The sequence below is a fragment of the Phacochoerus africanus genome, chromosome 15 (assembly GCF_016906955.1).
Source record: "Phacochoerus africanus isolate WHEZ1 chromosome 15, ROS_Pafr_v1, whole genome shotgun sequence".
NCBI lineage: Eukaryota > Metazoa > Chordata > Mammalia > Artiodactyla > Suidae > Phacochoerus > Phacochoerus africanus.
The window spans coordinates 20,006,765-20,077,082 of record NC_062558.1 but is presented as its reverse complement, the minus strand read 5'-3'; the positions used below and the strand labels follow the sequence as shown (position 1 = coordinate 20,077,082).

The 70,318-nt window shown below is 43.5% G+C and overlaps 1 long non-coding RNA gene across 1 annotated transcript; it reads right to left on the bottom strand.

Moving 5' to 3' along the window:
- Positions 1–10,552: 10,552 nt before the first annotated feature.
- On the bottom strand, positions 10,553–55,691 carry LOC125116774 (uncharacterized). The gene is made up of 3 exons (XR_007132420.1): positions 55,536–55,691; positions 51,399–51,485; positions 10,553–11,095 (listed from the first exon to the last, which is right to left on the bottom strand). It is a non-coding gene; the product is annotated as an uncharacterized LOC125116774 (long non-coding RNA).
- Between the last annotated feature and the right edge of the window lie 14,627 nt (positions 55,692–70,318).

Below are 70,318 nucleotides of genomic sequence, written 5' to 3'. Positions count from 1 at the left end.
GAGGCTATGAGTCCAAGACGGCGGTGCTGGCAGATTCTGTGTCTGCCAAGGACCCTCGTCCTGGCTGATGGCTATCTTTTCACTATCCCCTCTGACAGGAGCTTTGTGAGGGCTTTTTCCTAAGGGCAGAATTCCCTCCTCAGGGCCCTGTCCTCAGGCCCTAATCACCTCCGAAAGGCCCCACCTCCTCACACCATCACACAGGGTGGGGGTGGGGGTGGGTTTTCAACATGTGAATTTGACGGCATCACTAACATCCAGCCTACAACAGCACCTGCCAGAAAAATTATCTCTGGATAAACGGAAAATTCTTTTTCATTGAACATTGGGACATTTGAGTCATGGAAATAGGTGGTTTTTCCTTTTTTTTAGGCATAAATAGTCTCTCATGGTTGATGCAGCTCTGAATTCCAGGCCTTTGGCAAGTCACCACCACGGAGTTGATGAGAATGGCTGTGATGCTGCCCGCAGAGCAAACAGGTGAATTCTGCTCCTTCTGTCCTCAGGCTCTATTTCCTCCCCCAAGGAAATGGCTATCTGTCATAGGGCTGTTTATTCTCTTGGGCTCAAAGCACCCTGTCACGGCTACAGCTGCTGTGAAGCCGCTTCTTTACATGCTTTTCTGCTGAGATCAGGGAATAGTTGCTGGATTAAATTAGCCACAGGAGGGCTCCATTGCAGTTTCCAGAAAAAAAAAAAAAAAAAGTCTGCAGTTGTACTTTCTTGGCACAGAATTGCATCTCTGCAGTTTCAGTGGGTCAGAGCTATTTATACAGGTGAAATAAGAAGCCAGGGCATGGACATGGGCACAACATTCAGGTGTTCATTTAAAAAGTCCAGAGAATTTTCTGGAAGCCTGGAGTGTATTTCTGCGGGAAATAGCATGAAAATGAGACTTGGAATAATAAGCTCTGGTTTATTTATTTCATTTTTATCTTAGGCATTTTAAAACTCAAAGCAATAGTATATATTCAGGATATGCAATTAATTTATAGGTGTGTAATGCATGAAAAACACACTTACGCTACTTCATTATCCAGTATTTTTCTTCCTGTCAACCAAAAAGACTGTTATTATAATCAAGTCTGATGGGCCAGATGTTGCATGCCTTTGTTTTCACATACAACAGTGCTTCCTAGAATGTTCTACAGGATAACAGCTTTTACTGAAGAAAAGCACATAGACTTCCAGGGGAAACAAAATTTACCAAAATCCTTTATTTCAGAGCTTATCAGTGCATCACTCTGCATTTCCTAGAGATGCATTTCATGCACATCTGCTGCTCTTCTTAGAGGCTAAAATCACAGTTTCAAACATTACTATATGGAAAAAACACACCTGAAAAAAGAGTCCAAAACCTGAGACCATACCTGTTCTGAGAAATGGTGAAAAACACATGGAAAACAGAGAGTATTGTGTTTCCTGATGCTTTTGGAATTTCTTCCTATTCCTCACTCCCAGAAACCCTACAGGAATGACAGCCCAGGGCCAGGAGGCTTCTGGGGTACTCCCGGAAACACCCGGGACACCCCCGGTTTTGAAGTTCTAGCTCATTCTCCTGCAGCTGTCAAGGGCTGCACTTATCATTTTATTTGTTTCTTTTTAATTTGGAAAAAAATAGTAGCCGTGGAGTCTAGTAAATGCAAATTCTTGATGATGAATATGACTGTGTTTTTGGATTAAACCATATGAGCCAGATGGGGCTCCGAGGAGAGAAATGGTCCCCTAGCAGAGAGGAAGGAGCAGCAGGTGAACTGCTATTTTGGAGAAAAGTCACTGGTCTTATTTCACAGGGTAAGAGCTCTATAAGTCATCAAACATAATAACAGGTAATGTGTACTTCTTTAAAAAAAAAAGGCATTTTGTGGCTGCATGGCACTTAATGTCACGCTTCCTAAGAAGTCACTGAAAATCATAAGTGATTGAGCAGATGAATTACTTTTTCTTAGTTTTTGACAGATCCACCCTCTAGGCCATCCCATCATGTAATTGCCTCATCTGAGTCCAATGACCATTCTTTCCCGAATCTCATACATCCCTCCTCACCCTCACTCCCTCTAGACACTCCAGAAGATTAAACCAAAGCACTTGTTCTTTTTCAGCCACACCTGCAACACATGGAAGTTCCTGGATTAGGGGTCGAATGGGAACTGCACCTGCTGGCCTATGCCATAGCCACGGCAATGCAGGGTCTGAGCGGCATCTGCGACCTACACCAGAGCTCACAGCAATGCTGGATCCTTAACCCATTGAGCAAGGTCAGGGATCGAACCTGTGTCCTCAGGGACACTATGTCAGGTTCGCAACCTGAGTTCCAGTAGGGAACTGGACACTTCGACTGGTGTTTTTACTCATCTGGGTTGAGGAGAAGGGTTAGCTGCCCAGGTTCCTGAATGCAGGATGGTGCAGGTAGAGACCCTTCTTGCACAGGGTTGTCAGACGGCAAAGAAATAAATAGGCTGGAGCTCAGGAAAATGTGTCATGTGGCTGGAAGCTCGCAGGCAGACAAGGATCTTCCAGATGTACTCCTTTGTTAGGGTTTTTAAAGATGCTCTTTTCTTTTTTGTCTTTGTAGGGCTGCACCCAAGGCATATGGAGGTTAGGGGTTAAATCAGAGCTGCAGCTGCTGGCCTACGCCACAGCCACAGCAATGCCAGATCTGAGCTGCATCTGCATCCTACATCACAGCTCATGCAATGCTGGATACTTAACCCACTGAGCGAGGCCAGAGATTGAAACCACCTCAGTGGTGCTAGTTGTGTTTGTTACCCCTGAGCCACGACAGGAATTCTCCAGCTGCTCTTCTTCAGAGCCCCATCTAACCCTGAGGTCACCTTCCACATCCCTGCTGGTCAAGCAGGACGTCAGATTAGCCATACCTGGACCATCTCGCCCCTTCCCTCACCTTGTTTCCTTGTCTGTTATTCCACCTCTACCTCCCGTTTTGGAAAGTTCTCTCCAGGGTTTGGAAGTGGACAATGTTGGTTTGAACCCCTGATCCTTCACCACCACACCCGTCCCCACCCCCCAGCTGTACTCAATATCACTAGGTTTTGATTTTCTCCGCTGTACCTGCAGATGGTAACAGTATATACTTCACAAGGGCGTTGAAGGGAATATATAATAATATGCACGAAAGACACCATATTTAGCTATTATCACACAGCCTTCACGTTTCAAACAAGTCTTCTCTGATGATGATCTGTGTTGGAAAGGATAGTTTCCTTTGCTAATTTCTTATAGGACTTACTGTGCTGTGACTATGAGAGACACAGGATACACAGTCTTGTGGTCTAGTTACTGTGTACAATTTCTCATCAGAACTGGAGGCAACATTTCTGGATGGCAGGGACTGTGTCTTACACAGTATCTAGCACAGCATTGGTTATACAGCAAACATTTAAAATTTTTATTAATTCAGAAAGTCAAATGAGTATATTAATGAATTGGTTGAGTCAATAGATGGTTTAAGTGGTCAGCAACCTGTAGTGGTCTTACTCCATTATGTACATGGAAGGTATAAGGGTCTCTGGAGAACTTGGGGGGTGGGATTCAGCTCCTGGGGACCCAGAGGCACCTGAGTGAGTGGGTGCCCAGGGAGGGGGTGGTGGGAGGCCAAAAAGAGCGAAGCCCCAGCTCCCCTTGGCCATCTCAGGCCCTAGCTGAGAGGGAGGATGCTGACTGTGAACGAGGGTTGAAATTTTAACTTACTGCACCAGATTGGATGTGCTCATCACTGGATCAAAAGAAAATTTTAAGGGCCTCACATTGCTGGAGGCTTTTTGTTATCTAAGGGTGACTATAAGAGTTTTTGTCCAAATGCAAGAGGAAGAGCCTGCCTGGGAAGTGGATGTGAATGGTCAGGTGGGATTTCACCCCAAGGGGCCAGCTGCCAGGTACCAGCCTCCCAGTTGACTCAGTGTGGCTTTGGTCTGTGGAACAGCAGCTAAAGTGGAAGTGTTTGCAGGGAGAGGAAGGAGAGCCATGATCTCGAAGGGAGGAGCTGCCCCTGGCAGCCCAGGAAGGACAACTGCTGCTGCAGGGACACCCCCTCCATCCCTCCAGATGCCTTGACTGCCACTGAGGGTGTGGTGTGTCTGGGATCCTGGGCTGTTACTTTTCTCTCCTCCATCAAGTGACAGACCCCTGTCATCTCCCACCGGCTCCCTCCCCGAGCCACTGCACAGGTTTTGCTTCTGGGCCCCAGAGCTCAGAGCTCGAGTGAGGAGCATACATCCAACTGACCAGGCTCTCAGGGAAGCACTGATTCCTCCGAATCTCTGTTAGATTACTTCTCTCCTAATGTTTCTATTAGGATGTAATTGTCAGTTGCCATGGTATTCTGTGCAAACAGAAGCTCTTTTATTCTGTGGGATGCTTTCAGAGACGTCATCCTGCGGTGACTGTCACAGAATGAATTGCTATTAGAGCCAGCTTGTTTATAGGTTACACCTCTAGTTGGCAAGCCCTTGAGATTTAATTATGTACATTAGCTGTGCCTGAGATCCATCTGAGAACCTGGTGCTCACAAATTATTCCACATGAAACTGGGAACTCTCACTTAGGTGTGGTTGAGATTGGCTTGTGGAGGGAAAGGTGCATTTTGAGGGCTGGCTCTGATAGCAAGTAGGTAGACTGTTTCCCTTTAATGCCTAGGGATGTGGGTAATAATTAGAGAATGCAGCCTTGGCTGTAGCATCATAACAACTGCTGGGTCAGTGGCCAAAGGTGGAAACTAAATTGAGGATGTTTGTCTTGTCATCTCCCCAGCTTCCTTTTCTTTTCTTTTTTTTTTAATTTGAAGTATAGGGAGTTCCTGTTGTGGCTCAGCGGGTTAAGACCCCAACTAGTATCCATGAGGATGCAGGTTCAATCTCTGGCCTTGCTCAGTGGATTAAGGATCTAGCAGCACCTTGAGCTGTAGCATAGGTTGCAGATGTGGTTCTGATCTGACTTTGCTGTGGCTGTGGTGTAGGCCAGCAGCTGCAGCTCCAATTCAACCTCTAGCCTGGGTGTGTCCTGCCTCTGGTGTGTCCCTAAAAGGGGAAAAAAAGTCAAAGTATACTTGATGTACAGTATTATATGCTACAGGTGTACAATAGAGTGATCCACAATTTTTAAAGGTTATATTCCAATTATAGTTATTATAAAATATTGGCTATATTCCCCATGTTGTACAATATATACTAGCAGCTTATTTTACAACTAACAGCTTGTATCTCTTACTCCCCCACCTCTGTACTGGTTCTCCCCCTTCCATCCCACTGGTAACTACTCGTTTGTTATCTCGATGTTGTTTTTTTTTTTTAATTCATTAGTTTGTTGCATTTTTTACAGCCCAAGTATAAGTAATATCAGAGTGTTTGTCTTTCTCTGCCTGATTTACTTCATTTAGCATAATGCTTTCCAAGTCCATCCATGTTGCTGCAAGTAGCAAAATTTCCTTCTTTTTTACGGCTAATATTCCATTGTATACATGTATCACATCTATATTCATTCCTCTGCTGATGGACACTTAGGTTGCTTCCACATCTTAGCTATTGTAAATAGTGCTGCCATGAACACTGTGGTGCATGTATTTTTTCAAATTAGTCTGTGTTTTTTTTGGATATATCCCCAGGAGTGAATCGCTAGGTCATTGTTCTGTTTTTAGTTAAGAAACCTCCATACTGTTTCCCACAGTGGCTGCACAAATTTACACTCTCCTCAGCAGTGTCCCAGGGTTCCCTTCCTCGCCAACACTTACCTGTCCATCTTTCATTTCATCTGTGCCTTGTCACTGCCTCTCCGGTGTCACCCACCACTTCCCACCTTAGAGCCCTGGCAGAGTTTGTAACTTATGGGTGGTGTCCCCTTTCCAGACTTTCCTGTCCTTCAGTGGTCACTTGTCACTGCCAGGAGGACAGCTGGAAATATTACATATAAATCAAAGTCAACCTACTACGGGGGTTAACGGCTGAGATGCCTGTTTTTAAACTGCGATGGAAAAATAAACTTCAAAAGCTGCTAGTGCAGCAGGGGCCCAGCTGGAGCCAGCACCCCAAGAAATACAGTCTCCTCGGGGATTTGGCTGGAGGAGAGTGGTGTGTGCACCACCCACAGGAAGCTGTGGGAGGCCCAGGGCAGCTCAATGGGTTAGAGCACAGATTCTGTAGCCAGAGCCCCTGTGGTCCAGTCCCAGTTCTTCTGCTTAGTGGCTGGTGACAACCCTGAACAAACTGCTCAATCTCTTTTTACACATAGGGATGTTCTCAGTTGTGTGAGAACTGGGGTGTTTGAATTTGTGTCACTGACTTCAAGCTGTGCATGGCTGGATCACGTGCTTTTAAGTGCCTGTCCTCCAGTTCCTGTGTCTCTCCAGCCCTGTGTCGTGGGCTCCTAGCCCAGCTGGCAGAGGAGAGAAGACTTGTGAGATGCCGGATACGGCTGCTCTGTGTTTATTCTCCACTGAAAAAGTGTGGCCCAGTGAGGGAAAAGGATCCATCTGCCTGTTCCCTTGGGGACACTGGATGTGGTGCAGTGAGGACCCCAGGCTTCAGGGCCCCAGGGCTTCCCTCGCTGGGAAGCAATGCAGACTCCAAGGAGGCCCAGTGCTGATGCTGCCTCTGAGGGCAGTGAGGGCAAAAAGGGCAGCTGTCTGTGCATGAAGAGCTGTCCCAGTACCCTGGGACATGGTTTCCAGGGGCTCAGGTGGGATTGGTAGAGCAGGATGGGAGTCAGTTTACTCTGAGCTGTCACTTGCATGGCCCATACGGATGAAAGGTTGGCAGGGCCTTGAGGACTCCAGTTGTCCCATTAAGAGAGAACTCATGGAATCCATCGACTCTTGGAGTCTCTTCTTGCTTCCCTACCTCCCTCTCTCTGCTAGGTCATGCACTTTCCCCCAAATGTCTGCATCTTAAATGCAGTTTTTGTTGTGTCTATGGGACCCAGAAGCCAGTCTGGGAAGCAATTTGCTTATCACTTCTACTCTGGGTTGGGGGGCTTTCCTGCCGGTGCTGCCTCCAATCAACCCCCTTGATCTCCACACGCAATACTGCTCATTAATGAAATACAATTACTAGAGGACTCAGGCGCAGGCATTGTTGGCAAGGCCAAGATAATACTTCTGGTGCCTCAGGCAGGGCTGAGCCTGCTCAGTATATCAAACTCTGAGCCTAATTTCTCCCTAGATCATAGCTTTGTATAAGCTCAAGTTCTCTTTCGAGAAAGAAGAGTATTTCTTGGGGGCAACTGTGCCTCTACACGTCTTCAATATTTCTGAAAAGTCCAGACCAAAGCCTTACTAAACACTTAATTGCTTCTGCAAAGAAATGAGTGCCATGGAGCAAGCATTTCCTTCCTCTTCACAGTTCTTGGGGCATCCACACTGCTCCTGCCTGCGGGCTCTTCCCCTGGAAGGAGGGAGGCGTCCATCTGCTCCTGCTCCTGCTCCACACTGTCCCCTGCGACGTGGCTGATGGGGACTTTTTACACATTAGGGAAGATGCTGCTGCCATGTCACTCATACTAAAACAAGCAATGAGGCTTTATAGGAAAGCCGATTGTACAAAACAAACAAACAACTTGTCACTTATAAACACAGATCTCTTGTGAATCAGGTAAATAAGGAAAATTCACCAGGTGCAAAGGGGATCTGGTGGGTCTGTAGAACCTCAGACTCTGTGGAAATGAACACGTGCTGGACCAGAACACAGAAGTGTCAAACAAGAATTTACAGATGGATCCTTATTAATTTATTCCACAAGAGTACTTCTTTCTGTCCCTATTTGTTAGAGCAGGTTTTCTGCTAACCATGCAGACACTTGACACTGACTTGCATAGTTGTTCTTATATGTTTTCACACACACCACATTTTGAGAACATACGCCATGTTTTGAGAGGGCAATAGAGGATGGGGTTCTTGCTCACAATCGCTCTCTTCTGCTGCTCTGACACAGAGATGACTGTCAGCAGACTTCTCTATGAGGAGCGGACCTCTCCTTCTCCAAATGTTGAACATGAAGCTGAAGGCAGTGAGTAGGCCAGCAGCTCCTCCATCACAAATGCCACTCCGCCCTCCTGCTCTGCTGCTCCCACTCAGGTGATCCTTCTCTGCCCTCTTCACCATCCTGCTCCCTTTTTCCAGTTCCTGGCATGGCCTCCAGGGTTGTTGGCATCTCCCAGATTCCACCTAGGGGGGCTGTATGTGATTGCCAGGGCTGCAAAAAACACCCACTGACTGAGTGGCTTAGACGACGGAAGTGTATTTTCTCCAGTTCCGGAGGCTGGAAGCCCAAAGTCAAGGCGTCCACAGGTGGAGCTTCCTGGAGGCCTTTCTCCTTGGCTTGCGGATGGATGCTGCCTTCTCGCTGTGTCCTCACATGGTCGTCCTTCTGCTGTGGCTGCTGTGTCCTGATTGTCTCCTTGTATAAGGACACCAGGTGTACTGGATGAGGGCCCACCTGTTTGACCTCACTGTAACCTAATCACCTCTTTCAGGGCACCATCTCCAAACAGTCACATCCTGAGGTACAGGACTTATGGCATCAACACAGGGATTTTGTGGGGACACACTTAACCCTTAACAGGCTGCTCTTTGAAAATGTTCTTGTATAGCCTTGTTCTAATTAGAATAAAGATACATAAGCTTAAGCATGATTCTTGAAATATTAGAAGTAGATGTCATCTTTTAAATACATAGAAAATAATTTCCTTTGCTTCTCTTAAATGATTAAACTAGTGATTTTCAGGGAAGGCAGAACAGCTCCTGGCAGCATTTTAGACATTTTCTGGAAGTTTTGGTTGCCAGTGACTGGAGGGTGTAACCACAAGGCAGAGCTACTGATGATCTCTGTTGCAGCTACACACTGAACTATGTTAGAAAAAATTACAACCTGCTTTCTTATTTCTATTTTATAATTATAAATATACGATGATATGATATTTTATAATTTATATTACAATTAGGGGATTACAATGGTTTTCTGAATTTATGGGTAAATGACTTAGGAATTTTATATCAAAGACATGATGGTGGCATTACAACATGTTTTAAAATAGCTGTTGGAGAGTTCCTGCCATGGTGCAGTGGGTTAAGAATCTGACTGCAGTGGCTCTGGTCATTGTGGTAGGCGTGGGTTTGATCCCTGACCCAGCCCAGTGGGTTAAAGAATTTGGCTTTGCCCAAGCAAAAGTCATAGCTGTGGTTTGCATTCAGTCCCTGGCCTGGGAACTCCCATATGCCATGGGTGCAGCCATATTAAAAAAAAAAAAAATAGTGCTGCCATGAACATGAGGGCGCAACTAGAGGTACTCATACTAAGTAAGTCATGAAAAGAAGGACAAATACCATATGATATCACTTATATGTGGAAGCCAAAATACAGATGAACCTATCTACAGAACTCACACACATAGAGAACAGACTTGTGGTTGCTAAGGGGGAGGGGAGAGGGAGTGGGATGGATGGGAGTTTGGGTTTAGAATGGATAAACAGGGAGTTCCAGTCGTGGCACAGTGGTTAACGAATCCGACTAGGAACCATGAGCTTGAGGGTTCGATCCCTGCCCTTGCTCAGTGGGTTGAGGATCCGGCCTTGCTGTGAGCTGTAGTGTGGGTTGCAGATGCGGCTCGGATCCCGCGTTGCTGTGGCTCTGGCGTAGGCCGGTGGCTACAGCTCCAATTCAGCCCCTAGCCTGGGAACCTCCATATGTCGCAGCAGCGGCCCAAGAAATAGCAAAAAAGACAAAAAATAAAATAAAAAAAATAAAAAATAGAATGGATAAACAATGAGGTCCTAGTGTACAGCACAGGGAACTATATCCAGTCTCTTGTGATAGAACAATATGGAAGACAGTATGAGAAAAAGAACGTGTATATGTATATACATAACACTGGGTCACTGCCATACAGCAGAAATTGATAGAGCGTTGTAAATGAAATATGTTTCAACAAAAAAAAAATAAAAAAAAAGAGGTGTTGGGTTTGAGATTCTGCACTAGATGTTAAACTTTTTTTTTTTTTTTTCTTTTCTCTTTTGGCCACCCTGAGGCATATGGAGTTCCTGGGCCAGAGATCAGATCTGAGCCACAGTTGCGACCTAAGGCACAGCTGCAGCAACACCAGATCCTCCATCCACTTTCGAGGTCAGGGATTGACCCTGCTCCCAAGATGCTGCCATCCCACTGTGCCACTTCGGGAACTCTGATGTTAAACTTTTTTTTTTTTTTTTGTCTTTCTGCCTTTTCTAGGGCCACTCCCGTGGCATATGGAGGTTCCCAGGCTAGGGGTCGAATTGGAGCTGTAGCCACCGGCCTACGCCAGCCAGAGCCACAGCAACGCAGGATCTGAGCCGTGTCTGCAACTTACACCACAGCTCACGGCAACACCAGGTCCTTAACCCACTGAGCAAGGGCAGTGATCGAACCCTCAAGCTCATGGTTGTTAGGCGGATTCGTTAACCACTGCGCCACGACAGGAACTCCCTGATGTTAAACTTCTTAAAGGCCGGAATGACCCTTACTTGTTTTTCTTTCCTAGATTCTAAACCACTTATGGTGCATAGGGGGTATTCAATGCATAGCTATTAATTAAGTACTTTCCATTGATCTTTTCACTGCTATGGAAATGCTGACGAGGAAGAAATGTCCATAGCTCTATGTCACACTGAATGTGTTCACTGATTTCTGTAGATCTTTGGGTAGCAAACTCTTCATTAATAAAGGAGAATTGAGGGGTTGGCCAATCACAGAGGAAGGAGGAAAGTCAGATCTCCTGTCCTGAGAGGCTGAGAGAGCTCCAGGAGGCGGGCAGTACCACAGCCTCAGTTCCTTGTGGTTGCTGAGATTAATCTGCAGACTGAGGGCTGCCTGGGTTCATGGTCATGTGAAGCTGGTTCTGAGTGTTTTCCTAAATGGAACCCTGTAATCCCTGCCCTTCAACTTCCCCAGAGAAGAGAAATTGGAAGATGAGTAGGATTCAGATCCCAGAACCTCCATTCCTCACCACTAAACCTAGGAAAACAAACAAATCAATCAACATACCAGGGAGGTCACTCAGCGGTGCTGGAGGCCCTGTTCCCGGCACGCCGGCTCTGAGGTCACCAGGTTTACACCTGTGGACGAGAAGGAACATAAGCACGATTGTTGGAGGAGAACGGTGGGCTCCAGTGAAATCTTGCCATAGGCCCCAGCCAACCTCATGGGGAGTGCTGACACAGAAGCCTTTGTAAGGTTTTCCAAATTTTGGCTAGGGGAGTGGACTTTTACACCCCACACTGACCAGTCCCTGTGCAGGCTGCCTCCAGAAACAGGGTGACCTTGAGTGAGCTGGCTTTTCTCAGATGAGAATCATTCCCAGAGAGCCTCAAAGAGAGCGGCCAGCACTCAAGGGTGAGGGCAGAGGCGGGAGTGGGGTTGGGGGCGGGGCGGGGACAGGGGCGGGGCAGAGGCGGAGGGGGAGGGGTTGGGGCAGGGGCGGGGATTAGGACCTCCGCTCTTGTCCTGTGCATCTCAGATAACTTCCTCCCCGATTCTGCTAAAAGCCAGGGCAGATTCAAAGCCCCGTGGTGGGAAATGCAATCAGTAAACCAGGGTGGGGGGACTGTTCTCTTTCTGACTTGTGAAATCTCTTTGCCTTCTCTTTGAGGATTTACAGTCTTGCTTTTCTCTTTTTCCTGAAAACAAATATGAAGACTGAGGCAAATGCACCAAAATCTGAAAACGGTCAGTGTAATAGCCCATCTAAAGCAAATGGAGGAACACGTGTTTGCTGCTCTAACAAAGAAGGCTTTTCTCCTTTATGGGATCAAGGTGATAAAGCTCATGACTCAGTGTGGGAACTGTCACAGCAAATAAAACAACTTTGCTTGGACACTAGCCTCTCACTTACCTTTGATGTGCATCACCAAATTCAGCCACCAAAGTGAGTGTACAGCAACTCCTTGGGCCATTTTTGTTTCCTGTTGGTTTTCTCCCCTCTTCTTGCCAAGATACTTTTATGGGAAATTCTTAAATCGTGTCCTTAGCTGACCTCCCACATCCAAACATGTTTTCTCAGTTGAAAGACTTAGGCTCTTTATTCAAACTAATTCTAGCTCTCAGACAATCCAAAAAGGCTGGCATTTGTTTGCTTGCTTAGGAGAGCTTTCTGCTTTGGGGCTAGAAAATCTATTTTGATTTCCATCCCAGCAGCTGAAAAACGTGTGATTCCACGTTTTATGTTTGTGGGCATAAAAACAGCAGCAAATTCAAAGTAATATTTCTCACGGTTTATGTGGTGGTGGTGGGGGGCTTTCACCCACTATTCACACTGGGCATTTCTATCTTTACAGAAAGATATATGAATGACAGCTTTCAGGTCCCTTAATTTGTAGATCAGGATGTTCAGATAGTGTCACACGCATTATAATGCTCAAAAAGGACGTCTCTTTGTGCCCTGCTCAAAGTGGTTCCTGAAGCATCCAAGGAACTCTGTAAATTTCCTCACTGGTTGGGTGTCTCTAACGGTTGGAAATTTGGGCTTTGACTTTCCACATGGGTTCCCTCTGGCATGACTTTGGAAGGCAGATGACCTTGGGGTTGTAGGATGCCACCAAACAGGTGAAGGCTGGGCGCCCAGTGGCTTCAGTGGGGGCCACAAGGGGGTGTCTTCTGTGTTGGCTTTGTGTCTGGCTCTGCAGTCCAGCCTCCTGTGTTGTGGGCTATTCCCTGTCTTTGCTGTGTGGGGGTCATTTTAACCTCTCCCCCTTACTTTCCTTTCATCATCCAGTGCTGTCCACGTTATCTTCAGAGAGACCTACAACCTACTCCCCATGCCCTCTCACAGACCCTATGCAGGGCCGGGCACCTTGCTGGCTGAGCCTTGTCCTTGGAGGGCGTCTGGTTCCTTTCTGCTCCCTCCACTCCCACCTGCACAGGCCCAGCCTGGCTTTTAAAGAGACCACAGCCTTTTTAGGGAGAAGGCCCACTGCCCACGCGGGGTCACAGGTCCTCAGCCTCGCACCACCCACCCACCTCCCGCCAGGATCTCAAGAGGCAGGCTCCGCCCCCTTCTCAACTTTGGGACCTGCTATTTTTCCTACTTAACCTGGCAAATACCTACTCAGCCATTTCTCGGAGAGGACTTCCCTGATGCCCTGCCCACACTAAACCTTTCATTTCCGTGAACAGTGGCGGCCACGCCCCATAATGAACAGTAGTTCCTCTTCCCACTGGGCTCTGACATTGCGGGGCACATGTGTTTTGCTTACAGTATTCAGCGTCTGGCACGGTGCTACCCCTCGCCCGCTTAGTTCTGCAACAAACAACTGATTCAAGTTTCAGGGACATCACCAAAGTTGACCAGGAAATGTATGAAGGGGACTTTCATTTAAAGCTTTAGGATCTGAAGCTTTGTCTTTGAAATTGGGTATCAGAATTTCCGAGTACCGTGTGTCTCGGTCAGTCCCTGGAGGCAGCTCTTCACTTGGGGAGTTGTTCTGGCCAAAGCGTTTTAGAGAAATACAGCCCCTGAATTAGAAGCCGCATGAACGCCATGCCAGAGCCCGGGTCTGGAGCTTGAACACAGATTCCATCCACACGCGCTGCATCCAGAGGCAACGTTTCTGTCCCAGCTCCCTGCCACTTCCCCAACCGCTGCAGCAAATATATAATTGATTAAGCAAATGTGCAGTGAATAAAATGACCGATAAAGCTGGCCAAGACGTGGGTTGCCAATGGCTTTTTAGGCCACAAGAGGGAGCTGTTTAAATTCCTGTTAAACACAAACAACTGAAAGAAATTGGCAATCATAACGTTGGCCAGATGGACACCTATTTATATGATGTTGACTCCGGAATTCCATTTATTTTTAAGCTACAAAAATTCCAATTCTTTTTGTCTGCAATGCAATTTGCATTTTAAATAGTGTTATTAAAGGCAGAGAATTGTTTTTGCCTTGAAATCTAATTTTATGTCTAATTTAACTAGTGTGAGGAAAAGTATTCAACGAAGTGACAAAGAGATGAAAATTCCTTTTGAAATGAATCTTTTTTTTCTAAACACTTTTTTTTTTCTAAGACAGCCTCAGGGATGAAATAAACTTTAAAAAGTTACTGTTTCCTTCAATAATTAGCTTGTATGATTTTAAATATTTAAATATCTGTGACAATCATCATATTTACAAAAGAACTGCACATCCCATGGCTTGGGAAACCTATTTCTTAGGAACACAGTCTAGTTACAGACCTGTTTACCTTCAAGAGTTCATTTACAATAACTACACCTGCCAGTCCCCCCACCCCTCTTGCCCTGAGGACACGATGGAGTTGTTGAAAGCCTGCCCACAGAAGCAGGCTTTTCTGAGAAGCTAGAAGCTGGTGAGAGGGCACGTGGATGCATCTTTGGAGTTCATGACCTGTGATGATAGAAACATAGGTGGAGCATCACATGGGCCAGGCTCTGTGCTGGGAGCTTTGTGTGGACCAGCCCGTCATGCCTCACAGCAATGTGAGGAAGCCACTGTTAATTTTTCAGTTTGGGGATGAGAAAAGTGAAGCTTAGAGAGAGAGGCTGAGTGACTTGTATTGGGGGGTGGGCACGATTTGCACACACTCCCCCCACCCCCCCCCCACCCCCAGGGACAGGATCCTGAATGGGATTCTACTCAACTGGTAAGTCTGAGTGCAGGTCAGGCCATTGGGCCTGGATGACATGCTTCTTCGCCATCAGAGGCCAAGCCATTGTGACCACAACTCGGCCAAGATTCTCTTCCTCCCCTAAAATGTTTTTTCCTAAGAGGGGAGAGGAGAGCTTTTATGGTGTCTAAAAGGCAGCTATTTCTGTGATGATTGTCAGCAAATAGTAAATGTGGTAAAGATGCTGGTTTTCTGTGGATTCACCCATGTGATGTCAAGCCTTGTGGGAACACAGATTTGTCTGAATCATGATGAACACACACCATTTAATGTCAAACAAGTCATCAAAAATGCTCTAAGCAGATGACTTTGAAAAATTCCTCCATTTCCTGTAGTTATCTATAGCCTGAGCATGCATTCCTGGGTAAATACATCTTCCTGGCTCAGGGTGGGAAGAGCAGGGTCAAAATCCTCTTGCTACTGGTATCTTCTGTCAACCCACATTCTTTCCTTATGCTGCCTCGTCCCTGGTCCTGACTGGACTCCTTTAGGTACTTGGGGAGCATTGCTGGTTTTTCTCATCAGAGTACCCATGCGATAATGGCATTCCTGAACACAAAAATAAATGACCCATTTCTCATCCTTTACTTTTTAAAATGTCTCCTCAGGTCTCCACTCAAGTTTTTATGAACCAGGCTCAGAATCTGAATGGATTTTAGGAAGGACTGAAAATCACAGTGCCTTAAGATGCCTGCTTTCTATTGTTAATGCAGGGTCAAGCCTGTTTGCCTTTTTTTTTTAAGGGCCGCACTCAAGGCATATGGAGGTTCCCAGGCTAGGGGTTAAATCACACCTACACCACAGCACAGTGATGTGGGATCCAAGCCACATCTGTGACCTACACCACAGCTCAGAGCAATGCTGGATTCTTAACCGAGTGAGCAAGGCCAGGGATCAAACCTGTGTTGTCATGGATGTGAGTCAGATTCGTTTGTGCTGAGCCATGACGGGAACTCCAAGTCTGTATGCCTTTTAATTTCAGTGGCTGACCAAAGTCCAGCATCAGGACTGGGCCATGACTCTGACCTTAGGAGCAGATTCCAGAAGGTTCTCTGGAATTAGGCTGAGGCTCCAACTGCAAGCATTCCTTCCCTGTAGGGTTGTCAGTTTAAATATAGGCTCTTGGATCAAATTTGAATTTTGGATAAACCATGAATAATTCTTTTAGTGTAAGCATCTCCCAAGTATTGCATGGGAGACACTTGTACTTAAATTATTCCTCGCTCGTCTGAAGTTCACAGTGAGCTGCGTGTCATGTATTTGCTCAGCCTGGCAGCCTTTCTCCCTGTCTCAGCAACCCCGGAGCTTCCTTGTTGAGTACAGGCCCCGGAACTAGAGCACTGGAATGCCTTGCCAGCTGTGTGGACTTCAGCCAATCACTTGGCTTCTCTGTGCTTAGTTTTCTCATCTGTACAATGGGGACAGTAACAGAATTCCCCACTTCAAGGGTTCTGTTGTCAGGATTAAAGGAATTAATGTATTAAAGACTTAGGAATCAAGGTAACACTCAACACATTACTGCATTATTATTATTATTACTTTTAGAGATGGTCTAAAAGTGGGGGTAGTAGGACTTCCTCGCAGTCCTGCGGAGGTTGTGATGGGAACTAAACAGGATAGCAAGTGCTTGGCTCCAAAACAGACTTCTTTTTTGAAGCTGTCTATGGCATTAGAACTCTTTCAGCTATTTTTTTTTTTTTGTCTTTTTGCTATTTCTTTGGGCTGCTTCCGCGGCATATGGAGGTTCCCAGGCTCGGGGTCGAATCAGAGCTGTAGCCCCCAGCCCACGCCAGAGCCACAGCAACGCGGGATCCGAGCCGCATCTGCAACCTACACCACAGCTCACGGCAACGCCGGATCGTTAACCCACTGAGCAAGGGCAGGGACCGAACCCGCAACCTCATGGTTCCTAGTCGGATTCGTTAACCACTGCGCCACGACGGGAACTCCTCTTTCAGCTATTTTAAAGGACTATGGGGACCTGAAGATACAGCCCCTTCCCGCTAACCACTGATGACAGGTCTCTCTTGCATGTCTCTGATTCCATACACTTTGGGTTGAGCTTATACATTTACCACTCAGTGGTATCTGGGAAAGCAGGACCCACTCTTGAGTAGGGGCTTGAGAGCTAGTGGGGCGGGCAGATCAGCCCCTTACCGTTTATGGCCATTGACTGGGCCCCCTCACTCTCTAGAAAGCTCCCACTTACCCCCAGGTGATGGAGAGAGGGGCGTGAGCTTGGCAACTGGCCAACCATTCCCCAGAGGTGCCTGTAGGAATCAATGAATCCACTGGGCAGGCTCTTTCACCCCAAGGGACAGACTTGCATACTAGGGTGAAGCAGGATTCACATAGAGCCCCAGACACATCAGAGGGATGTTGACTATAAATTCAAGGCCTGGTAATTTGTATTATTTAGTAGCAGCTGAAGGTCTGTGATCACTGGGATCCACCGCTCCTGAGAGCTACGTGCCTGCCATGTTGATGAGGCTTTCATCCTATCATCAGTTTTCTAATTTGGAAATCATGAAAAACAGGACAAAAAGAAATAGACTTTTCTTTCCATCCTATTATTTACTCAAAAGATTGCTCGGCGGGGCATCAGAATAGAAACCTCCTGTTCTCCTACTGCCAAGCAAAGTCCAGAAACCTCAGTGCCTCGTGCTTGGGCCCAGCTTTGCTGAGAGAAGAAACCAGATGGGGATGAAGATCAAGTCCAAACAAGAAAGCACCTGCCCCTTCGATGTGTGGGAGAGGCCCAAGGTCAGAGCCAGGAGAGGCACAAACACCAGCTGCCAGTTTGCAGGAAGTCAGAGCCTGGGGCAGTGATGCGGTTGCGGATGGCACGGGTGGCTCATAAGACCAGGAGGCTTAGAGATATAAGCTCCTATTTAATAGAAGATGAAACATCTGTGAGCTTTTAGTTTATAGTTCCCTGTGCTATACAGCAAATACTTGTTGGTGATCTATTTTATAGACAGTAGTGTGTATCTGCTAATCCCAAGCTCCTTATTTATCTACCCTCCCCCCCTATCCCCTTTGGTAAACATAAGTTTGTTTTCTATGTCTGTGAGTCTGTTTCTGTTTCATAAGTAAGTTCATTTGCATCGGGTTTTAGAATCCACATATAAGTGACAGCATATGATATTTGTCTTTTTCTGAGACTCTCTAGTTGCATCCATGTTGCTGTGAATACCATTATTTCTTGCTTTCTTATGGCTGAACTTTCTATGTGAATATACTGTTCCTACTTAGAGCTGGAGGGCTGTAAGGCACTGCTAGGGAATCATCAGAAGATAGGCAGCAACATGGGGGAAACTCACAGGAAATATGCTCAGTGATGGAAGCCAGATTCAAAAGATGACATACTGTGTGAACCCCTTACATGACATACTCTGAAAAATCAGGACAGCGGAGGTGCAGACCAGCACCCCAGTTCCCAGGGGCTGGGGTGAGTGGAGGGCCTGACTGCAAAGGGTCAACATGAAGGAATTCTTGGGGTAATGGAGTCATTCTGTATCCTGTTGTGTGATGGTTACAAGAAACTCAGAATTGAACATGAAACATTTTACTGTACACAAATTTAAAACATAAATAAGAAAAAGCAGGTTAATTATGTTCAGATAGTTGTCTGGAAATAATATTTTTAGCTATCCAATTTTTCAGAACTGATCAATTCTTTATAGTATACATGGCAAATCTATATAAAAATTTAATGTACAAATAATTATATATCAATAAACCATATATTAATATATGTTGAATTAATCAGAATAATTACTAACTGGCTATCAGAAAAAAACTTGCTATATATTCTCAAATATTCAGGTATTAAAGATTACACTGGCTCTCTTGTATTAAATAAATGACACTCATGGATAGTACATTTTTTTAACATTTAAAGATTTTTTACACATTCTCCTTCCAATCTTATGTTAGAAACTTTCATAATAAACTTTTGACTATAATCATACTAAATGTAAACCTCAGATCAGATTGGATCTCACGGATTTTGACTTAACAGTGATTTAAGATAAAAGTAGTTTGGGAGTTCCCGTCATGGCGCAGTGGTTAACGAATCCGACTAGGAACCATGAGGTTGCAGGTTTGGTCCCTGCCCTTGCTCTGTGGGTTAATGATCTGGCATTGCCGTGAGCTGTGGTGTAGGTTGCAGACGCGGCTTGGATCCCGCGTTGCTGTGGCTCTGGCGTAGGCCTGTGGCTACAGCTCCGATTCGACCCCTAGCCTGGGAACCTCCATATGCAGCGGCAGCGGCCCAAGAAATAGCAAAAAAGAAAAAAAAGACAAAAAAAAAGAAGTTTGAAGTCTGGTTGTTATGCTTTTCTACTAGCAGAAAGTCTCACTAATAGCTGACTATCTACAGCATTGAATCGAAATCTTTCAAACCATGTTATCAATGCGCTGTGGACAGAAAGTAAAGGGCTTTGTTGTTTATTACAGATCAGAAGAAAAAGAGGGATTGACCTATTACAGATTAGAAGTTCCCAAATGATTTCCTTCTGTTTCCTTTGAACCTCCTTCCCAGTTATTCTAACCTCACTCTGTGTTTGGACTAAAAGAGTGGTTGATGATTCTTTGAAAATAATACACTGCTTTTTGCCTTAAACCTATGTTTGCTTTGTAGAATAATAGATTTGGGAACCTGAGTGCCAAGTTCCTCAGTTCCACCATGATCACAATTTTTGTGTTAGTGGAGGCGATGCTTCCAGCCAAAAAGGCACCTCCCGCAATCCAACTTCTCTGAGGGCCATGGGTCTGCAGTCATAAGCCATACAAAGTTTGGTGGCCTGGATTGGAATGAACAGTCCCTTGGCATTTTAATTTTTGTTCTCATGAAGGACTGATGATAAAAGGCAATTATATGTTGTTAGAACTATTTCTGAATTAGTAAAACTAGGTTGTCGGGATTTTAAGGTCCTTAAGTGTTCCAGGGCACTGCCTCCATCAGATGTAACTGATCCTGTTCCCTGCAAGTTTTATTTCTAGCATGTTGTTCCTGTTTCTGCCCCTCTGCCACTGGACAGAGCCCCTGAGCCTTCACTGTTCTGGCGACCCCTGCTAGAACTCCGTTGTCTACACTGCTGCAGAATCAATGACAAGCAGGTGTAAACTCTTGAGTGGATCCTTAATGTTCTCAGGATAAAATCCAGATCCTCAATGGGACGGAAGAGGTTGGTGTGGTCTGGCCCTTGCCTGCTCTGGCAGCTACTGCTTCGCCGTGGTTCTTCCCCCCTTAAAGTCTTGGCTCAGGCTCCCTCTGCCTGGAGGGCCCTCTCTGGACCCCCCTCCTGACCCAGGACACCCTGAGTGTCCCTTTCCAGCAGCAACCTCCCTGAACTTCCGGGTTGTCAGGGCCTCTAGATATTAACATCTTCCACTTCTCCTTTGTGGAAACTTTCAAAGATGTAGTTGAGCAGTTATTTATGCAATTGTTCGTTGCTTGCTTCTCTGACAGAATTAGTCCCTGTGCTTCTAGGGAGCATTTCTGTTTTGTGCTCTGGTGTCTCTCCAGAACTCCCCCAGCTGCTTTGCTCATAGTGCTTCTGCAGTGAATACTCACTGAACAGATAAATGAAAACCCAAGGCAACTATAACTTTAAGTGTAACAATTTTTTAAAAGTTAGTGCTATGGAATGAGTCAAGTGGTGCAATGGGGAGGGGCACAGGTTGATTCCAGCCTGCATATCCATGGGTCTCTTAGTTACCTGGGGAGCTTCTTGAACAAGCAACATCTCAGACCTCACTCTCAGAAACACTGATTTCATGCATTTGGAGCAGTGGCCAGGAGTGTGCACGGGTCCTGTGCATCCTGGGTGACTTGATGCAGGTGTTTGAGGACTGGTCTTTGAGAAGCCCAGCTGTGACATGACCTTCACGTAAAACCAGCCCAAAGTTACAACAACTGCATTTGTGAAAACGATTTGGATAGGGTAATGAAATTCAACTAGCTACCTTGGAAACAGGTTTGCTACCTTATGGAAAACTTAAAAATAAACTCTTTATAATCAAGTAGTAATTACGATGTGGAAATAATTGGAAAGTTTATCATCATAAAGTTGGATTAGAATGCTACAACTAAACAATAAATAAGCCAAAGGGCCTGATGTGGTTCAAATTAAACCAATGAATGTTGATACATATAATGGAAAGTGTAAGACAGTTATGACAAAAAACTGATTTTTCCTGATTAATTCTTTACAGAAAAGCCCATTCTTACGATGGAGCATGATAATGTGAGAAAAAAGACTGTATGTATGTATGTGTGACTGGGTCACCTTGATGTACAGCAGAAAATTGGCAGAACTCTGTAAACCAGCTATAATGGAAAAAAAATCATTAAAGCAAAAAAAAAAAAAAAAGCACACTCCTTTCCGCCCCCCACCCCGTAACAGTGTGGGCAGCAGAGATGATGGTTCTTCTGGGCACCTGTCAACAGTGTTTCCTATAATTTCTGGCATATATATACATCAGTGTGGGTATTGGGCAGGTTGGGGATGGTTTTATACACCTTCCAGTGTGATCACACAATTTCATCTAATTTCACATCAGGTGATGGTGACTCAGAATTCACATGAAGAGAAAACAATTCAGAGGCAAAAGATTATAATTTTCACCCTAAGTCTGTTCCATTTGGGGCAAAACTCAAGGCTGATTGGACCTTTCAGGGTTTCTCTTTAATGGAATAACAGAAGGGAAGAGTATGAAGAGTACAACCAAGAGGGTGTCCCCTCCCGAAGGTCTGATTCTTCACGACATGTTTTGTTAGAGGTGCCAGAAATGCATTTTCTCTCACTTCTTTTGGAGAACTCTTTACATTGTAACTATCTGGGCAAATTACCACCCTACTAAAATCAAGCATCCTTAAAGAGATCAATTCACTGTCTCCAAGCTAAATTCCATGTAGCAATTACTGCCTGAGAAATTTCAAGAGAGCTCCAGGCTTTGTCAGGGCTGAGTACTAATGATCTTATTCCAGGTCTCAGCATCCAATTTGCATCACAGAGCCGTCTGGCTGCAGGTTAAGTTAGAAGATGTCAGGAGAACAGGAACGACATAAAAGATCACGTTTTGATTGTCATTGCGAATATCTCTGCTGTATAATACATTTATATTTAAGGCTTTGGAATCTGAGAGAATGCAGTTGTTTAAAAAATCATTGCTTCTTGAATTTCTGTCTTAATGTCTTTCTAAATCAGTAAGTTTGTGTGTTGGGGAAGGGTGAGGATGGTGAAATATCCTTTACATTTCTTTTTCTTTTCTTTTCTTTCTTTCTTTCTTTTTTTTAATGGCCACACCTGCAGCATAAGGAAGTTCCCAGACTAGGGGTCAAATTGGAGCTTCAGCTCCCAGCCTACACTGCAGCCACAGCAACACTGGATCCGAGCTGCCTCTGCAACCTACACTGCAGCTTGCAGCAATGTTAGATCCTTAACCCACTGAGCAAGGCCAGGGATCTAAGCTGCATCCTCACGGACACTATTCCTGCTTCTTAACCTGCTGAGCCACAACAGGAACTCCTATCCTTTATGTCTCACTGAGTCTTTTCAGTACCAGGATTGTTTTTATTTAGATGGAGATCTGCCTTGGAAATGAAGCTGTCATTGGACATGATCAATTGTTATCCTTAAAGTGTCCAGGTATCAGTTTGTCCATATGATCTTTCATTTAACAAATATTTTCAGTGTTACTGACAGTGTAAAAAGGCACTGGAGGAACATCTGGCAGGTCTTGGTGTTCACCTGGGAAAGATCCAACTCTGGGAAAGTAAATTGCCTGAGTATGCTGCCATCTAAGCTAAACTGTTCCCCAGGTGCATGGCCGCCCTTGGGAATCCTAAGTCTGGGGCAGCGGTGGTGGCGGGAGGAATAAGCCAGCTCTCCCACGCTACAGGAATTATAGCTGTATGGGTGTGAGACTCTTTACCAGCCCACAGCCTCCTGGGGTGGACCTGTCAGAAACTCAGAGTGAAAGCCCTCAGGCTTGCTGGAAGGACTTTTGCCAGAAGGGAGCTATCCAGGGTGCTGACTGGGAGGCCCTGACCCTTTGAAGCCGCTCTGTTTGCTGAGAATTTGATGTTTTCTCAGAAAGGAACTAGTGCCTCCTGCCTGAACCATGTTTTGCCCTGCTTAGTCTGGCCTGGACCAACCTCCACCTTCCCTGACCTGGGCTGTTGGAGCTGGGACACTGTCCGCTTGTGACCACTGCCCTCGCTCTGCCCTAAATCAATGGCTCCCAGCCTGGCTCTGACCAGTCATGAACATCATGAATCAGAGCACCTGGGAGCAGGTCTAGGAACCTGAAGGCCACTGTCCTGGATTAAATTCTCGGTTCCCTCACCATGTTTCCTTTCAGTGCCAGGTCTAATTTTCCTCTTCTCTCTCTCTTTCACCAAATGGAAAGTGACTTGTAGGATCTAAAATTTTCAGAGAGGCCATTGGATAAAAGTAAACAAACAAACAAAACCAAACAAACCAAAAAACCCACACCCTATGGAAAAGAGTCTGGAGATTCCTCGAAAGATTAAAATTAGGACTACCATATAACCCATCAAGCCCACCTTTGAGTATTTAACAAAGGAATTGAAAGCAGGATCTTAAAGGGATCATAACATTTGTATGTTTACTGCAGCCCTATTTACAACAGCCAAGATATGAAAACAACTTAAATATCCATGAAGGATGAAGGAATAAAGAAAATACAGTATTTACACACACAATATTATCGGCCTTAAAAAAAAAAAAGGAAATTCTGACACATGCTACACTGTGGGTGAATCTCAAAGATATTATGCTAAGTGAAATAAACCAGCTATGAAAAGACAGTTACTGTATGATTCCACTTAAATGAAGACTCCAATGTGGTTAGTCTCAAAGAAACAGAAGTTTGGGTGGGGGTTGTCAGGGAGAGTGGGAGGGGGAAGGGGAATGGAGAGTTGCTATTTAGTGGGTGTAGAATTTCAGTTTTGCAAGATTAAAAAGCTCTAGATTCTTTTGTATGACAATGTGACTAAGTTAACACCACTGAACAATGAAATATGGTTAAGGTAGTGAATTTTATTTTATACGTTTTTGGGCCATATTTAAAACATTAAAAACAAACTAACCCTCCTATTCTGACAAATGTTATATTTTGGGGAGAATCAGTTCAAGGTAGAATATAAATATTTACAGCTGCCTCAACACCTGTTTCTACTAAGGAACGGGAGGATGCTTAACACTCTCCTCTCTCCTGGGGAAAGTTGTTCTGACTGGAGTTAAAAATTTCTCCCTACACATAGATGTAACTTGGAAATACTGAAGAAAAATCGGAATTGCTCCGAGAGAAGTTTTATTTCTATCTCAACCTCAGATGTCAGTATCACAGAATATCTTATCATTAGCCAGCTCTGACCCCACCCTCCACCCCTCTAAGGATTCATCTTTAAGGGATGACAGGCGGTTATTTTCTATTCACTTGTCAAGTCCCTTCTGTTTCTCTCCTGCACTAGTGAGATTATAAAAGAATGAGATGAAATGAGGGGCTTTGAACTGCACTCACATCTCTCTTGTTTTCCAAGTGTTTCTTGTAAATCTTCCTTGGGTATCTTAAAGACAATGGTTTCACTTGTCTTATCTACTGACTGTTGATTATCTAAAATTTGCTCCATATTGGGGCAGACCTAAGGGGTGTCACTTCTGTACATCATGATTTAACAATGACTGTGAAACAGCTAAACTCCACTTGACCAGAATGGAAATTTCACCTATACCTCTCTGGGGTTCTTATGGCTGAACTAATAGTAAAATTAGCACAAAGATTAACAGGAGAAAAAGAAATACATTTCAATTTATGTGCATGAAGGTCTCATAGAAATGGGACTTAAACAGTGGCTGAAGCCGGCAGTTTTCATACTTTTAAACAAAGAAACTATAACTTTATGAGGAGATGACAGGACAAAGAAACCTAGATTTTGGATGCTTGATTCATGGAGAATCTAAACAGAATTTGGGCTTGGGGTAGTCAATAAAAGAAGCTGAAAGGTTCTTTATATAGGCTTCTTGTCCCACATTCCTTGCCTCTGGTGATAAGCATGTGCTTCTTCCTCCAGAGGCCGGGAGAACACCTTCCACATGGGAGGTTAATTTCCTGCTTCAGGGAGACAGAGAGGAGGGTCAGAGGGTCCCTCTTGTGCTGGCTGTTTCTTTTCTTTTTTAAGTCTAGTTTATTCAGCTTTCCTTAAGGTGTTTTTTTTTGGGGGGTGGGGAGGGGCTGGGTCCATAGCCTGTGAAAGTTCCCAGGCCAGGGATTGAAACTGTGCCACAGCAATGACGATGCCAGATCCTTAACTGCTGGGCCACCAGTGAACTCTGCATTGGCTATTTCTTAAGTAACATTAATTCAAAATAGTCGATATAACATAGAGACATATTTTGGGGCAGCCTGCTCTGAGCCCCAACAGTGGACTACATGCAATATAAAATCTGCAGGAGGTTCCTAGAGTCTTAGCAAAATCTCTATTACCTCTCTAAACTTGAAAATAGCTTTAAAAATATTTATTATCTTCTGAAATAAGGTCTTCTCTAATTATAAAAAGAACATACACCCTTCCATGTACAAAATTCAGGAAACACTTAAAAGTATTAAGTGCAAAGAAGAAAAAAGAGGTAATATTTTTGTACAATAATAGGTGCTATTATTATTTTTCTTCTTTTGTCTTTTTAGGGCTGCACCTGCAGCATATGGAGGTTCCCAGGATAGGAGTCGAAATGGAGCTGTAGCTGCCAGCCTACACCACAGCCACAGCAACGAGGGATCAGAGCTGTGTCCGAGTCATGTCTGCAGCCTACAGCACAGCTCACAGCAATGCTGGATCCTTAACCTACTGAGCGAGGCCAGGTATTGAACCTGTGTCCTCATGGACAGATCTGTTTCTGCTGAGCCATGATGGGAACTCTTATTAAGTTCCTTTCTATGGGTCAAGTATGCTGTTAAGTGCTTTACAATCATAATCTTTTTTATATTTATAATAATCTTAAGAATTAGTATCATTATCCCAGATTTACAGATGAGGAAAGTGAGCCCTAGAGGCTAAGTGACGTGGTGAAGGTCACAGGCTTGTGAGCGGTAGAGAAGATATTTTAAACTTATGTTGGTTTGTCTCCAAAATCCAGATTCTAACAGGAAGCTACTTTTTTCATTTAATTTTATGTTGTGAGAATTTTCCCATGTTGGGGAGCAAAATTTGCCACCTCAGAAAGTCTCTTTGGCATGAGGATTAATTTAGGGTATTTTTTTTTTCTTTTTCTTTTTAGGGCCGCGCCTGCAGCACATGGAAGTTCCCAGGCTAGGGGTCCAATCAGAGCTGCAGCTGCCAGCCTACACCACAGCCACAGCCACAGCCACACTGGATCTGAGCCACATCTGCAACCTACATCACAGCTCACAGCAATGCCAGATTCCCAACCCACTGAGTGAGGGCAGGGATCGAACCCGCATCCTCATGGATGTTAGGTTCATTACCACTGAGCCACAACAGGAACTCCTAGGCTGACTATTACTAAGAAACAGAAGATTAGGAATGCCTTTCTTGTTACCTCCCTCTTAAGTGCCTAAAAGAATTTAGCTAAGGGTCCTGTTTCTGGAACAGAACCATCACCAGAGATGCCTGCAGTGAACAGGGGGTGGGTGTGGTGGGGGAACTCGGCAGGGTCTAGGAACCAGAGGCCACTGTGGGTTCCACTGTCTCTGCTTGGAACCAGCAAACACGTGTTTATCAAACCCTTGCCTTCCCATCTCCACGTCAATAGCTTTCCTCCCATCTCAGGTCCCAAACCACCACCCCCAACATCCTTTTCTGTCTTAGATAAAGAAAGTATTTAAGGTGAGAATTTGGGCCATTTTGGTGAATGACTCAGTTTCCCTGGGTCTCTCCCTGTATACATGTTACCAAACTTTTGTGTGATTCTCTCCTGCGGATCTGTTTCCTGTTAACTTAATTCTAAGAAGATCCTAGAAGAAAATGTCTTCCTCCCCAACACCTAAGATAAGATAATCCTATTACAACTTACATCTGCATCTATTCTACCAGCTGGATGGGACAGAATCTGTGTAATCATTACTGCTTTGCTGGACGTTCTTTCCGATGTTGTTTACTGACATGATAAATGACCATGTCGTATGTTTTATAGCCATCTCTGATTATTAGCCTGGTATGAATCCCTAGAAGTGTGCTATGGGGAACGAGGATGGCAGTCATAGATTGTACTTATCTGCTCTCAAAATAGTATCAATTTATATGAAAATTATACCCAAACCTCCCCTGATGGCAGTGAAGATTCTTATTAAAATTTTTAGCCATTTTCTAAGTGAGAAGTCATATTGTTTCTCTCAGCTGTCTCTGATGGTTAGGGAGTTTGGATTGTGCTGACACAAGCCTCCAGTAAAGCTCGGCTCTCCCCTCTGGGAGGGACCGGCCCCTCCTCCTGGCCTTTCCTTCTGGCCAGGGTCTGCCCGACCCTCGCTTCTGCATGAGGTGGGCCACCTGGCTGCCCACACAGCTGCCCTTCTCACGTGGTTCCCTTCCGTTCTTCTCAGTGGCCCTGGTTCTGATTTTCACTGACATGAGCCTTTGCAAGGTTACACCCCTTGGTGCACTGAAATCCTCTCCTTCAGCCAACAGATTCTTACTGCTTCTTAGGTCCTATTCCAGCTCTGGGAAAAGAGCAGCGGACAAAGTCATAAAAGTCGCTGCTTCATGGAGCTTAGGCTCTGATGGAGAGAAAGGGGAAGGCACAGTGAAAATGAACACATAGTTGGCTATTCAGTGATGAAGCTGTGAGAAAAGAAAGCCTCGAAGAGGATGAGAGGTGCAGGCGGTGGTTGTTTACAACGTTAGTTACACAGGTCAGGGAAGCCTTCCTGGAGAAGGGGACATTTGAGTAAAGACTTAAAGCTTCCCTTGTGTTTTGAGGGAGCAGATTGTGTGCCTGTCGGGGGAAATACTTCCAGGCAGTGGAACAGAAAGTACGAAGGCCCTGGGGCAAAACGTGTTGGCGGTTTAAGGAATGGGATGTCACGCAGCACTGATACTCGGCAGTTGGGGTCTTTAGAAAGGCACCTGCAGGACACCTGTCTGATTCAACTGGTGTGGCTGAAAAACTAACCTCTGTTGTGTTAACCCCGTGAGAACTTGGGGCAGATGTGTTTACACAGTGACCAGCCTTCCCTCATGAATCGAGGGGAGCCCACAGGAAGGTGATAACTACAAGTCTGTGAGGGGATCATCATCTCTCTTCTTTTTAGGAAACTGACAAAGACCTAAAGGATGGAGTAAGACAAAATCATTTTAAGTAAATAAGAAGGACTTTATCTTCATCCTTTAGGTCTTTGTCAGTTTCCTAAAAAGAAGAGAGATGATCCCTTAACTGACTTATAGTAAGAGACAGGTGTGAGGTGTGACCCCCGCCCGCACTGTCTGTAATTAGCCATGAAGGGAGGGGTGGGTTGAGGAGGTGAGCTCTGCTCTACAGAGCTGTCCAGGATGTAACATACAGTTCTTTGCCTGTTCCTGCTGAGAAATTAAAAATTCTCAAAATGTGTTGGCTGTACATTGCCTCCTATTGATTACAACAAAACTTCCAAGAAAATGCTCTAGTTACTATTAGTCTAATTCATTTCATTGCTGTATGATGATTGGCACAGATGTTCAGACTGCATCTGAATATGGAGAAAGATGTGAGAAGTGTGGGCATCTGGCCAGGAGACTTGGTCATAACACAGAAATACAGTATGTAGTAAAAGACAAAGACAGATGATAAACTGACAGGTTTGAAAAGAGCAGTAAGCTTTCAGCCATGTGTCTTGCTTCTCCTCACCTAATACTGCATTATAGAATTATTTAAAGAATTGGAAATGCTTGGTAAGAATGTAATTTGTTGCAACTACTATGGAAAACAGTATGGAGGCTCCCTAAAAAACTAAAAATAGAGCTACACTATGATCCAGCAATCTCATTCCTAGGCATACAGCTGGACAAAACTTTCATTCAAAAAGATACATGCACCCCTATGTTCATTGCAGCACTATTCACAATAGCTAAGACATGGAAGCAATCGAAGAGTCCATCAAGAGATGAATGGATAAAGAAGATGTGGTACATATATACAATGAAATATACCCAGCCAGAAAAAGAATGAAATAATGCCATTTGCAGCAACATGGATGGGCCCAGAGATTATCATACTAAGTAAATCAGAGAGAGAAAGACAAAACCCATATCATTTATATGTGGAATCTAAAAAATAATACAAATAAATCTATTTACAAAATAGAAACAGACTCACAGACATAGAAAAAAAACTATGGTCGCCAAAGGGGACAGGGAGGGGAGAGGGATAAATTAGGAGTTTGGGATTAACAAATACACACTGTTATATATAAAATAGGTAAGCAACAAATATTTACTGTATAACAGAGGGAATATTAAATATCGTGTAATCACCTATATTGGAAAATAATCTGAAAAAATGTAACTGAATCACTTTGCTATACAGTGGAAACTAACACAATATTGTAAATCAACTATACTGCAATAATAAAAGACGGCATAAAAATGAGTGGGTTACACTGAAAACATAGAGGCCTTACAACTGTATTAAAATGATGTTGAAAATCATTGGATCGAGATGTAGAAAACATGTCTCTAATGTCAAATGACAAAGGCATGCTCTGTGACTTTCAGACATGAGGTGAGTTTAGTAAATCAGGAATAAACAGGAAATGCCCCGAGGAAGTCAGTGAACCAATAAAATGGGCATCTTGAGGCTAATGTTCTCATCTCTTCTCTACAAATGCACTCCCCCCAAAGCTTGTGGTTTCAAAACCCATGAGTATATATATTCCAATGACTCCCAAACTAATACCTCTTGAACTTTTTCAGTGGGCTTTAGACCTAGACACCCAGCTGTCTACTTAACAATGTCCAATGGATAATACGCATTTCACACTTGATATGTTCTCCACAGAACCTCCGCCTTCCCCCACCTGCCCCATTTCAGAGGGTGGCACTGTTTTCTACCCAAGGAAGGGTTCCTTGGTTTCTCTCTTACTCTCTGTCCCCACAACCAATCCATCATTAGGTTCCATGAGTTCTACCTTCAAAATCCACCTCGTAGCTATACAATCATCAGGAATGCCTTGGGTTTTTGTACCAAACTTTTTTTTTAAGGTCCGCACCCTTGGCATGTGGAGGTTCCCAGGCTAGGGGTCTAATCAGAGCTGCAGCCGCCAGCCTATACCACAGCTCACGGCAATGCCGGATCCTTAACCCACTGAGTAAGGCCAGGGAGTGAACCTGCAACTTCATGGTTCCTAGTCAGATTCATTTCTGCTGCACCACGATGGGAACTCCTGTACCAAACTTTTAACTGCCATTATGTTTTCACCCTTGCCCATACATCTCTTCCTCTATAGAACAGAGAGATCTTTTAAAAATAGAAATCATGCAGCTAGATATTCTCATACAACCAAAGTAAGCCAGAAAGAAAAAGACAAAAACTATATGAGATCACTTATATGGTATGTAAAATATGGCACAAATGAGCCTATGTACAAAACTACAGTGGACTCACAGACATAAAGAACAGATGTGTGGATGCCAAGGAGGAGGGGGAGGGAGTGGGATGGACAAGGAGTTTGGGGTTGGTAGATGCAAACTATTATTACATTTAGAATGGATAAGCAACAAGGTCCTGCTGTACAGCACAGGGAACCATGTCCAATCTCTTGGGCTAGACCATGATGGAAGATAGTATTAGAAAAGGTATATATATATATATATATATATATATGTATATGTATAACTGGGTCATTATGCTATAGAGCAGAAATTGGCACAACATTGTAAATCAACTATACTTTAATAAAAAAATTTTTTAAAAAAAGGGCATGAGACCATGGCCTCCCTCTGCTGCTGAAAGCAATGCCTTCCCATCACAGACCCCTGACCGTGGCCCGTGGTGGTCACATCTGCCCTTGCCCGCCTCCCCCACTGTGTCTCCTGCCTCTGTCCCTTCTGCTTCCCCTGCCTTGTGGGTCCACAGGCCATCCCCAGTCTTGGGGTTTCTGCACTAGCAGTCTCCCTCCCCCACATCCTCAAGTGTTTGCACGTTATGATTTACGTCTTATTCTTACTATTTTAGCCCTTAGCTCAAATGGTGACCTCTCAAAAAGGCCTTTCCTGACCAGCCTAAGGAATTCCAATCACATGTCTTTCTGTTTTCTTCAAGATACTTACCTCTGTTTGACATCAGATACTTACCTCTGTTTGAAATCATTGTGTTCATTTATTTGTTTCCTAGTTCTATGCCTAACAATCCCCCGTGAACTGTAAGTTCCAGGGTGCAAGTTCTCTGTCGGTTATTCACCTTTTATACCCAGAGCCTGGAATAGTGCCTGGTTCATGGTGAGCACTCCTCAAAACTATCTGCTCAATGAATGAGTGGATGAATGAATGGTCTGCCTAGTCTGTGCATGACCTTTGCACCAGGGCCTGGCTCTTTATGTGGATGGATGGAATGAGACATTTTGTCACCTGTACCTCTGTGGGGCAGGCAGGTAGCATGGAGAAGGCAGACCTAAAGTGACCCTGTAAGATGGGTGACCCTGCACGAACTTCCCAGCCTTTCTGCCCTTGGATTTCTAATCTATGCAATGGTAAGAATTATATAGATTTCTGGAGTTCCCACTGTGACTCAGTGGCAATGAACCTGACTAGTATCTATGAGGACTCAGGTTCCATCTGTGGCCCCACTCAGGTGATACGGTGTTGCCATAAGCTTCGGTATAGGTCACAGACACAGGTCAGATTTGGTGCGGCCGTGGCTGTAGTGCAGGCCAGAAGCTACAGCTCTTATTTGACCCCTAGCCTGGGAAATCCCATATGCCATTGGTGAAGCCCTGAAAATGCAAAATAATAAAAAAAAATTATACAGGTTTCTACTGCACCCGAGGCATACAAAATTTCCATGGCCAGGGATCGAACTTGCACCATAGCAAGCGACCTAAGTCACAGCAGTGACAATGTCAGATCCTTAACCCACTGAGCCACCAGGGAACTCCTATACAGGCTTCTAGAGTTTCTCAGTAACATTTATAGAATTCAAGTCCAACTGATATCAGAACCTCTCTCTGTAACTTATGAATAGCATAACAGCCAAGAATATATGCATGTATAGATATACATATATATTGTTGCTCAGAAGAACAGTTAATTCCTTGAGGGTTAACTTTCTAGCATGAAAGAGAGTCCTTAACAGCTTTATTTAATTGCTGTTAATTGGCACTAATAGGGTAAATTTACAGAACCCACGTTAAAAAAATTATCTTGTCTTAAAAAAAAGAATTTTGACCCTTGGGGAGAAGAGCCACGAAGCTTACCATTCAAGAAGACCCTGCAGCCTGTGGCTGACATACAGGTCAAGGAGAAAGGCATTGAGGGACCTTTCAAAGTACTTGAAAATCCCCTGAATGTCAGTCCATCAATGGAACCCTCTAAATGAAGCCCATGTCCACTTGGAGGCCAGTTGTAGGTTTACAATCTCTTCCTCATTTTTCTCCCAGAAGAGCCAGTGAAATGTATTTCTTCCCCTTTCCTTTCAGGAACACCTGTTAGTGGCTTTTTCAGATTAGTTTACCCTGCTCCAGATTTTGAGGTTATTTTCTGGCATTTGGTAGGTAGGCTGGATCACAAAATTAGAATTTGACGTTGGAAGGGGTCTTGATACCATTTAATTCGAATCACCTTGTGCATTTTTCTTAGAGAAGAAAAAAGGTGCTGCTGATTCTTTTTTTTCCTTTTTGCCCGCCCCACAGCATGTGAAACTCCCCGGCCAGGGATCAATTTGAGGCACAGTTGTGATCCAGGCCACTGCTGGGACAATGCCAGATCCTTAGTCTACTGTGCCTGGCTGGGTATAGAACCTGCATCCCAGCACTCCCAAGACGCCTCCAGGCCCGTTGTGCCACAGTGGAAATTCCTGATTCTTAACACTGTTTTCTAGTCTTTGAAAGAAAGAATTTTGCTTTTCAGAATCACATGCCAGGACTCCCTGCATCTTAGGCTGTGAGCTCTTTGAGGGTGGGATGGTTTCATTTGTTTTATATGCCCAGAATCTGGCATGGTACCCACAATAAACACTTGAAGAATGAATCATTCCTAGTCTGTAACTTCAGTAATTAGACAAGCAAGTAAACATTTAATTGCTTACAACAAAATAAAAGTTTAAAGGCCTGGGCACCCTAAAACAACAGGTAATGCAAGAATGATTTTTATCAGGTTTAGGGAGTGAGTGAGAAGGCCCCCAAACAACCATAAACTTGCAGTTCCCGCTGTGGCTCAGTGGAAGCGAACCCAACTAGTTATCCACGAGGATGTGGGTTCAATCCCTGGCCCCACTCAGTGGGTTAAGGATCCAGCGTTGCCATGAGCTGTGGTATAGGTTGCAGAGGCGGCTTGGATCCAGCATTGCTGTGGCTGTGGTATAGGCTGGTGGCTGTATCTCTGATTCTACTCCTAGCCTGGGAACTTCCATATGCTGCACCTTCAGTCCTAAAAACAAACAAACAAGAACAAAACACAGGTATAAACTTTTCCACAGCACTTCCTGATTTCCACACCATGTTACTAGCTTAATATTTCCATTGGTGATTCATGCTTAATTGTGCAGGAGGAACATAAAAGCTCTGAATATCCTCAGATAATTTACAGAGCAGAAAATCGATTTGAGGACAGAAAAGAGAAATCAGGGTGTAAATAATGATTACCATCTAACTCATTTCACCTTCTACAGAACTCAGTGGGGAAGGTACTGTCTTATTTCCATATTCTACACTTGCAGACCTCCATTACAAGGCTCATCACGTATGGTGTGGTTCTAGAACAGCGCTATATCATTTGCGATGGAACCAGGGGCACAGAGAGGTTTCATAATTAGCATAGAAGTCCAGAAGTCCAACGAAGTCGGCCCTTGTTTCCTCGATGGTTCTGCCTGACAAGTCAGAGCAGAAGGGATTTGGACGTGACTTAACCATGAGACTGGTCACTGATGAGGACCCTGGGGCACAGGTAAAATTAAGGCTTCTTTATGTCTATATAAATATGTATTATTGGTGTCCCAGAAATTATATGGAATTCCCGGAAATCATATACATCCTGACTTTAATGTTTTCTGTCATCAGCATTGACTCACTAAAGGGATGAAACCTGAGTATTAGAGAAATGCCCTAACCGACTTTCACATAAAGACAACAGAATCTGGAAGGATTAAGGCACATGTAGACAAAGTCCATTCGACCTCTACAAAAATTAAGTCTTCCTTATTGTCAGAATTTTGCCGTCCTTATGTCCTTGTAAACTGGCAACAGTCTGCTCCTAAGTCAGAGAATTTAAGATGGGTAAACAATTATTGTGAATGAAATAGCCTGGGCCATGGGAAACTCAAGACAGTCGCTTGGCTTTTTCTGGCTCCCTGGAAAATCCCACTTTTTAATTTGATGGGTTAAGACTTCCCTTGCGACAAGGCTGATGCTTTCACAATTAAAAAAAAAAAAAAAATTTTGGTTAGGCGTTTCTGTCCTGGGTTAGTAGAAATGAATCTGACAAGGATCCATAAGGACTCAGTTTCAATCCCTGGCTTTGCTCAGTGGGTTAAGGATTCAGTGTTGGCATGAGCTGTGGTGTAGTTTGCAGACGAGGCTTGGATCTGGAGTTGCTGTGGCTGTGGTGTAGGCCGGAGGCCTCAGTTCTGATTTGACTCCTAGTCTGGGAACTTCCATATGCTGTGGGGTGGCCCTAAAAAGACAAAAAAAAAAAAAAAAAGTTTAGGAAAATGTGTTTTCCACTTGGGGTATACTTTCTACAATCTCAAGTGATCAAGACACCTGCTTCCCTGGGCAAATCATACAAGCCTTAACAAAAACTTCACAGACTCATTAAGATTATCACTGTCACCATCATCCTCAGCCATCAGGCAAGGTCAATAGAACTAATGGAAAAACTGGACTCAAACAGAACAAAAATTAATTACATGGGACCGAATGAACTGATAAATATGATTTTATTTTTTATGACTCTTTGTCTAACACATTAGTGGCTTTTAATCTTTGTTTTTTGGATGTAAGGGAACCTTTCCCCTTAGGCTGATTATGATTTAGAGCAACTTGGTAAATTATATCTTTGTAAATAGAACTGAAATATTTATCTTTTCTCTCTACCTGATCCCTCCAGATATTAGAAATTCTCAGGTTTCCAGAAGTCTTATCAGATAAATAAGGAAGATTATCTCTTAAAAAATTCAAGAATCTCAATATATTTGGAGGTGAGAAAAATTCACCTAAATCTATAGATATTGCAGGCAAAATCTGTGACAAGCCCTTGGTGTGGCTGCCTTGGCTTTTTACAGGTTCAGTCTGAGATTCCTTACAAAAAGCTCCAGCACAGTCCATTTTAAAAAGCCAGTGTTGGAGTTCCCATCATGACTCAGTGGAAATGAATCTGACTAGCATCCATGAGGACACAGGTTCGATCCCTGGCCTCGCTCAGTGGGTTAAGGATCCGGTGTTGCCATGAGCTGTGATGTAGGTGGCAGACACGGCTCGGATCCTGCATTGCTGTGGCTGTGGTGTAGGCCGGCAGCCACAGCTCTGATTGGACTCCTAGCCTGGGAACCTCCATATGCCATGGGTGTGGCCCTAAAAAGACCAAAATAAATAAATAAATAAATAAATAAAGGGGAAAAAAAAGCCCATGTGATCAATTAACCACATTTACTTTGCAAACAATCTTAATTTGGCTATATTTGATTAAAATGAGGGTAATTTTAGAGAGAAAAAGATGATGTCTTGATACATATTAAATTATAGTTTTAATTGTGGCCATTATTTACTGTCTAAAGCTCACTTCCCAAATAGCTCTTTGTTGCTGTGTTACATTATTTTAAAGTTTATTGAGTTATTAAGAAGATATTCTAAGCCTGTGTCTGAAGCTGTTCACTGTAATCTACCTTTGGTTGAAGATCAGAGGCCCCATAACCAAGGGATTATCCATACTGGAAAAACATCATTTAAAGGACTATCTCCAAACAGACAAAGGCTTCTTATCAGGTACTCTTAAGTATCTCATACACGAAGGAACTGAAGGGAATTAACTCTTTGTTTTGGCCACGCCCACAGCATGTGGAACTTCCTAGGCCAGGGATGGAACCCATGCCACAGCAACAACCTGAGCTACTGCAGTCATAATGCCAGAACCTTAACCCTCTGTGCCACAAGGGAACTCCCTGAAGGGAATTAACTCTTAAATTCCTATTTCCCCCTTAAGAAGGGCCTCTGCCCTGGGTGGGTCTATAGAAAGGATTGCTGACCTCAAACATACTTCATACCAGGATGAGAAGAAGAGAGCAGTGGTGGGCAGCTGCTTGGAGAATCCAGACCAGGCCTGTAAGACTGATGTACTAATATCATTCAACTCTTTACCAAATGATGGTCTTCTTATCAACATTCAAAATTATTGCTTTACTTTTAACCACACCGTTGCCCTCAATGTTTAGGATAGGAAAACAGTTCTCCAATGAGTTTTCAGAGTCTAACACTCATGGTGTGTAACACATCTTGAAGCACATGGACAGTGTTTATGTGACAATTGGGTATAACTGAAAAAATGTACAGCCTACGAAGGGCTTCCCTGTCAGCATACCTCTCTGTACTCGCTTGTCACGTCTGACAAGTTTTCCCACAACGTGGATGATTGGGCAAATTTAAAGCAGTCCTAGCATATGATCTGGACCCAGAGCAGGCAGCCAAACCAGTTTGGCAGTGATGGAAAAATATATTAATTATCAGTGCTTTCTATGGAGAGATTTGCAATCAAAAGAGGAAAGTGGTGGAAGAAATTTTCACATATCATGGTACGGGGAAGTCTTTCTGGCTTATACATGGTTTAATGTGAACTTGAGGCTTAACCAAAACAGCCTGTATGTGGCCCATTAAAAATGTGTTGTACATCTGCTTCAGCCATTAAGTACAAATATACTTAAAAGACAGAATGGAGTAACTGTGTTTCAGACATCCACATTGGAGCTAGGTGGCCATTGTGGACGTGGGTTCAGACACGTTCCTGTAATACTGAGAACTTGAGTTTCCTAAACTTTATCAGACTTTAGGACACCACCAGCCATTTTCAAAACAATATCTGCTAATAGCTGCCAGCTGCAACATTATGGTCTCAAGGTCTCATAACTATGAAACCCTTCTCCTACTTTAGAAACAGCAATGGCAAACAAGACAGGTCAACCTATAGCCTACCAGCAGAAGGTGCTAGATTCTTTAGCCAGAATAGTATTAGCTAATAAAATTGCCTTAGATTATATTTTGGCCGAGAAAAGCAAAGAAAAGAAAGGAAAGAAAAGAAAGGAAAGAAAAGAAAATATGTATAACGGCCAATTGCTACTGTTATGTATAATTAATACCCCTGGAAAAGTTAAAATCCAAATATAGAATAATTCAAAAGGCTACTATGTTACTGAATATATATAAAAGGGAAACACTCCAAAACTTAATTCTCCTGGTTGCAATCTAAAATAGGAGGACTCTTTTGGGAAATACTACAAAGGGGTATTTTGATCTTTATCCTCACTCTAATATGTCTAATAATTTTTGAATATTTGTCTAGGTGCTCTAGACATTAAAGAAGGTTAATGTTCTCATAATACAAAATTCTGTTGCTAAGTTTGGAACATAATACAAAAATTTCATAATACAAAATTCTGATGCTAAGCTTGGAACTCAAGATGATTTCCAACTCTGTGTCCATTCCCCAAATTAGGCAGGACTACACCCCATTTCAGCAGCAAATAGCCAGAGCAGTCATCACCCCATTCCCTCAAAGAGTTGGGGAAAACTGGAACAGAAATGGAACTAAAACTGAGATCCTCTGCCAAGTTTATGATTCACCTCTCAGCCCGCAACTTTTCTCTTTCTCATTCTGCACCTGTTCTTCCTCAAGACTGAGGAATATCAAACAAAAGGGGGCTGGGCGGGATTGTAACCAAGGACCCTGGAGGCCTTCCCAGCATGGATATCCCCCCCGCCGCCGCCTTTGTATCTACAGAAAGACTTTAGTCAAAGAACCAATTTAATGAGAGAAGTGGGAAAAAATGCAGAAATAAAGGAAAAGAATCAAGCAATTAGAAATAATAATACTTTAACCATTAAACAAATCAAGGATCTTTAGCTCCTCCTCAAAGGCTATAGATCATATTCTTGGTCCTGTCCTTAGAGATGTTTTGCAGGTGCTGAAGCCCCCACCAGGTGGAAGAAGGTAACTGTTGCTGCCCACAAACAGGTAGACCCCAGACAGGTTGGAACCAGAAGGTTGATGCTGATTCCTGATTATTTCACTGCCAGCCAGTCAGAAGTAAGTCCACAAGTGGCATACCCCTCCACCCTCTCCCTCCCTCTGTCCTTAAAAGCCTTTCCCTGAAAGCCTTCGGGGAGTTGGGGTCTTTTAAGCATTAACTGCCCTAGACTCCTTGCTTGTCACCTGCAGTAAACACTGCTCTTTCCTTCATCACAACCCAGGGTCACTAGATCAGCTTTACTGCATGTGTGAGTGGGCCTGAGTTTGGTTTGGTAACAGTGGAATGGGCCCTCTGCTCAATCTGAGGTCTATTCTTTATATCAGGTATAAAATAAATGTGCTATGTTTCAAATTCCTCTATATGTACAACAATCATCTCAACCAGACGTTGGCAAGCTTTTTTCTTTAGAGGCTTAGGTAGCCAATATGTTATGCTTTGTGGACCATACAATCTCCACTGTGTGTGAAAGCAGACAGACAGATGGGATTTGAATCAGGCCATTAGGAAGTATGGGGCTGAAAAACAAATCAGAAGCCAAGGTTGGATTCTGGTCTTTTCCCAGCACGCTATGTGACTCTGAGCCACTTACTTAACTTCTCTGGATGAGGCTTCATGTAGGACTCATTCCAAGGTATTTATATATATATTTTTTGTCTTTTGCTTTTTAGGGCCGCACTCATAGCACATGGAGGTTCCCAGGCTAGGGGTCTAATCGGAGCTACAGCTGCTGGTATACACCACAGCCGCAGCAACGCACGATCTGAGCCGCGTCTACAACCTACACCACAGCTCATGGCAATGCAGGATCCTTAATCCTCTGAGTGAGGTCAGGGATCGAACCCGCAACGTCATGGTTCCTAGTCGGATTCGTTTCTGTCGCGCTATGACGGGAACTCCCCAAGGTATCTACATTTTAAGAGGACACCTAAAAAGGCAATATTATAACTCAATTTTCAGTGCAGCCAAAAGACACAGATGAAGGAGACAGTTCAGAAGATCATCTCAGGTAAGTGTCCTCACCTGGTTTATTAAGACATCCTCGTGACCACAGCCACATAAATGATGTGAAAGGCCCTGTCAATTCCAGCCCATCCTTTTGAAGCCAAGAACAAGGTAGAGTTTTCGGGCCAAAGAATAAGATTATTTCTTAATCTCATTTATTTATTTATTTTTAAAATGATTTTTATTTTTTCTGTCATAGCTGGTTTACAGTGTTCTGTCAATTTTCTACGGTACAGCAAGATGACCCAGTTTTACATACATATATACATTCTTCTCACATTGTCATGCTCCGTCATAAGTGACTAGATATAGGTCCCAGTGCTATTCAGCAGGATCTCATTGCTTATTAATATCATTTTATTTAATTAATTAATTTATTTTTGTCTTTTTGCCATTTCTTGGGCTGCTCCCGCAGCATATGGAGGTTCCCAGGCTAGGGGTCGAATCAGAGCTGTAGCCACCAGCCTACGCCAGAGCCACAGCAATGCGGGATCCGAGCCGCGTCTGCAACCTACACCACAGCTCATGGCAATGCCGGATCGTTAACCCACTGAGCAAGGGCAGGGACCGAACCCGCAACCTCATGGTTCCTAGTCGGATTCGTTAACCACTGCGCCACGACGGGAACTCCCATTAATATCATTTTAAATACTGTCCTATCGAAGGATGAAAATATACATTTCCTCCCCCTCAAGTTTTACTCAAGAATTAATAACAACTTGCACATGAAAAGATGCTCAACATCATTAATCATCAGAGAGATGCAAGTAAAAAGCACTGTGAGACTGTCAGAACGGCCATCATCCAAAAGAACACAAATAACAAATGCTGGAGAAGATGCGGGGAAAAGAAAACCCTCATACACTGTTAGTGGGAATGTAAATTGGTACAGCCACTGTGGGAATCAGCCTGGGGTTTTCTCAAAAAAATTAAAATTGAACTATCATATGCCACAGCAAGTCTGCTCGGGGAAAATCCTCCCCTCCCCCGCAAAAAAAGAAAATACTTATTCAAAAAGATACATGCACCCTAATGTTCATAGCAGCATTATTTACAATTTCCATCAACAGACAAATGCATAAAGAAGATATTGTGTATATACACAATGGAATATTACTCAGCCATGAAAAGTATGGAATTTTTACCATTTCCAAGAACATAGATGGCCTTGGAGAGTATTATGATAAGTGAAATAAGTCAGATACTATATGGTATCACTTATATGGGGAATTTAAAAAATAAGACAAACTAGTCAATATAACAAAAAGGCAGCAGACTCACAGATACAGTAAACAAACTAGTGGCTACCAGTAGGGAGAGAGAAGGGGGAGGGGCAGGATAGGGGGAGGAGACTAAGAGGTACAAACAATTATGTATAAAATAAATAAGGATAGATTGTACGACGACACATTGTGCCACGCAGGGAATACAGCCAGTATTTTATAATTACTATAAATGGAGTGTAACCTTTAAAACTGTGTATCACTATGTTGTATACCTATAACATAATATTGTACATCAACTATACCTCAATTAAAAATAAAATAATAAAATTAAGAATAAACACACATCTGTTCCAAGTTTACATAAAGGAATGGGCAGGCAATTGTTTGAATCACTGCCTTATTATCTTTAGATTTTATTAATCAAGGCAGAATTCACAAAAAATTCCCCACATCACGCTGACCGCAGGGGCTGCGTGTGAACAAGCCACAGTTACTTTCAGAGCAGATGAAACTCAGCACAGGTGCTCAGGAAAGGAGAAAACGGTGCTTTCAGTCTGTATGTTACCGACCCTTCTCTTGCAGCAACAAATGTTTTAAGGATAAATTACCATAATATCACCCTTCGTTTTTAAAAGAAATGCATACCAGTTTTTCTCTACATGGCTTGGTCACCTGGGCTTCGCAGTGTCACTGAGGGTCTCCGTGGGGTGATGAGATGCGGGGAGCAGAGGGAGGGAGGCATCTGTCTGGGTGGTTTTCTTCACCATCACGCAGGGCCTGCAGGACACACGTGTTCCCGATTTGCGTGTTCTCAGGGCAACTTGCTGAAAACCAATTCAGCACCTTTTCTGATCTCCAAACTATCTACACATGAGGAGGGATCATGACCCAGCCACTATTTTAAATAAGGCACATAGCTTCCAGCTGGGAATGAGCTCCTTTCCCAACCTGGCTCTCCTGAAGTTTTGTTTTTTTGTCTTTCTCAGCTACACCCACAGCATATGGAAGTTCCTGGGCCAGGTATCGAATCTGAGCTGCAGCAATGGCATGATATTTAATCTACTGCGCTGGGCCGGGGATTGAACTGGCGCCTCTGCAGAGACAATCCAGAGCAGGAACTCCTCGCCTGACTTTTATTTTTATTTATTTTTTGTCTTTTTGTCTTTCCTTGCACCCAAGGCACATGGAATTCCCAGGCTAGGGGTCAGATCAGACAGCCACAGCAATGCCAGATCCGAGCCACATCTTTGACCTACACCACAGCTCGTGGCAATGCCAGATCCTCAACCCACTGAGTGAGGCCAGGGGTGGAACCCAAAACTTCATGGTTCCTAGTCTGATTTGCTTCCACTGCACCACGATGGGAACTCCCTCTCCTGACTTTTAAAATGTCATCTCCAGGCGCCTCCTGCACTGCATCTGTCTCCAATGGACTCTGTTCCACCTGCCACGCTGCCTAGTCTGAATGCCTTCTCCTTAGACCCTTCTGCTCTGCTTTTCCCCTGAATAAGCACCCCTTTGGCTCAGAGGCACTGACTTTGGGAAGCTCTTTGGCCACGGTGTTTTCTCCCCACCGTGTCAGGACAACTGTCGAGGGGTGAACGTCCATGGGTGTCAGGCTCCCCACTGGACATAGGGCCCCAACAACACCTGTCCTCTGTGGCCCCAGTGCCCTGGCACAGGGCAGAATTTAACAAATGGGTGTTAGAAGGAATGTACGGGTATTTTATGCAGGAGAAGATAGTTTAGATTTTTAAAATTCTGCTGATACAACATTCATATTACAAATCATTTTTTGCTCTTTCCATGGTTTTCAGTTTCTTTTAAAAGTTCTATTTACTGTTATTGAGGTATAATTGGCATCTATCATCAGTTTCACGTGCAAAACACAATGATTTGGCATCTGTCGACATTGTGAAATGGTCATCAAAGTTGTCAGCATCCATCACCTCAGAGTTACAACATTTTTTTTTCTTGTGAGAGCTTTTAAGATCTACTTTCTTAGCAACTTTCAAGTCTGCAACACAGTATTGTTAACTGTAGACACAGGCTGTACTTTATGTCTCAGGACCGGGTTGTTTTATAAGTGGAAGTATGTCTCTTTTCATTCCCTCCAGCCCTTGCCTCCTGCAAACCCCTGAACCCAACCCCTGGCAACCACCACCTGCTGTCTGTATAGACGGGACTTGTTAGAGGGCATTTTCTGCACTCACACAGTGCTCGGTGGAAGGGAGGCTGAGTGGCCCCGAGACGAACGTGGGGAGACCCCCACTTGACCACACCCCATGGAGAGGAGGGGGCCATGGGTTGTGAGCTGGTCTGTATGGAGACTCCCGGAGACTCGTGTCTCAGAGAAGACACAGTGGGTGGAGCCGTCGGCCTGGGGGAGCGGCAGTGGGCCCTTGTGAATAAACAACCATCAATAAACAACTGATAATAAGAATAGAGTTTTGTGTGAGCAAAACTGCAGATTCTCCCAGAAGCCTGCTTCCTAGATTGCTCTGAGAAACTGCTCCTGAGAAGTAGGGTTTTCAGCACAGTTTTGTATCTTGTCAGAACAAAGAACATTCAACAAGCAAGGTTACATTTCTTCAAGGTTTCAAAAAAAAGAGCAGACCAGCATGCACACAGCAGTCAGCATGTCCTTGACACCTGGGAGGGAGGCTTATCATCAAAGGAGGACCAGCCTTGATGTCCCAGGAGGAGGGGCATTTAAGCTTTATTTTTAACACTGACCCTTCTTTACTTCTGGTCAGTGTGCCCTTTCCTTTAATAATTTTTTTTTCTTTGTGTTTTTAGGGCCACACCCAAGGCACATGGAGGTTCTCAGGCTAGGCGTTGAATCGGAGCTATAGCTTTCGCTTTACACCACAGCCACAGCAGCACGGGATCCGAGCAGCACCTGCAACCTACACCACACACAGCTCATGGCAAGACCCGATCCTTAACTTGTTGAGCGAGGCCAGAGATCGAACCTGCTCCTCATGGATACTAGTCAGATTCACTTCTGCTGAGCCACAACGGGAACTCCTTCTTTAATAATTAGCAAAGACATACGATGTAGGTTTGAGAGCCCACAGACAGGCTACTTTAGTTACCATAAAATTCAAGTTAATTTGTGGATAAGCCAAAATGACTTGCCTGCCTCTCAATATGTGAACACTTCTTTGATCAAACCCTTAGGCCATTTGGTCAATTATATAACAAATATTGGGAGTTTCCTGGTGGCCTAGAGGTTAAGGATCCTGCATTGTCACTGCTATGGCTTGGGTTCAATCCCTGGCCTGGGAACTTCTTTATGCCATGGGTGCAACCAAAAACCACCCCCACCCTGTGTTTACTGGACCATGATTCCTAATCTGAAATTCATGAAGCCAGATGTATTTCAGAATTCAGATTTTAGAAGGATAATATACTATATCATATGTAAAACAGGATCTAGGGCAGCACTATGGAGTAAAGCACCCTAATATTTCTGCAGAAAAGTATATTTACATTTACACTATTTGTGGGATAAGTGAAAACGAAAATAGGCCTACGCAGTTCAGGTTGGGTTTTGACTCAGGTCAGGTCAGGCTTTGCTGCCAACTCTCCTGAAAAACCTCCTGGTTCAGAGCCGTCTGGGTTTCCGAATCGTGGGTAAGGGGTGGTGGATCTATCTCCATGTTCCTCCGAAACTTTCTCCAGAAGAAGAAATTGACAAAAGTATCCGACAAATATATCTTATTCTGTTGTGATTCCCAATGTGGTTTCACTGAACAAAAGTCATCTCAAAGAACGTTATTAAAAAAGGACTGCAAATGTACTTTTTATTAAAAGATAAACCTTGATATCACGTTATTGGTCAGTAGGCTAGAGGGTTTTTAAATCCACAACAGCTGCTCCTTGAAGTCTTTACTGTGGGAAAGTTGGGGTAGGGAGGGGAGGGAGTGGGTGGTGGTGGGTGTAGTGGCGAAGGAACAAAAGCAAGCAGCTCAAATTAGAGACTGCACCACTCAGGGCCTGGGGGTTGAATATGTACTGTACCTGTAAGGGCTCCAGAATTGTTCCTTTTTCCTGTTATTAAAGGCTGGACATTCCTTTATCTGTGCAGGATGCATTTCTTCATGGCACCTGTCCTCCAACCCCCCAAAAAAGTGGACCCAGGAGCACTGCTCCGTGTGCAGGTGCAGAACCAAACCCCTCAAAAGCATCTCAACCTCACTGCCTGTCCAGATGATGTCTGGAGTTTGACCACCAGCAGAAACCCTCCTAAAAGGCTGCTCAGAAAAAGACATGAGAGAGTTCCCATTGTGGCACAGTGTAAATTAACCCGACTGGTATCCATGAGGCTTTGAGTTCCATCCCTGGCCTTTGTCAGCGGGTCGGGGATCTGGCGTTGCTGTGAGCTGTGGTGCAGGTTGCAGATATGGCTGGGGTCTCGAGTTGCTGTGGCTGTGATGTAGGCCAGTGGCTGCAGCTCTGATCTGACCCCTAGCCTGGGAACTTCCTTCGGGCACAGGTGCCCTAAAAAAAAAAAAAAAGAAAGAAAGAAAGAAAAAAAAGAAATAGAAAAAAAGAAAGAAAGGGAAACTACAAGTTAAGCTTGAATTCCAATGAAAAGGTAAAGAACTCTGCCCTCAAATAAGGGGACGTCAGAGTCAAGTAGGTGGAAGATGGGCTTTCATGGGGCTGGATGTGGATGGAATAGAAGACATTCATCTGAGTGAGGCTGATGCCCAAGGAATGCACATCACTAGGGGTCTGGGCAGGAGCTGGCGTGGAAGCAAGCTCAGTCTCAAACTCTTTCCTAAGTGGTGTCAGTGTGTGTTAAGTTCTACGCATGACAGTCAGGTCTCTCAGCAGCAGAGAGGTTAGGAAACGGCTGTTTGGCAACAATATACAAAGAGGGAAAATATACTCTCTTCAGCATATGGAGCTGGGAAAGCTGGACAATCGCACGTAAATCATGAAGTTAGAACACACCCTCTCACCACGCACAAAAATCAACTCACAATTATATGCAGGTGACATGATACTCTATATGGAAAACTAGGTTCCACTCAAAAGCTATCAGAATAAGTGAATTTAGCAAGGTAGCCAGAATACAAGATTAATATACAGAAATCTGTTGCATTTCTTTACACTAACAATGAAATATCAGAAAGAGAAAGTAAAAAATTCCCTTTAAAATTGTATTGAAATAAAATAAAATAAAATACCAGGAATAAACCTAACCAAGGAGGCAAAAGACCTATATGCTGAGAACTATAAACATAAAAACATTGCTAAAGGAAACTGAAGAAAATATAAAGAAATGGAAAGATATCCATTGATCTTGGATTGGAAGAATTAGTATTGTTGAAATGGCCATATTACCCAAAGCAATGATATGATCCCTATCAAATTAGCCATGGTATTTTTTCACAGAACTGGAACAAATAATCCTAAAATTTACACAGAACCACAAGAGACCCAGAATCATCAAAGCATTCCTGGGGAAAAAGAACAAATCTGGAGGCATAATTCCTCCCAGACTTAGATAATATTACAAAGCTAGAGTAATCAAAACAGTGTGGTATTGGCACAAAAATAGACATGGATCAATGGGACAAAATAGAAAGCCCACAAATAAACGCACACATCTATGTTCAATTAATCTTCAACAAAAGAGGCAAAATATACAATGGAGAAAAGACAGTCTCTTCAGACTTGTGGCTGCCTGATGGGAGGGGGAGGGAGTGGGAGGGATCGGGATCTTGGGCTTATCAGACACAACTTAGAATAGATTTACAAGGAGATCCTGCTGAATAGCATTGAGAACTTTGTCTAGATACTCATGTTGCAACAGAAGAAAGGGTGGGGGAAAAATGTAATTTTTTATTTATTTATTTATTTTTTTGTCTTTTTGCTATTTCTTTGGGCCGCTCCCGCGGCATATGGAGGTTCCCAGGCTAGGGGTCAAATCGGAGCTGTAGCCACCGGCCTATGCCAGAGCCACAGCAAACGCAGGATCCGAGCCGCGTCTGCAACCTACACCACAGCTCACGGCAACGCCGGATCGTTAACCCACTGAGCAAGGGCAGGGACCGAACCCGCAACCTCATGGTTCCTAGTCGGATTTGTTAACCACTGTGCCAGGACGGGAACTCCGAAAAATGTAATTGTAATGTATACATGTAAGGATAACCTGACCCCCTTGCCGTACAGTGGGAAAATAAAAAAAAAAATTATAAAAAAAAAAAAAAGACAGTCTCTTCAGCAACTCACACTGGGAAAACTGGACAGGTGCATGTAAATCATTGAAATTAGAACACACCCTCTCACTGGACACAAAAAGAAACTCAAAATTATATGCAGGTGACATGAGACTCTATACAGAAAATTAAAGACTCTACACAAAAGCTACTAGAATAAATAAATTCAGCAAGGTAGAAGGATACAAGATTAATATACAGAAATCTGTTGCATTTCTTTACACTAACAATGAAATATCAGAAAGAGAAAGTAAAAAAAAAATCACCTTTAAAATTATATCAAAAATAAAGTAAAATACCTAGGAATAAACCTAACTAATCTTTGACAAAGGAGGCAAGAATATAAAATGAGAAAAATACAGTCTTTTCAGCAAGTGGTGCTGGGAAAGTTGGACAGATGCATGCAAATCAATGAAGTTAGAACACACCCTCACACCATAAACAAAAGTAAACTCAAAATGGCTTAGAAACTCAAATATAATACAGGATACCATAAAACTCCTAGAAGAGAACAGAGGCAAAACATTCTCTGATATAAACTGTACCAATGTTTTCTTAACTCAGTCTCTCAAGGCAATAGAAATAAAAGCAAAAATAAACAAATGGGACCTAATCAAACTTGTAAGCTTTTGTACAGCAAAGAAAACTATAGACAAAATGAAAAGACAACCTATGGACTGGGAGAAAATATTTGCAAACGAAGCAACTGGCAAGGGCTTGATCTCCAAAATATACAAACAGCACATTCAACTCAATAACAAAAAAAAGCACTCAATCAAAAAATGGGCAGAAGACCTAAAAAGACATTTCTCCAAAGAATACGTAAAGATGGCCGACAGTCATATGAAAAGATGCCCATCATTGTCAATTATTAGAGAAATGCAAACCAAAACTACAATGAGGTACCACCTCACACCAGTCAGAATGGCTACAAACAATAAATGCTGGAGAAGGTATGGAGAAAAGGGAACCTTCCTACACTGTTGGTAGGAACGTAAATTAGTGCAACCAGTATGGAAAACAGTATGGAGTTTCCTCAAAAAACTAAAAATTGAGTTCCCGTCATGGCTCAGCAGTAATGAACCCGATTATTATCCGTGAGGATGTGGGTTCCATCCCTGGCCTTGCTCAGTGGGTAAAGGATCCCGTGTTGCCATGAGCTGTGGTATAGGTCACAGATGTGGCTTGGATCCTGCATTGCTGTGGCTGTGGTGCAGGCTGGCAGCTACAGCTCCAATTCGACCCCCAGCCTGGGAATTTCCACATGCTGCAGGTGGAAAAAAAGACAAAAAAACACAACAAACAAACAAACAAGCTAAAAATCAAGTTTCCATATGATCCAGCAATCCCACTTCTATGCATCTATCCAGATAAAACTGTAATTCAGGAGTTCCCGTTGTGGCGCAGTGGTTACCGAATCCGACTAAGGAACCATGAGGTTGCGGGTTCGGTCCCTGCCCTTGCTCAGTAGGTTAAGGATCCGGCATTGCCATGAGCTGTGGTGGATCCCACGTTGCTGTGGCTCTGGCGTAGGCCAGTGGCTACAGCTCCGATTCGACCCCTAGCCTGGGAACGTCCATATGCCGTGGGAACAGCCCAAAGAAATAGCAAAAAGCCAAAAAAAATCAAAACAAAACAACATCAACAACAAAACACACACACAAAAAACTGTAATTCAAAAAGATACATGGACCCCTATGTTCACTGAGGCATTATTTACAATAGCCAAGACATGGAAACAACCTAAATGTCCACTGACAGATGAATGGATTAAAATGTGGTACATATATACAATGGGATATTACTCAGTCATAAACAATAATGACATAATGCATTTGCAGCAACATGGATGGACCTAGAATTATATATTAAGTAAAGTAAGTCAGAGAGAGACAAATATCATATATCACTTATATGTGGAATCTAAAATATGACACAAATAACCCATCTCCAAACAGAAACAGACTCACAAACATAGAGAACAGACTCGTGGTTGCCATGGGGTAAGGGGTGAGGGAGGCATGGATGGGAATTTGGTATTAGCAGATGCAAAATATTAAATATAGACTTGATAAACAACAAGGTCCTATTGTACATATAGGGAACTATATTCAATACCTTGTAATAAGCCATAACAGAAAATACGAAAAAAATATATATATTCTTATATATATATAAATATATATGTATATATAACTGAGTCACTTTGCTGTACAGTAGAAATTAAGGGAACACTGTAAATCAACTATACTTCAATAAATTTTTTTTTTGTCTTTTGTCTTTTTAGGGCTATACCCAAGACATGTGGAGGTTCCCAGGCTAGGGGTCCAATCGGAGCTATAGCTGCCGGCCAAAACCACAGCCACAGCAATGCGGGATCTGAGCCATGTCTGTGATCTACATCACAGCTCACAGTAACGCTGGATCCTTAACCCGCTGAGCAAGGCCAGGGATTGAACCCATGTCCTCATGGATGGTAGTTGGGTTTGTTAACCACTGAGTCATGACAGGAAGCCCCCAAATCTTTTTAGAAAAGAAAGATAATGGTTATTTGGGAGAAACATCATGGAGCAGCCACAAACAGGGGGTCTGAGCACCTGCAGGTTCTTCAGCGTGGTCCTCACAACCTCTGAGATGGGGACTAGGAACACCCCCCAAGCCAGAGACAGGGGCACCAAGGCCTGGAGGATCAGTGATGGGTGCCAGGCTATGAGGTGTCAGCTCAGCACTTGGTGGGTGGTGGAGGGGGTTCTGAACAAGCAGGAGCAGAAGGGGAAGAGAGGGTGCCCGGGTGGAGTTGGGAGCACAGGGTCTGATAGTGAAAACACACAGATGGGTGATAAGGGAAACCTCAGACCACCTGCAGAGTGGGAGATGCACAGGACAGCCCGCCCCTTCTTTTAGGTTTTGTCCATTGTGACAGCTCAGCTACCTGTTTTGGAGAAAAAAAACATGAGAGTTGGGGCTGGGCTGGAGCCTGCAGCTGCCAAGTGAACTGTGACCTCATTTACTCTTGAAACACATGTAGCACAGGGAGTAACGGGCAGTGAGGATGGGGAGCCGAGGTGAGGGCAGAGGCCACGGGGAGGGGTCCAGGCTCCCACCCTTCTATTGCTGTTGTGATCCTGCCAAGTGCCCTAATGCTGGTGTTTCAACAGCCTCTTTCAAATAAAACTGCTGCTCTGAAGCCCTTCGGGTATGGAAGCTGTGGGGAAACAGGCCCAGCAGAAGCTCAGTAGGACTGGTTCTATGAAGAAGGCTGCTGATCCAAGCTGGGGACCCTCCTGTGGCCAGAGAGTGGGAGACGGCTCTGCTCTGCCGAGGGAAGTGATGGAAAACTCTGGGGAGGAGGTCAAGTTATTGTCCTGATTCTGTTAAAGACAAGAAAACACATTCCTTGGCTTTCCTTCTCTCCAAGTTTTATGCACATCAAGAATGCTGTCCATACAGGTATTTCTTGTATTGTTTTCATAATTTGAGACCTGAAATCGGAATTCTCTTTTGTGTAGGATTAATGTGCCACCGCCGGGCACTCACATGTCTGAAGTTAGCCCTGCCCTGTGACAGAGCAATGTGAGGCTGTGGCAGAACTGCAGGTGCACAAGCTCTGGCATTAGCAGCCTGGAGCTCAAGTTCCGGGTCCTCTTCTGTGTCCTCCGTCACTTTTCAAGTCTCTCAGAGGCTTGCGGTCCCCATTTCTTAAATGGACAGGAGACCTACCTTGTAGATTGTGATGAGGCTGAAACCAGGTGGAGAGAAGGCAGGAGTGGGAAGCAGGAGGCACTGGCTGCCAGGAGCAGATCTCTGACAGGGCAGGTGCCCAGACCGAGGGGAAGCTCCCAGCCTGGAGCTGGCAAAAGGGGGCAGGGACAGCTCTTCCAGAGATCCTTTACATCTGATGTGTCCTTCCTCAGGCCTGTTTGCCTCGTTCATTACCTCCACCCAGGCTACTACTGGGCTGAGCTTGTCTTTCTCAGCCATCACTGGCTGGTTGGATAGGGACCATGGCCCAGAGCATGTGAAGTGGATTGGGACTAAACAGTCCAGAGAATGCAGCAGCTACGGTGGGAGGGAACTCTGTTCTCCCAGATGGATTACCTACAACCCAGGATCCATGGCTCTCTTTCAGTCTTTCTCTCCTGTGCCCTGAAATCAGCAGGACCCAATGAGGTTCCTCCCCCGGCAGCTCCCAGGCAGCAGTGAGACTGTGTCTGACGCGACATAGCACGTGGAGCCTCCCACAGTGCCTGCAGATTCCGTTTTCTCCGGTTCCACTCTCTCCTCTCTAACAGGCAGGAGAAAAATAAAACCCCGCAGGGTGTTCTCACCCATCCTTTCAACACCCTCCTGTTTCCTCCTTGTCAGTGTGACCTCTGCTCTTGGCTCTGGGACCCTCAGAGTTTGATCACCATTGTCCTAACCAAACTGACAACCCTTTGGACTTCAGATGTGGGAAGGCACCTGACCTGTTTTTATTTCGGCTGGAAGAAATACTCGCTGCACCATGCCCTTTAATCATGATAGTCTGCAAGCAAACAAGAAAGCCTGGAATGTTGCCTTCATCACCATTTGCTTGCTTTCTGTCCAAATGCTGGGGCTGTAAACTCTGTTCCCTGAAACTAGAGACATCCTGAAAATCCCAGTAATGACCTCAGAACAAGCCTCCCCCATCAGGGGATCATTCAGCAGGTATGCCCCACATAAAGTGGCCTGAGGTTTGTGTCAGTCTTTCAAGCCCAAGTCCAATAGGTACTTTACCTAAAAAATGACAAGCAGCACCTGCTACATCACCTTAGAAAGCACACCAATGTCTCCTGTGTGGACAGGAGTGGAAACAGCTACCCCACCGAGTGTGGCAACTTACCTTACACTGAAGGTGGGGGAACTGGCCCTGCCTTCCCGCGACCATTCACTGGCCTTCTGTCTTTAGCATCATCCTTGGGATAGCCTTCTGGAGAAAAACGGTGAGTCACTAGTGTAGTGAGCCTTAATATTTTGACATTTTGTGAAACCATTTAATCTACACAATATTATATAAATATTTGTTACATTAAACATGTACTTATTTGAAATATTGTTTAAAATAAAAAAATTACAAAATCAATATTATTTAAACATATATTAAAAATAAATATTGGAGCTCCCCAGTGGCCCATCAGAAGGATCCGGAGCTGTTACTACTCTGGTGTGGGTTCAATCCCTGACTCCAGAACTTCCGAATGCCATGGGTACGGCCAACCCCCCCCCCAAATATTTAAAAACATTTATTTAAATTAAATTATTTAAATGAGGAATGCTGGGTGTGAGGGGGCCAAATTCTGAAACCATCTAGAAATACAACGAAGAGTAAGGGAGGTGGGAAGTTCCAAGTGTTAGCATGTGAGTCTGTGAAACAAGGGCTTCAGAGCCCAGGACCTGCAGGGACAGACCAGCCTGGTAGCCAGATCTGCCCCACACTCTCCTGCAGGGGGTGCTGCTGAGTCCACGTTCTCTGGAGGCAGGTGGGTGCTGGGGTCCAGGCCTGGGCTGTGCTAGGCTCTCTCCACCAACCAGAGATCCCCTTGGTTCTCCACTTAGGGGGAAGCTTCAGAACTGGGGAAAAACCCACCCCAGCCCACATGGTTAACTCCTGAATTTAAGATTTTGATGGATGACAGTCTATCAGGGGATACAATTGATTCCTTTTACTTATTCCTTCCTTATTTATTTGTTCCTTTTACTCCATCGATCCCTTTAAGAGATGAAATAGTATATGAAATTCATCAGATTATTTTCAGACTGCCTGGCTCCCGCTTACTAGCTGTGACCTGGGGTGAGTAGCCTTTCTAAGCCTCAGGCTTCTCAATTCTTAAGTTTACCTACTCTTGTGATGATACAGGAAAAGCATCAGCATGGTTCTCGGTGTGTGGTGAGTGCTCTGTAAGCGTTACTGATATTTATGTTTGTTTTTAGCCTTCCTGGGTGCCCTCATGAACATACTGACCAGCTTCTCAAACTTCAGAGCTCATACAGATCACCTGGGAAGTCCTTAAAATGCAGATTCTGATTTAGTCCACCTGGGGTGGGGCTAGAGAGCCTGCATTTCTGCTGCTCTCTGGGTGATGCTGATGCTACTGGCTTAGACATTGCACTTGCAGGTGTGGTACCTGGAGGCCCTACACAAGGTGCTGGACAAAGTATTTAGTTTTATCTTCCTTGGCTAAGATAAAACCCTTTAATAGAATCCACCATTTCTGTCTTTTGCTACTATCCTAAATATTTTACAGGGTCAATCCACACCTAACTTGGTAGTAAAATGCTCTGGGATGGGTTGGACTCAGTTCTGCCTTTAACATTTGCTGGGTTTGAGGCAAGATTTCAAATGAAGACCTACAGGCTATATGTTCAAATGGTTAAAAGTTAGCATCAGACTAACAGACTTGAATAAAATCTACGTGATTTCCAGTAAGCACATGGGCAGATGCTCAACATCACTGATCATTAGGAAAATGCAAATCAAACTACAGTGAGGTGCCACTTCATACCCATCATGAAGGTACTATCAAAAAAACAAAAACAAAAACAAAACTGAAAATAGCAAGTGTTGGCAAGGCTGTGGAGAAACTGGCACCCTTCCACACTATTGGTGGGAATATGAAATCGTACAGCTGCTATGGAAAACAGTAGGGCAGTTGCTTAAAAAATGAAAGACAGAATTCCTATAGATTCAGCAATTCCACTTCTGAGTATATCCCCCAAAGAATTGAAAGCAAAGTCTTAAAGAGATATTTGTGCACTCGTGTTCCTAACAGCATCATTTACAAACAGCCAAAAGGTGAAAGGGACCCGTGTGTGTGCACACACGCATGCTCTCGCATCACATCTTCTTAATCCATTCATCTGTGGATGGACATTTAGGTTGCCATACATTCACACTGTTGTGCAACAGATCTCTAGGACTTTTTCACCTGGCAAAACTAAAACTGCCCCCATTAAACAATACCTCTTATTCCCCCTCCCTCAGACCTTGGCAGTCAATAGTCTACTGTCTATAAATGTGGCTCCTCTAGCTACCTCATGTCAGTAGAATTACACAGTATTTGTCCTTTTGTGACTGGCTTATTTCATTTTTCATAATATCCTTGCTGTAGCATGTTTCAAGATTTCCTTCTTTTTGAAGGCCAAAGAATATTCCATTGTACGTAGAGACTGCATTTTGTTTACGCTTCATCCATCCCATTCACCCATGGAGGCCCTGTCCAGGGTCTCACAGCTCTTCAGTGGTGAGACCAGGATTTGATTCTGAGTGGTTGGATAGTACAGCCAGAGTGCCTTCCTCAAGTGTGAATCATGGAGAATATCAGATTCAGAAAGTCTTGTCCCCGTCCACAAGGCTTATACTTTGCTCGCTGAGAAGAGCATACAAGCAAGTTGGGTTATGCAGAGCAGAGACGAAGGATGCTTAATTGCGCCAAGCTGAGGCTGACACCTGGCCGGCGCTCCTCTGGCCACACAGCACAGTGTACTGCCCAGCAGGGACCTGCTCCTGCAGCCTGGGGCCAATCCAGATGCCCTCCTCTGCTTACATCCCTTGGGGACTACCCTGTGCTGGAGGCAGAGGTGCCCCCACACAGGGAGAGCTTGACTCACAGCGGAAAGCACCTGCTCTCTGGCCCTGGATGGAAAAAGTTTACAAATCCCCGCTGTAGAGCCTAAAAATGAGCAAACAGCAGAAAGCAACAACATGACAAATGAGTATATGGCAGAACAAGCCATTTGCTGTGACGAATGTCTCTAGTTTACTGCTTGACAGGAAGAATCAAATGCCTTAGTTCTTACAAAGCACAGTGTTTCCACTACATGTTATTGAAAGTGTAAATATATATTTTAAGGCTTGGGCAAAAATATATAGGTTTGGGTTGGTTGATGGATGGATGGATTCATTTCTTGCTATTTCAAGTAGTGAGGTTTTTTGTCAAGTTAAAACCAAAAAACAAAGGGCACTTTAGTGTGCCTTCCTAAAAACAGGTCTACTTTTGACAACAGTGTCAGCTGAGCGCGCGATGAAGCAGGACATTCGCTGCAGCAGCTGGAGTTCACCTCTCTTTCGCAGGAGGGGGATGTTTCACGTGTAGACTGCATTGTCCTGGCTCTTTGTAAACAACGCCCTTAATGACCTGAATACCTTGCATTCTTCAGCCTGGTGACTGGTTTTCAAATTTCATGTCACAATTTGCCTGAGTGGAAAAACAGGAAACGAGGCAGCAGCATGACCCAGAGGAAGTGGCCGGGGGTCTGGAGTTCTAATCTCCGTTGTGCAGCCCCCCAGCCAGAGTAGACTTTACTCTCTCGGCCCTCATTTCCTGGAACCCATGTCTGGAGACACAGCGCCTGAGCATCGGAGCCTGGCCTCCCACCTTCCCTCTGAAAACCGGTGTGGCCCGGGGACCCTGAGGTCCCCGCTGAGCTAATACCATCAACATCTGTTCTACAAGCATAGCAGCCTCCTCCTGGCTGTGAAGCAAAGCATCCTAAGAGGTGGTTGGGGTGAACTGGGAAAGAGGGTCTGTGGTATGTGTGAAAATCCCAGGAGAACCTTCAATTTGATCTGCAAAGTTCTAAATTCTCCCCCCAAGAAGTGGCCACTTTACTCAAAGGACCAAGCAGAGTCTGGCCTGAGTGTCCCCATCACCCAGGACAGCCGGCCTTTCTTTTTCCCTTTTCTTTCTTTCTTTCCTTCTTTCTTACTTTCTTTCTTTCCCTTCCTCCCTCCCTTCCTTTTTTCTTTGTAGGGCCGTACCTGTGCCATATGGAAGTTCCCAGGATCAGGGTCGAATTGGAGCCACGTCTGCAACCTACACCACAGCTCAAAGCAACGCCAGATCCTTAACCCACTGGGGCCAGGGATAGAACCTGCATTCTCACAGTGACAATGTCAGATCCTTAACCTACTGAGCCACACAGGAACTCCCAGGACAGCCTTGCTAATCAAACTTCTACCAGACGTGACCCAGTGCCTCACCTTAGCAGTCCGTTCCACTGAGCATCTGGAAACTTCATTCCCTGGAGTCTCTGATATTCCCCCCTTCGGAAGTGCTATGGCTGCTGTTCTTTACAGCTGTCTAGGCTCTTAGCCTTCCCTCTAAGGTTGTTTCCAGCCCTGTCTTTTAAGGGAAGCTGGTCTCATCTGGCCAGTCCCTGTAGAGTCTGTGGTTTTGGGTTTCTCTCAGGCGACCTCTTCATAAGGCAGGATTTAGCCAGTTCTCCATGGAGATTATCTGGGAGCGGCTACCTGAGTGTTTTTTAGTTCTTATATATCAAGTAATTTATTGACTCTTTATGTTATCTCTTGCTGAGAGAGGTGTATAAAACTTCTCTGAGACTATGGATTTGTCATTTCTCATGGTAATCCTATCAATCTTTGGCTTGAAAAATGTGAACCTATGTCTTAGAGGCACATAGGTCCAGGAAGCTATCTTGGCAAAATTTTCCTTTTTAATCAGTACGTTAATTAATCTTTAATTTCTTACTACTTTTTTTTTTTCTTTTTATCTGAAAGTCTCTGTTGCTCTGTTGTTTAGCCTTGGCTGGTAAAGCCAGTTTTTCCCCCCTTAGGTTTAATTCACTTTATTTTGCTGGTGTGAAACCATGGCCACAGTGGGGTCTTGAGTGCACCCCAGGGAGAGCTGGTGTGGGTCTTGAAGGACCAGAATATTGTTGATGGGGAAGCTGAGCCTTTCTGGACAGAGTCAGAATGAGATAGCTGAGCTTCATAGGTGGCATTGGGCAGCTTCAGAGCAGTCACCCAGGGGTGCAGCAAATGCCACTAACCAGCAGGAACTGGCTGGGCAGAGGGACAGGGACATTGAGTTACATGGGGCGGAGTTGGAGGCACAAGCACAGAGGCACAGTGCCCAGCCACCTGGCAGGGAAGGACAGGCAGGCTGACAGGTCCACAGAAGTCTCCCCTCCAAGAAGTCATGGATGCCTTGCCCAGATCAGATGACACAGGAATGGCAGCTGCCACTTCCTCGGAGTGTGTAAGACTAGAATGATGAGCCACATGGTTCCCAGCATCCCTGGGAGCTGGTTTCTGGTCCTCTCTTCCAGTCGTTGGGCCATCCTTAGTGCCTCATCCTCAAGAAGGGGCCCCAGAGGAAGTCGAAGAAGGAAAGGAAGGAGATCTCTGGGAACTTGATCATCAGGTCCTCAATCCAATGGCCCAGCCTGCTGTCTCAGACAATCTCCACCCTGTCCTTGTCCTCTGCCTATCCCGAGGACCGTGGCACTTGCGGCCTTCAGCTTGGGTGATTGCTTGGGAAGGCTGGTATACCTTTCCCCATCAGTTTATCTGTAACCTTTCTGTGTTCAAGATGTTTCCCTGTCTCTTTTAGCATTCAGCTGATTAAAAAAATCAAAATTGGAGTTCCCATTGTGGCTCAGCAGGTTAAGAACTATCTTTGTGAGGATGTGGGTTTGACCCCTGGCCTCGCTCAGTGGGTTAAGGATCCAGCATCGCTGCAAGCTGCAGTGGCATAGATTGCAGATGCAGCTCAGATCTGGCATTGCTGTGGCTGTGGTGTAGGCTGGCAGCTGCAGCTCTGAATTGACCCCTAGCTGGGAAACTTCCACATGCTGCAAGTGCAGCTGTAACAAGAAAAAAAAAAAATCAATATAAAAGTTCCAACTTTGAATAGCTTAATTTACCCATCATTTCCATTTATGACACTGATGTATTTGGTTTTATTTGTCCTACCTGCTGTGGGTTTTCCTTTCACCATTCCTTTTTTTGGGCTGCTTTTTTATTGCTCCTTTCCTGATTTCTCTTTATTCTTTATTTCCCTATTAAATTTTGATATTATATGCTCTATTTCTATTTTTTATGGTATCCTTAAAAGTTTTAACATGCATAATTGACTTAAAGTCCAAAGTGATGACTCTACCTTTCTTGAAATCTTAGCATGTCTTAATTCTACTTTCCCAGTGCCCTTTTTAATATTATTGATGCCTAGTATTTTAAATCTATCTGCTTTTAACTCTCCTTTCGATTTTTTTTTTTTTTTTTTTTTTGGTGTGGTGACCTTTTTACAGATAATAGAGTTGTAGCCTCTCTTACTTCTGGTGTTTGCACCCCTGTGGCTGAAGTCGGTATGGGGGGCTTGCTTGCTGTAGGCTTCCTGATGGGAGGGGCTGATGCCTGCCCCCTGGTGGGTGGAGCTGATTCTAATCCCTCTGGTGGGTGGGGCTTAGTCTCTGGATGGGATTAGAGGCAGCTGTGTGGCTGAGGGGTCTTTAGGTGGCCCGTTTACTGAGGGGTGGGGCTGTGATTCCACCTGGATTGTTGTTTGCCCTGGGGCTTCTCCGTGCTGATTTATGGGTGGGGCCAGATTTTCCCAAAATGGCCCCCTCCAGAGAAATCGATTTTTTTTTTTTTAAAGAAAATACTTAGCTTCATTTACTTTATGTTCACAACCTACCTCGCTCCCTTCCCTTCCCTCACTCCTTCCTTCTAGGTTCAGTTTTCTTCATCTTTCAATTCTTTCTGTAAGGATGTTGTTCTTTAACTTCATCTTCCTGAAAATGTTAATTATGCACTCTGCTTTTTGAAAGATGGCTTAGCTGAGTCCAGAACTTTAGGACTTTGAAGTCATTATGAGTGCTGCTGTTGGGAACTTATGGTTTTGCCTTTGCAGATGGCCTGCTTTTTGCTTTGTTTTTGTTACTTTAAGATTTTTCTCCTTATCCATGATGTGCTGTAGTCTCACCATTTCTCATTTAATAATTTATAATTTATCCTGTTCTGTACTGACAGGGCGCTTTATGTCTGAGGGTTTATACCTTCCTTCAATTCTGAGTCCTTTTTCTTCTGAAACCCAATATTAAAAAAGAGTGTCCTCTCTCTTTCTGTATACTCATATATATGTATATATGTATATTTGTATACATACATATATGTCTTTTTAATCCTGTACTTTATAATTATTAAACTTTTTCATACCCTTTATAACTTTCTCTTTTTTTTGTCTTTTTGTCTTTTTCTTTTTTGTTGTTGTTGTTGTTGTTGCCATTTCTTGGGCTGCTCCCTCGGCATATGGAGGTTCCCAGGCTAGGGGTCGAATCGGAGCTGTAGCCACCGGCCTACGCCAGAGCCACAGCAACTCGGGATCCGAGCAATGTCTGTGACCTACACCACAGCTCGCAGCAACACAGGATCCTTAACCCACTGAGCGAGGCCAGGGACTGAACCTAAGTCCTCATGGATGCTAGTCGGGTTCATTAACTGCTGAGCCATGACAGGAACTCCACATTTAATTTCTTAACTGTGGAATCTAGACCTGCTTGTGATGCAAGACTGCAGTTTTTTACAGGATAATTTTTGTATACATATGTATATGCCTATATATGTATGCATGTGTGTGGGAGTGTATAATATTAATATAAACCCAGAATTCTTCAAGATGTTGTGGGATTTGGATTCCCTTATTCTCTATGTCTGCATGGTAAATTTTTAGTTTCAGCCAATTATTCAATATTTGGTCTTTCCTTACAACACAAACAAAATTGAACAAACTCCCAAAACTTATGGAAGAACTCCTTATTTTAATTATCCTGAGGATGATAACGAATTGGACAAGAAGCCATCCAAAAAAAAAAAAAAAACACAACAAAACACAACAAAGCCCTGACTGCTATAGGCCAGGTGTAATTAATAGAGACTTTCCTGCAGAAGGCATCTAGCTAAGCCCCCCGCACCAGAAGCATCTGTGGAGGCTGCTTATGAGGCCTGGTCCCTAACACATGGTCACTTTGGCAACCAAGCTCTATCACCTCCACAGCTCAGAACTCAGGTGTCCCCAGGTCTACTGTTCTTGTGAGGAGAAACTAATGCAACTTATGGAGTACCTGGAAGTGGTGCTGTTACTTATTCCCACAAAGTTACATTTTTAAGGACTTCACAGTAGGATTCCAGGGGCTGATGAAAATCACAAAAAGGTCAAGTCTGTGCATCTTAAGACGTTACCCTTTTAGGTGATACTAAATGAAGTGAATCCATTGTTTTTTAAATGTAGTACTTAAGAAAATCCGTTCTTACTCACCTTCCTGGAATCTTCATTTTTTCCTCATGAATTCTGGCTTGTCCTCCTTTAGGTCACAAACCCAGACGCGTCTCCCTTACAGCTCTTGCCCTGATGCCCAAGGTCATTCATAAACATCTTAGATTCCTCTTCATCTTTCTAGCGTAGTGACTATCTTATTACGATTCCAAAAGCCTATGAAAGATATTAAGAATTCATTAGGACACCGTGGTCTCATAAATACACCTTTGTGCAGCTGCTGCGAGTCTGAAGTCTTCAACTCAAATTCAACTTGAACAGGGATTAGCATTTCTGGGGCCAGGACAGCTCAGGTGCTTGTGAGGGTTCAGTGGTGGTAATGGCGACCACAGAGCCCTTGGTCAGGAGCCCCCCACTCCGGGCCCAGGATGGACAGTGAGCTGTTAGAGATATTCCCTGCTTAGAAGGGAGATTGAACGCCATTTCCTGGATTCCTAGTCCATTTTTGGTTTCATTTTTGATAGACCTCTAATTTTTTTTGAGACATCTAGACCACTCCCAAAAGCAATACAGAAAATTGTGTCAAGGGGAAAATGTTAAGTATAAATTTTGAACCAGATATTTTATTTTTCAGTTTTGCCTTAACCTTATTTTACAGATGAAGAAGCTGAGGATTAAGAAGGAGAAGGGAGGAGTTCCTGTGTGGCTCTGTAGGTTAAGAACCCAACGTTGTCTTTGTGAAGATGTGGACTTGATCCCTGGCCTCACTCAGTGGGTTAAGGATCTGCCATTGCTGCAAGCTGAGGCATAGGTCACAGATGTGGCTCGGATCTGGTGTTACCGTGGCTGTAGTGGTAGCCATAGCTGAGATTGGACCCCTAGCCTGGGAACTTCCATATGCTGCAGTGCAGCTATTAAAAAAGAAAAAAGAAAGAAAATGGAGGAGCTGAGATTTGAATCCAGAACCATCCAGCACCAAAGCTGCTTGCACAGCTTTGTAGCAGCCTCTACTTTAATCGCTAATAACATATGGTTGAGTCTCTGTTTGTCTCAACATCATATCAGTTAAGGCACTGTAAAAAATACAGTCCACAGTGCCTGTACTTTTTTATCTGAATAAACTCTGTGGGAGATATTTTCCACCAAATGTTTCAAATCTGTTCAACTTATCTCACAGAGTCTTGTTTACTGACTTTCAGAATCTGGGAAGAAATCACCATTTTTGGTGTTGATTCTGTAGAAGAGACAGATTTGTATTTATTTGGTTTTTAGGAGTCTATTTGGGTAGTTAGTATATAAAAATGTGGTGATATGTAACCGCTAAAATATTGACTTATTTTACTTGACAATCCTGTAATAATTGTAACAATTTGCCTATTAAACACATGATACATCATACTTTCTCATTGTAAAGAGTTCAGACAATATGAGACTAAAAACACAAACATCTCCTTTCCTCACCATTCCAGTAGGGTTTATGCTTATTTCCAGGTGTAACCACCAAAAACAGGTATTTATCATCACAGCCCTTGTCTATAGCCTATACACATGTACACACCCTGTTTACTTATTTACTCATTTAAAATGCAGCTAGACTGTGTTTTGGACTTGCTTTTCCTCACTTAATAATATGTCTTAAAGATGTATACATGTCAGTTTGAAGAGATTTACTGCACTCTTTTGAATGGCTACATAGTATCTCAATTTCTTTCCAATACAGAAATTTCCTAAGGTGTGTTCTGTGGTCTAGAAAATTGGGGAAACACAAGGTTAAACACAGTTAACTAGGTTTCTTTTCGGGGTGGGAACGTGTGCTGTAAATCTCCAAGAGGGCCACCCAGGATGGGGCATTAATAAGCGTGCTTTACCACTTTAACTCATTTGATTTTGAACTTCTCCAGGGAAGGTGCTGGGTCTCATGGGTGGTGCCAATCTAGGAAGGCAGGCTTAAATTAGGATGCCAGAGTGGTGACTGGACAGATCCAAAGGGTGTGGTCAACAGGACATAATTCAATAGGGATCCCAATGTTACACCTTGGTTTGAAACATCACAAGTATAAAATAAGGATTAGTGACTCTTAGAAAAGCAAAGTCTTTACAGTTGCATATGAATGCAAGTCCATATAAGCAATCAAGTGGATTTGACTGCTTAAAAAGCCCTTGAGAATGTAAGCTGCATAAGTGGGATCCCGGTATTAAGATCAGTGGGGATTTGCCACGCTCCAGCTGCCCCAGCTTCTCACATGGGGCACTTTCCCGAGGAAGGAAAGGAAGGGAAACAGCCACCAAATATTGATGACACTCTGGACTCGACCCATATTGTCTCACCTGACCCTTGTGCATCCTATCAATTGGGTAATTCTTGGCTCCTATTTCAGAAGAGGTTATTGGGGTGTGGATTCCCAAATCTGTGCTTTTTTCACTACACACCTCCTCCTTGAAGGCCTTAAAGGTGAGGTCGGCTCCCCGATGAACAGCGTCCTTCCTGGACGAGAGATGAGAAAGGCACGCAAGGAAATACAATGTGTCTTCACAATGAAATAGCCACTTTGGGTCTGGATCAGCTCGTCCTGTTTTCCATGCAGCCACACCCGCCTCATCCATAAATCTCTCTTATATTTAATAAATGTCACTGCCTTTGGCCCTTTGTTAACTTGACTTACGAGGTTTTTATTTCTTCATGGCAGTGGATGACTTCACAATCCAGTCAGCATGGGTCCGTGCCTGAGCCATTAGAGAAAACCCTCACCTTTCCCATGAGTTCCTGGAAAGAGGGTGATTCCTGAACACATCAAGTGTTCAGGTCAGCTCTGCCATTAATGGATGTGCAGAATGGCTTTAAGGAGTTAGGACCATAGATTTTCACTTAGCTCACATATATAACTATTAATTGGCTTGAACTATATAGAGATGGATGGACCTGTGAGGTTCAAAGATGCCACAGAGATTTACAGAACATAGATGCACTAAAGACTGGTTCCTAATGTCCCTTCCTCACTGCCTTCATCGTAACCACCTTCATTTCGTTTCAGGACCACTTATGACTTCTGCTCCAGGAGCCAAGGGCGTCTACAGGGATGTTGATTTAGACACACTTTACATCCCTTCCTTTTAATGACGTCTCTTTTTCGAGACCTTCAAACATTCATCTTCTTCCTTGTTACCAGAAGAGGCATTTGCATTAACCCATGATTATACTAATGTTGGAGCTCACAAACTTCTCACTACAATGTTGAAAATCACCAGGATGCTGTAGCATAAAAACATTTCTTGTCAAAGAATCCTTTGAGGTGATTAAAAAACATTAAAAAAAAATTAAATGGTAGTGATCCACAGTGTTCTGCCAATTTGAGGCGATATTTTTAAAAGTAGAATAATATTACTAATTCCACAGCAAAAGAAAAAAGAGAAATTTTGTTGTCAGCTCATTACTGTAAAAAAATTGTGTACACAATGCAGAAAATCAAAACAAACTCTGAAATATGGTAAATATTCTTCCATAATTTTTATGCAAATGAAAAAAAGGTACACTTAATGTGGGGTCATATTTTCTTTTATTTACATATATTTTTTGATAATCTATCATAGACATGCTTCTGTAGCAATATAGAAATATCTTTTTTTTTTGTCTTTTTGGGGTTGCACCCATGGCATATGGAATTTTCCAGCTAGGGGTCAAATTAGAGCTGTAGCTGCCAGCCTCCACCATAGCCACAGCAACTTGGGATCCGAACATATCCTCATGGGTACTAGTTGGGTTGGTTACTGCTGATTCACAATGGAAACTCCTAAATATCTATTTTATGCATTTAAATTCTGCGTGGTAATCCATTGTATGTAAACATCATGATTTATTCCAACTGAGAGAAAAGTTGGTTGTTTCTGATTCTTAGCTTTTTTAAAAAAAGAGTGTCATAAATATTAATTTATATACATATATTTTATCTTTTTTTCTTTTGCCCTTATCCTTTGGATGAATTCCCAGGAATTGAATTTACGGATCAAAGGGTATGCAAATTAACAAACTTGATATGTAGTGCTAATTTGCCCTCTAGAAATTTTGTGCCAGTATTCTAACATGATGTAAGGATATCTATTCCCACACACTCTTTAGCACTTGATATTAACCATTAAATTTTGTCAAAATGGCAAAAATTGATACCTCAGTTTTGTTTTCATTTGTATTTCTTTGACTATTACTGATGTTGGGTGTATTTCTTTTGAGTAATGTCTATTTGCAGTATGAATTGTCTATATTTTTTCTCACTGTTCTAATGGAGGTGTATGCCATTATCTTATTTATTTCTAAGATCTCTTGGCATATTATGGCTCTTAAATCATTGCCTTATCTGTTGCCACTATTCTTTCCACATTGTTGATTGTTAACTTTGTTATTAAAATATGGAAATCTTGGAGTTCCTGTGGTGGCTCAGTGGTTAAGGAATCTGACTAAGAACCATGAGGTTGCAGGTTTGATCCCTGGCCTTGCTCAGTGGGTTAAGGATCCAGTGTTGCTGTGAGCTGTGGTGTGTGTTGCAGATGCAGCTTGGATCCGGAGTTGCTGTGGCTGTGGCATAGGCCGGCGACTACAGGTTCGATTAGACCCCTAGCCTGGGAAGCTCATATGCTGAGGGAGCAGCCCTAGAAAAGGCCAAAAGACAAAAAATAAATAAATAAATTAAATATGGAAATCTTTATACAAAATTTTTAGATTTTTTTATTAAAGTATATTTGATTTACAATGTCATGCCAATTTCTGTTGTATAGCAAAATGACCCAGTCATACATGTATGTATATACATTTCCTTTCTTATATTATCTTCCATTATGGTTTATCACAGGATATTAAGTAGAGTTCCCTGTGCTATACAGTAGGACATTGCTGTTTATCCATTCTATCTGTATATACTAGTTTGCATCTGCTAACTCCAAACTCCTAATCTTTCCCTCCCCACTCACCCTCCCCCCTGGAAACTACAAGTCTGTTCTCTATGTTTGTGAGTCTATTTCTGTCTTGTAGATAGGTTCATTTGTGCCAAAATATGGCAATCTTTACATTCAATTTTTAATATATCTGGGATTTATTTTGGTGTAGTATAGGAATATAGCCTACTTTCGGCCCAAATGGTTGTTTTCCCAGCATCATTTATTGAATAATTCATTATGCTAGATCGATTATAGCAATGCATGAGTGTGTTCCCTCCTTCCTGTGTCCAAGGTCTCCGTTAGTGCCTCCTCCACTGACTCTTGGGTATCTGACTTGCTCTGTCCAAACAGGACAATAGCAAACATGATGCAAGCAGAGACTTAAAAAGTGCTTGAGCATCAAGGTGCACCCGCTTGCTGCTCCTGGAACTTGCAGGACGGGCTTGCTGGATGATGGGATGCATGGCCCAGTCTCCCCTGTTCCTGCCAGTGACTCTATTTTTTTGCTTTTTAGGGTTGAACCTGAGGCACATGGAGGTCCCCAGGCTAGGGGTCGAATTGAAGCTGCAGCTGCTGGCCTACGCCACAGCCACAGCAACGCCAGATCTGTGGCAATGCTGGATCCTTAACCCACTGAGCAAGGCCAGGGATCAAAGCTGAAACCTCATGATTCCTAGTGGCATTTGTTTTGGCTGCACCGAGACAGAAACTCCCCTCCCAGTGACTCTTGAGTCACATGAGTGAGACCATTCAAAGCCTGTCAGCTCTAGCTGACCACAGACCCAGGAGCAAACCCAGACTGAAAGAATCACCCAGCTCGCTCCTGCCCAAATTGCCAAACCACCGAATTGTGAACTAAGTAAATGGTTCATCTTTTAATCTAGCATTTTTGGGTAGTGTGTTTCTAAACAAAAGATAACTGGTATCCATCATTCGCATACTGATTTCTCTCTCTCTCTCTCTTTTTTTTTTTTGCTTTTTAGGGCTGCACCTGCAGCATACGGAAATTCCCAGGCCAGGCTAGGAGTCTTTTTGGAGCTACAGTTGCTGGCCTATGCCACAGCCACAGCAATGCCAGATCCAGGCCGGGTCTGCAACCTACACCATGCCAGATTCTTAATCCACTGAGCTGGGCCAGGGATTGAACCCAAGTCCTCATGGATACTAGCTGGGCTCCTTACTACTCAGCCACAATGGGAACTCCCCCATAGTGATTTGAATATCACACTTTCGTGCACTAAATTCCCATTTCCACGTGTATCGTTTCTGAGCTCCTCTTTCTGTTTCTTTGATTTATTTGCTGCTTCTTCTGCTAACTTCACATTTTTAAAGCTATTGTAAGTTTGATTAGGTCCAATTTTTTTGTTTGTTTGTTTTTATTTCCATTGCTTTGGGAGACTGACCTAGGAAAACATTGGTATGATTTATGTCAGAGAATGTTTTGCCCAATGTCCTCTTCTAGGAGTTTTAGGATGTCATGTCTTATATTTAAGTCTTTAAGTCATTTTAACTTTATTTTTGTGCATGGTGAGAGGGTGTGTTGTAGTTTTATTGATTCATATGCAGCTGTCCAATTTTCCAAGCACCACTTGCTGAAGAGACTATCTTTTCTTTATTATATATTCTTGACTCCTTTGTTGAAGATTAATTGACTGTAGGTTTATTTCTGGGCTCTCTATTATGTTCTACTTACTTATCAATATGCCTGTTTTTGTACCATCACCACATTGTTTTGATTACTGTAGCTTTGCAGCTTTATCTGAAGTCCGAGTGAGTTATGCCTCCTGCTTTCTGCTCCCCCCACCACAGTAAAGGAAACCATAAAAAACCGACATCAAACAAACAAAAAATCCAAAAAGACTACCTATGGAATGGGAGAAAATATTGGCAAACAATTCAACTGACAGAGGCCTAATCTTCAAAATACACAAAGAGCTCATATAACTTAACAACAAAGAAAACAACTGAATCAAAAAATGGGCAGAAGACCTAAATACATTATTTCTCCAAAGAAAACATACAGATGGCCAGTAGGCACATGAAAAGATGCTCGACATCACTAATAATTAGAGAAATGCAAATTAAAATTACAATGAGGTACCACCTCACACCAGTCAGAAGGGCCACCATCAAAAAGTCTACCAATAACAAATGCTGGAGAGGGTATGCAGAAAAGGGAACCCTCCTTCATTGTAAGTGGAAATGTAAATTGCTGTACAACCACTATGGGGAACAGTATGGAGGTGTCTCAGAAAACTGAATATAGAACTATCAGCAATCCCACTCCTGGGCATATATCTTGACAAAACTATAATTAAAAAAGATACGTGGGGAGTTCCCGTCGTGGCGCAGTGGTTAACGAATCTGACTAGGAACCATGAGGTTGCGGGTTCGGTCCCTGCCCTTGCTCAGTGGGTTAAGGATCCGGCGTTGCCGTGAGCTGTGGTGTAGGTTGCAGACTCGGCTCGGATCCCGCGTTGCTGTGGCTCTGGGGTAGGCTGGTGGCTACAGCTCCAATTGGACCCCTAGCCTGGGAACCTCCATATGCCGCGGGAGCGGCCCAAGAAATAGCAACAACAACAACAACAAAAGACAAAAGACAAAAAAGATACGTGCACCCCTACGTTCATTGCAGCACTATTCACAATAGCCAAGACATGGAAACAACCTAAATGTCCACTGACAGAGGAATGGATTAAGAAGATGTGGTACATATACATAATGGAATGCTACTCAGCCGTAAAAAGAACAAAATAATGCCATTTGCAGCAACATGGATGGAACTAGAGATTCTCATACTAAGTGGAGCAAGTCAGAAAGAGAAAGACATACCATATGAAATCACCTATATGTGGAATGTAAAATATGGCACAAATGAACCTATCTACAGAAAAGAAACAAACTCATGGACTTGGAGAACAGACTTGTGGTTGTCAAGGGGTGGGGGGAGAGAGTGGGATGGACTGGGAGTTTGGGGTGAGTAGATGCAAACCATTACATTTAGAATGTTAAAGCAATGGGGTCCTACTGTACAGTACAGGGAACTATATACAATTTCCTGGGATAGACCATGATAGAAAAGAATATAAAGAAAGAATGTATATATGTGTATAACTGGGTCACTTTTCTGTACAGCAGAAATTAGCACAACATTGAACTCAAATACACTTTAACAAAAAAAATTTTTTTTAAGAAAAACATAAAGCTATTGTAGCTTTCGGCATGCTTTACTATTTGGTAGGTTATTTTCTTCCCACCACCATGATTTGTCTTTTTTATTTAGCAGAAACTTATCAAATTCTCCCCCAAAAAAAGTCTTGCTAGGATTTTACTTTTAATTGCATTCATTTTTTGGTAGTATTTTAAATTTTCAGTGCAGAACTTTGTGCAGTCTCTTATCTACTTTTCTGTCCTTCAACCAAATTTGACAGTCTTCTTCATGAAGGCCTCAAACGACTTATTGTTATATTTATTACCTATCATATCAGCTAGTGTTCAACCAGAGAAGCAGAGCTGGTAGGAGGTATATGCTAAAGGATGTGTTATAAAAAATTGGTTAGTGGGATTGCAGAGGCCAGCCCAAATCTGTAAGGCTGTCAAGAAGGGCAGGAGGAAGTTCTCTTGGGCTGTGGGCACTGCTACAGTTGGAACACAGGTGGAATTCCTCCTCCTTCTGGGAAGCCTCAGTGCTTTTTTTTTCCTTTTTTGCTAGGGATCAAATCAGAGCTGCTGCTGCCACTGTCTACACCACATCCAGGGCAATAGCAGATCTGAGCCACACCTGTGACCCACGCTGCAACTTGTGGCAATGCCAGGTTCTTAACCCAGTGAGCACTGTCAGGGATTGAACCTGTCTCCTCATGGACACTATGTCAGGTCCTTAACCCACTGAATCACAATGGGAACCCCTTTCAGTGCTTATTTTAAGGCTTCAAACAGACTGAATGAGGCCCACCTGGATTACTTAAAACAACCTCCCTTATTTTAAAATTAACTGAATAATGAATACATGATTTTCCACATGTTTACAAATGCCTTCAAATTAGTATTTTATTTAATACTGGGGATATTAAAAAAATTAAATTAAAGTCTAGTTGATTTACAATGTTCTGTCAGTTTCTGCTGTATAGCAAAATGATAATACTGGGAATATTTATTTTCCCAAGCTGACATATTAAAAAAAACACCATAATATTTATACTAGTGATTTTTTTGTTCTAGGGTTTTCATCATATTTTCTGTTAATTGATTTTCAATAGAAAACCAAGTGATTAAAAAAAATTGTATCTTATACCTCTATGCTTTTATTATGCTTAATAGACTTTTTTTTCTGTTTTTCAAACACAAATATTTTCATTTTCTACAATCTTTTGTTGTCTTCTTATTTCATTGGTCAGAACTTCCAGAAAAATCTTAAAAGATGATAAGTAAGACCTCTGCTTCTGTGGACCTTAAGGGCATTATGCGAAGTGCAAAAGTCAGACAGAGAAAGACAAGTACTGTGTGGTCTCACCTATATGTGGAATCTAAAAAAACAAATGCAAACTAATCAAAAAAGGGATCAGATTAGCAGTTACCAGAAGTTGTGGGGCGTGGGGGGGGGGGATTAGAGGAAGGTGGTCAAAAGGTCAAAAGGTCCAAAAAGTCAGAAGTAAGTTCTTGCCATGTGATGCACAGCCCTGGGGCATGTTTGAAAACTGTTAAGAGAGGAGCTCCTTAGAGTCCTGGTTAGGAGGGAAAAGACATTTTTTTATCTATGTGATAAAATGGATGCAACTAAAGCTACTGTGGGAATGGCTTCTCAATTTATGTCAAGTTATTATGTAATTTACTCAGGGCTGCAAGTCCGTTACACTCAGTAAAACTGGAAACAAATGACCAGTGACCACTGTTTCAACAGAATGACCCAAAGCACAGCACTAGGAGACATACTGGACATACTTGATTACTTTAGCTCAAAAAAAAAAAAAAAAAAAAACCACTCTGAGGGTAGACTAATACAAAAAAAAAAAAAAAGACTTCTGAGTCTGGGAGTTTCAGACTAAGTCATCAGATCCACCCTCTCTCTTTCTGAAGACCACCTGCCCCCATCCCAAATCTGCGTAAAGTGTAAAAACATCCAAAAACCTTCCGACAGCTCAGGAGATGGCAAAGTATTAGGAACCCAGAGTCTGGGAGTGTTCTGGGATCAGGGAGAGACAGCTATGTGGGGCTCTGCTCCAGGAGCCCCTGGGGCAAAGGCTGTAATCCAGGCCCTGCCAAGGGTGGGTGCCTAGCAAGCCAGCCTTCACTGGCCTGGCTCTTCCAGACCCTGGCCTGGTGAAGAGAATCAGATAGAATCCCATCCCTCTGTGGATTCTGATCCAGTTTCCAGCAATCTCTGGGCCAGCAAAATGCTAAGCCTTACGTGGGTTGAGGTGACCCAGAACACCAGTGCCTCGGGTGCTTGGCAAAAGCAATTCTGTAAACATTCTCTTTGAGAGTAGAAGAGAAATTATTCCTGCAAATGATTTTTCAAGTAAAATAACCAGCATACAATCAAGAAAAGACCCAGTAAGATGACTCCATGAACGGGAACCAGTGGTTATTACCAAAGGCAGAAACAAGCAGGCTAAGAGTCCAGGTAACAGAATTATTGGGCAGAGGGTGACAGAGACCTTCCTGTTTTGTTCCTGCTTTGGAAGAAAATTATTTTGGTGTCTCACTATTCATTAAAACATTTGCTGCTTTTACCAAGATAGGGTGCTTCCTTTTCTTAATTTGTTAAGATTAAAAAAAGAAAAAAAATCAGGAATTCCTGCTGCGGTACAATGGGATTCGTTGT